Genomic DNA, 72089 nt, shown 5'->3' on the forward strand with positions numbered 1-72089 from the left:
CCTTATCTTGCTGCATTTAGTATGCCTCAAATGCCATACAATATGCCCATATGGAATAACATGTTTGCACAATCAATGCCTAATAATTTTACAAATGTGCTAAATGATTCTGTGACTAACCCTACACCTCAACCAACTACATCTAAGACCAAGGTTGACTCAAACTTACCTAAGTCTAAAGATGCAGGAGGAATGAAGTCTAGGAGAAAGGCTAACAAGAATGGACCCAAGGAAACTTGGGTACCAAAATCAAATTGATTGATTTTATGGTGTGCAGGGAAATGGAAGAAATCTATGGTACTTGGACAGTGGTTGTTCAAGACACATGACAGGAGATTTCTCTCTGCTCACAGAGTTCAAGGAGAGAGCTGGCCCTAGCATAACTTTTGGAGATGACAGCAAAGGGTTTACTATGGGATATGGCTTGATTTCAACAAGGAATGTCATCATTAATGAAGTTGCATTAGTTGATGGTCTCAAGCACAATTTACTGAGCATCAGTCAACTATGTGATAGAGGGAATACAGTTTCCTTCAACTCTGAAGCCTGTGTTGTCACTAGTAAGAAAGACAACAAAGTGGTTCTAACTGGAGTTAGAAAAGGAAATGTGTACATAGCTGACTTCAACTCTACAGATGCAGAATCCATTACTTGTCTCTTCAGCAAAGCAAGCACAGTTGAAAGTTGGCTATGGCACAAGAAGCTATCTCACTTGAATTTCAAGACAATGAATGATCTAGTCAAAAAGGACTTAGTTAGAGGAATCCCTCTAGTTGAATTCTCAAGGGATGGTTTGTGTGATGCTTGTCAGAAAGGCAAACAAAGGAAAGCATCATTCAAAAAGAAGCTTGAAACAACAATTGATGAACCATTACAGCTGCTACATATGGATTTGTTTGGACCAGTCAATGTATTGTCTATTGCAAGAAAAAGATATTGCTTAGTGATTGTAGATGATTTCTCAAAGTTCTCATGGGTCTATTTTCTTGGATCAAAGGATGAAGTAAGTGAAATCATTATCAATCACATCAGGCAAGTCAACAATCATCCTGACTTGAAGGTTAGAAATATCAGGAGTGACAATGGAACTGAATTCAAGAATTTGACATTAAGGCTGTTCTGTGAAGAAAATGGAATCATGCATGAGTTCTCAGCTCCAAGAACACCTCAGCAAAATGGGGTTGTTGAAAGAAAGAACAGATCTTTAATTGAAGCTGCCAGAACAATGCTTGAAGAATCAAAGTTACCAACATATTTCTGGGCTGAAGCTGTTAATTGTGCCTGCTTCACTCAGAATATTTCTTTGATCAATCAAGCTAAAGGCATGACTCCTTATCAGTTGTTCAAGAGAAGAAAACCAACTCTAAACTTTCTTCATGTCTTTGGATGTAAATGCTTTATACTGAGGAATCAATCTGACCATAAAGGGAAGTTTGATGCAAAGGCTGATGAAGGGATATTTGTTGGTTACTCAGCTGGAAAATCTTATAGGGTCTACAATCTAAGAACCAACATTGTTATGGAATCTGTGCATGTTGTGTTTGATGATAAAAAGATTGATGGACTAACAGATGAGGGACATAATGAGAGACTCAAATTTGACAACATTGAGATATATTGTGATGATAGTGAAGAGGAGACTGATGGAGATGACACTTCAAAAGGGATTCAAAACATGCCCTTGGATAATGCACAAAATACTGCATCCGTTGATAGAGGCAGTGCATCATCCGTTGAAGTACAAAATGAAGCATCCGTTGATCATAGTTCATCAACGGATAATCGATTTACATCATCAGTTGATAGAACTCCAAGTTCCCTGCAAAGGACCAACAACTCAGGGGGAGTTTCAACTAGTCAACACTCTGTCTCACATCATGACAATACTGAGGCCACCTCATCTAGAGCACATCTTCCACCACAAAGGAAATGGACCAAGAATCATCCCTTTGAACTGATCATTGGTGATGCATCATCTAAAGTGCAAACAAGAAAGGCCACTCAAGATGAATGTCTGTATAGTAGTTTTCTGTCTCAGGAGGAACCTAAGAAAGTGGAAGAAGCTCTATTGGATCCAGATTGGATATTAGCTATGCAGGAAGAGCTGAACCAATTTGAGAGAAACCAAGTATGGAAGCTGGTACCCAAACCAAAGAACAAGAGTCCTATTGACACAAAGTGGGTATTCAGAAACAAGATGGATGAAAATGGCATTATCATAAGGAATAAAGCCAGACTGGTTGCTAAAGGCTATTCTCAGCAAGAGGGAATAGATTTTGATGAAACATATGCTCCTGTTGCAAGACTTGAAGCCATCAGAATATTTCTAGCCCATGCAGCCCATGCCAATTTCAAAGTCTATCAAATGGATGTCAAGAGTGCATTTCTAAATGGGAAATTAGAGGAAGAAGTCTATGTAAGTCAACCTCCAGGATTTGAAGATCCAAATTTTCCAGACTATGTGTATTATCTGTTGAAAGCACTCTATGGACTGAAGCAAGCACCTAGAGCCTGGTATGAAACCTTATCAAAATTTCTTTTGGAGAATCACTTCACTAGAGGTACTGTTGATAAAACTCTCTTCTTTAGGGATGTTAATGGCTCTAGTATACTTGTTCAAATTTATGTAGATGACATAATATTTGGCTCTAGAGATGATAAACTTTGCAAAAAGTTTGCTAAGCTAATGCAAAGTAATTATGAAATGAGCCTAATGGGAGAACTAACCTATTTTCTTGGTTTACAAGTTAAACAAGTTAGTGATGGAATTTTCATTAGTCAAACTAAATATATTTATGATCTTTTAAAGAAGTTTGACTTAATGGAATGTTCATCTACAAAAACTCCCATGGCCACTGCCACCAAACTTGAATTAAATAAGACTGAAAGGTCTGTGGATATTACAAGTTATAGAGGCATGGTTGGTTCACTTTTATATTTAACTGCTAGCAGACCAGATATAATGTTTGCTACATGTCTATGTGCTAGATTCCAAGCTGATCCTAGGGAGTCTCACTTAATTGCTATCAAAAGGATTTTCAGATATCTCAAGGGTACACCAAATTTAGGTATTTGGTATCCTAGAGAATCTGGCTTTGATCTAATTGGTTATTCAGATGCAGACTATGCAGGTTGCAAAATAGATAGGAAAAGTACAACAGGCTCCTGCCAATTCCTGGGAAACAAGCTTGTATCATGGTTTAGCAAAAAGCAAAATTCAGTCTCTACTTCTACAGCTGAGGCTGAATACATTGCTGCTGGAAGTTGCTGTTCTCAAGTGTTATGGATGAGGAACCAACTCCTTGACTATGGACTTCATGTTGATAGAATTCCTATCTTTTGTGACAACACAAGTGCCATAGCCATAACAGAGAATCCTGTGCAGCACTCAAGGACCAAGCACATTGATATCAAGTACCACTTCATTAGGGAGCATGTCATGAATGGTACAGTGGAACTACACTTTGTTCCAAGTGAACAACAAATTGCTGACATATTTACCAAGCCACTTGATGAATCAACATTCACAAGATTGGTAAGTGAGCTAGGTATGCTTAATTACTCTTAAAATTCATGTCTTTATTGCAATTTGAATTGAAGCCTGAAATATATTAGTTGCTAAGAACAAATTTGACTTTTAACATAGTTTATTCCATCAACGGATGTTCCCTATCCGTTGAAAGTCAAAATTGCTCTATCAACGGATAATCATTATCCGTTGAAAGACAAATACATTTCTGGAATTTTTCATCCGTCAACGGATAAAACTGAAGTACCTTTCAACGGATGACAATTTTCCTTATCCGTTGAAATGTCACATCAATCGATTCAGGTGTTTAACAGCCGTTGATTCTATTCTCTTAACCGTTGATACTCATACATACATCTGTATGTATTGGTTTTAAAGGTAGTTTTTAGAATACTTACAGTTTTTTTTCTTAAAATGGCTGAAAATCACTAACGCATATTTATTGATAAATCTTTATTTTATATTTCTTAATTTGAGAAAGCATATAAGTCCTTCTGATTGTTCATTTTTACTTTACGCTTTCTTAAAATTTCAAGCATTTACCATTTTCTCTCTGCTTCAAGTTATTCTCTGCAATTTCTACTCACAACAATGGCACCAGTCGTGAAGATTATGTCTCAATCTGGGTTCATCTATGAAAAGAACAATTTCATAGCTTTGGTAGAAAAGAATGAAGCCCACTCAGACTATCACAAAATGATGGACTTCATCAAAAACTGTAAACTTAGCTATGCAATGCTGGAAGCCCCAACAATTTTCTGTGAAGTAGTTGAGGAGATTTGGACAAATGCTGAGTTCAACTCCATGGATATGACTATCTCCTTCACTCTCAAAGGTAAAACTCACTGTATTAACTGTGATGATTTACAAGCATGTTTTAAATTGCCTGAGAACAATGCCATGACACCACACACTGATAGTGATGTATCCAGCATGTTAGATTCTATAGGTTATTCTCTTAACTCTGCTAATTTAGGGAGTATTAGAAGAAAAGGCCTTAGGAAAGAATGGAGTTTCCTTGGGGATGCCTTTATAAAGGTTTTCTCTGGGAAAATTAGTAATTTTGATGCCATAACTTCATCTCTGGTTAATATGCTCTATATGCTTGTTTCTGATAGGTATTTTAACTTTAGCAACTATGTGATGCTAGAATTAGGTACTAGATTAGGTAACAAAGCTAATAGACCTAATAACATCTATTATGCTAGATTCTTTATGTTATTGGCTAACCATGTTGCTGAAGGTTTAGTCATAATCAATGAGAATAATAAACTCAAGTGCTGGGCACAAGAGAAAAGAGTTCTTGCAGACTTGATGAGAATGGATCTTAACAGCAGTGTGTCATTGGTATATTTACCAATCATGAATGCACCTCAGGTAGGTGAGGTAATTGCTTCTACAACTCCTACTTCTTCCAACCCCTCTATTTCTTTATCTTCTAGTGTGGCCATGAAATCTGTGATGACCCAACAGATTTCTACCAAGGTCACCAAAACTAAACTTTCAAAATCAAAGACAAAGAAAACCACCTCTGTTGTTTCTCAAAAGACAACAGTTGTAATACCAACTATTAACCCTGAGGTGAGTGAACAGGGAGTGAGTGGTGAGGGGAGGGGTGAACATCAAAGAAACCCCCAGGATAAGGAAGGAAAGTTGAGTGCTTCCCAAGCTAGCCAAGCCACAGTTTCTCAAAAAGTTGTGGTGGTTGAAAAGGTATCTAGCACATCCCTAGTAGCATCCTCCCAAAAGGATGTTACTATTGAAAATAGTTCCAAACCAGGAACACAGAACAAACGAGGGAGGGACACTAAAGCCAAACACTCACCAACAAAAGCCTTTATTAGAAGAAAGAAGGCTAGAACCGAATCTTCTACACAGGGTGCACACACTGCACAGATACATCCATCTGTATCTATGCCTTCTCAAACTCAGTTTGATGTGACTCCAATAAATGTGGAGTCACAGCCCCATTCTCTCACAATAATCACACATCAATCACCAAACACTTCATCACCATCTCTGGATGTGGATATGTTATTCCCATCAATTCCTGATTCTCCCTCTTTACAACTCAGGGAGAAGCCCCACTCAAATATAGGTGATCATCATCTCTTGGATGATTTGTTGGATCACCCGCAAATTCTTTCAGATATAATTGAAGGATCTGTGTCACCACATCTCAAATCAATCTACACAGATTCAACAGTTATATCACTTTCAATTTCAACTTCTTTTCCTTCTTCAACGGATATCACTCATCCGTTGACAAGTGGTTGTTCTTCAACGGATAAGCTTAACAGCAGTTATCCGTTGATAACATCAGTTTCACCTTCAACGGATATTCCACATCCGTTGACAGTCTCTACACAAATAACTGAATTAATCCCAAGTGTAGAAGACATGAATACTGTGCAATCACTCTTAGGATTGAGGGAAGGGAGTGACAATTTGAGTGAGAGGCTGGGTTGCTCCCAGGCAAAAGGAGAGATTGAGAGCTCAAAAATGCATGCTATTTCTTCCAGCATGGCAAAAGTAAGTGAGTGGAGTACCACCTTAGTAGGTGAAGGTGAGGGAGTGAGTTGTGTGAGCCAGGGGGAGCCCCTGATGCAAGAACATAGAGAAAAAGAGAGAAAAGCAGGTACAGTAGATACAAGGGTGGAACCAGCCATTGCTAATGAGTCAATGATTGTGGATGATGCTGAAAAGGAAAGACAATTTCAGCAACATTACAAAGCTGTAATTGATAACATTTCCTTGGATGCTGACACTTTTACTCATCCTGTGACAGCCTATCAACTGTTGGCTGCTCAGGGCAATGAGAAAGCAGAAAGGTCACTAAATCTAGTGCACACAACAGAATCTCTTCAAAGGGATAAAGCTGCCATTAACAAAATGCCTTCTACAGCTGGTGAGCCATCTGAGGAATTTGGAGCAAATTCTGATGATGATGACTCTATTTCTTTTGATGGAAGCATGAACTTAGGGGGAGATGAAGGCCCTAGTTCAATTCCAAATCTACCTGAATGGGCCTTGACTAAGGAGTACAGATCAGTGGAATTCAATGTCTCTTTAGTCAAACAAATCAACACTATTCAACAGGCCATTCAGAATACTTCACATGCAAGTATCAAGGCTATCCTTCAAGCTCACCTGGACTCACTGCATCTCATGAAGCTGCAGCAAGTGAAGCAGAATCTGAGTATGGATGATCTCAGGAAGGATATTGCTGACTTGAAAACCTATACTTCAGAAAAATTGGATTCAGTCATGCCCTATGGTACATTGCAGGACTTGGTTTTGAGATTGAAGAAAGAATCTGTTACTGAAAAAAGGTTGGCCAAGTTAGAAGACAGAGTTCAAGTTATTGAAAATTCTGTGGCCACCATTCTTCACAATCAACAATCTCAAACCAGTCTCCTAATGCAGCTGGCAAAAGCACAAGGCTTGACCCCTCTCCTTGATGATAACAAAAAGGGGGAGAGTAAAAGGGAAGGGGAAGGAGAGCCATCTACAAAAGTCAACATATCTAAAGTGCTAGTTCCTGCCATCACTACTTCTCCAATCATTCAAATCAAGGACAAGCCTGATGGAATTGATTTGATTCAGCTAGCAGCAGCTGAAATTCAAGTGAAAGAGCAAAGGAGGAGAATTGATGAAAGGTTGCAACTGTTGTTTGGTTCTACACAAGACAAATCAACATCTGTGAAATACAGCACAAAAATTGAACCAATCAACATGGAGCTCATGCCAGTAGGGAGTCATAAGGATGGAGAAGCTTCTTCCAAAGAGCTACAAGCTATAATTCTCAAGCCCAATGAAAGATCCAATAAGGACTCAACAAAGAATCCTTTAAAAGAAGTGGACTTTCCTTCTCCAAAAGCTGATGAGAACAAGATTTTAGGCAGAAGTATTGCTTATCTCAAAAAGACCATAGATGAGGCTGTAAGGAGAAATAGAGCTATTATCATTAGAGAGGGAAAGAGCATATGTGTGATGCAAGGACATCCCAAATTCTCAATAGCCAAGAAGGAAGAAGACAAGCAATTAAAGGCTGACAAAAGAGCACAAGCAAAGCTTGAACAACAGCTAAAGTCAAGTCTAGTTGAAAAAGAAATTGAAGTCAGGGGTGAAGACAAGACTACAAACCTAGATGAGGTTTTAGGGAGTATATTTGGTGAGAGTGTGGAAGAAAGAGAGGAATGGCAGAAGGGAAACAGAAGAAAGGTCAAGGCACATAGAAGGAGTGGAGATAACACTGAAGTAACCAAATCTATATCTAAACCACTAACTTCCATACCTGAACCCCTTGTTGCTGATCCCACAATAAACATCCATGGTGAACCAATCATTCCAAAAGAGGAACCTATTGATTGGGACACTATCAAATTGCCTACCTTTCTAACCACTCTTCCACTACCAAAGAAACAGAAAAGAAAACCAAAATCTACACCTCCCATAACCTCTAAGAAATTCACTCAAAAACAAAAACCTAAGCCTAAGTCACCCATTTCTAAAGATGATTATGTTCACATCTGTGACATAAACAAAATTTCAGACATTGAACTCTATCTGGATGAACTGGAGGATGTAAGGGGAATAGCTGCCTACAGACAGTTACCAGAGAGATTAGTATTCAGATATAAAGGAGCTGGGGAAAGAACATGGCCTCTCCACAGGATTCTGGATGAAGGCTACTCTACCTTGATTAGAGTCTATTCAGCTATACAAAAGGATTCTGGCTTTACCAGAACTGCCAAGACTGAAATTCTCAACAAGATAGCCAATATAAGGAAAACTTGGAGGGAGCCCAATTCTTTACCCAGGACTTTACTCATTCAAGAAAGGGAAATGAAAATTCACAAATCACCTCATTGGTTGATGGAATTTAGAGATGATAAAGGAGTCAGAAGATTTTTCAGACTTGAAGACCAACTCAAGATTGCCAGCAATGAAACTCTCAAAGAAATGCAATCTAAGTTGGATGTCAGTGTTGAAGATGAAGCTGAATTCTTCAGACAACTCCAACTCCAAATTGAGGAAAATGACAAAAGGCTAGGAAAGAAAACCAGGGAACAAAGAAGAAAAAGATGATTTGCTCAGACTAAAGGAGTGTCCTTGGAAACACTGTAAATCTTCAATTATCTCCTAGTACATACACTTTTGCAGCATTTTTAAATTTCTACTTAGTTTCAATTCATATATCTGTTAAGTGTTTTGTTATCATCAAGTTAACCCTGAATTTATGCCTACAATTCTTATAGACATAAATAGGGGGAGATTGTTAGGAATGTATGTGCATTAGTGTTAGGAATGTATGTGCATTAGTTTGATGATATGTTTAACAAAATACTTAAGTAGAAATTTAGTGTCTGTAGCCTCAACGGATAAGACCACTTTGGCTATCCGTTGATGGTGTAGCTTTACTTAGAAATAAGTCTAGTGTTGTAGCATATTTCAGTCTCTGTATTTAAAATGTAATTCTTGGAAGTTGAGAGAAACTATGAGTCATGTTGACTACTAGATGATATGCAGATAGGAAGGCCAATTGTAAATACTTCATGCCTTGTAATTTTGTATAAGTGAAGTGGTATCAACGGATGACTTAAAGACCTTCAACGGATGAGAAGCTAAGCTTCAACGGATGTCTCTAAAGCTTCAACGGATGAAAGCTTCAACGGATAACATCCTTCAACGGATGAGTGCATCAACGGATGAAAGTTTCAACGGATGTTCTGATGATTAGCCGTTGATAAGAGGTAGTTGTACCTACAGACAGAGGCACATGGGTTGATAGAGACAACTGAGATGTGGTAGCCGAATTTCAGGAACAACAGAAAAAGCAGCCGTTCTTCTCTGGTACAAAGATGCAATAGTCAACAAAGTACTGGAGTGAACAGGAAAAGAAGCAAGTGAAGATCTTATTTTATTACTGTATTTTATATTGTTCTTCACTTGTACACTTGGTAATATATAAACCAAGTAGAAGCTAGTAATCAGATGTGAGATTTTCCAGAGCTGTTTAGAAAAACATTGAGAGAAAATTCATCTAGTTTGTACTAGGATGCAGCTGTGATCAACATTGTTTAATCACAGATTTTCTAATATACCATCTCTGGTGGAACAACAAATCCACCAGAAAAGTTTTTAAGGTCTGTTGTGTTCTTTACATTTGTGCTTGAATATATATCTGTCTGCATTAGCTTAAAGCAATTCACACACTTGTTCTTCTTGAACACACAACTTTCATAAACTGCTCAAAACTTGAAAAAGTTTTGAGATTTACATTCAACCCCCCTTCTGTAAATCTCATTGTTAGTCCACTAGGAATAACACCTTCATTATTTGAGTTTCCAGAAATATCACAACATTAGTTTCCAGAATTATCAAAACTTGGCCCATCAGAACTTGAAGAGCCTATTGTAGGTTCTTATGCTTCTTGAGATGTGGTTGGATCTTCAGTATGCTCCCCCTGCACAGGTGCATTCACCTTAGGCGTGGTCACCATAGTTTCAATAACATCAGAGTTTAATCCATCAGAGTTTGCAGTATCAGGATTTACAGAATCAGAATTTAAAACTTCATTTTCGAATCTCAGCTGATCATGATCATTGAAATTTTCAAGTCCAGTAATCTTCTTATCATCAAAAGAGACATTGATAGATTCCATGACAACCCTTATTCTTAAATTGTAGACTCTGAAGGCTTTTGTAGAAAGTGGATATCTAACAAAAATTTCTTCATCAGCTTTTAGATAAAATTTGGATAGTTGTTCGGGATGAGTCTTAAGAACAAAACACTTGCATCCAAATACATGAAAATACTTCAGATTTGGTTTCTTTTTCTTCACCATTTCATATGATGTTTTTCCATGCTTGTTAATGAGTGTTGCATTCTGAGTAAAACAAGCAGTCTGCACAGCTTCAGCCCAAAAGTAGGTTGGCAACTTTGCTTCATCAAGCATAGTTCGTGCAGCTTCAATAAGAGTTCTATTCTTTCTTTCAACAACTCCATTTTGTTGTGGAGTTCCAAGAGCATAAAATTCTTGCTTTATTCCATGGTTTTTGCAGAAATCTTCCATGATCAAATTCTTGAACTCAGTGCCATTATCACTTCTTATGATCTTCACAGAATCTTTGACCAATTTATCCAGTTGCTTGACATGATCAATCAAGTTAGATGTAGTTTCACTTTTTGTGTGCAAGAAATACACCCATGTGTATCTGGTGAACTCATCCACTATGACCATAGCATATTTCTTCTTTGCAATAGACATGACATTAACTGGACCAAATAGATCAACATGTAGTAGGTGATAAGGCTCAAGAATTGATGATTCAATCTTGCTTTTGAATGAAGATTTTCTTTGTTTTGCCTTTTGACATGAATCACAAAGGCCATCAGGAGCAAATACTGATTTTGGCAGTCCTCTCATAAGATCTTTCTTGACTAGTTCATTTATATTGTTGAAATTTAAATGAGAGAGTTTCGTGTGCCAATTCCAGCTTTTTCAATTGATGCTCTACTCAACAGACAGATTGCAGAACCATCACTACTTGTTGAAAGCTTGGCTTCATAAATGTTACCATGCCTGTATCCTTTCAGAACAACTTTGCCTGTAGATTTGCTTACAACTTCACAGAGTTCTTCAAAGAAATCCACATGATAACCTCTGTCACAGATTTGACTTACACTCAGCAGATTGTGTTTAAGTCTTGAGACCAGAGCTACTTTTTTAATAATGACATTCCCAAGATTGATATTGTCATATCCCAGAGTTTTTCCAATGTTGTCATCTCCATAAGAAACACCTGGGCCAGCTTTCTCCATAAAGTCTGATAGCAGGGCTTTATTTCCAGTCATATGTCCTGAACATCTACTGTCCAGAAATAGGATGTTCTTCCTGTTGCCCTACAATCACAAAGACCACTAATGATTAGTTTTAAGGACCCAGACTTGCTTGAATCCTTTGACCTTTTTAAGTTTGTTAACATTTGCAGAGGATTTAGCATCAGAGTTTATGTTAACAGTTTTATTTTCAGAATTTGCAATATCAGACTTTGTATCAGAACTTACACTAGAAGGAATAATGTTAACTTTCTTTACAGAAGGTTTTATTTGATAATAATCATAGTACAAACTATGATATTCCTTACAAATATAAATAGAATGCCATAAACTACCACAATGAAAATAAGGATTTTGTGGCTTATATCTAACAGACTGACTCTTAACTCCTGATTTTGAAGGTAAGGAGTTTATATTCTTATTCTTCCTGCAAAAAGAAGCCAGATGGTTAGAATTTCCACAGTTATGACATGTTTTTCTAGGAGCATTAGGAACAGGCTTATAATTGTTACTTTTATTCATACCTTCCTTTTCATTCCTATTTTTCCTAGGTGGCTTTACCTTGTTTACATTCTTAACATCTTTCACCTTATGCTTAAGCTGCTTCTTTGTCATTAAGCCTACGTTAACTTCGGTTGGCTTATCCTGTTTAGGTTTGTCAGAAGTTATTTTCTCCTTAACTTTTGATTTATCAATATCAGACTTTACAGTTACAAACTTAACAGGATTTACCTTTCGTTTTTGTTTAACAACTATAGGCTTAGTTTCTACAGTTCCCTTGTTGTTCTTATCATCTCCATAACCTAAGCCCTCTTTCCAGTTTCCACTACTAAGAATATCCTGAATTGCTTTACCAGAGTTAGTCCAAGTCCTGATAATCTCTCTTTCCTTTTCTAACTCAGATTTTAGAGATTCATTCATTTTTAACACTTCATCCCTAACATAAAAGGCATCATCTTTATCTTTCTGAGTTTGATGGAACATGACTAACTCCTTTTCTAAATAATCATTCCTCTTTTTATAAGCAAGATTTTCAGAAGTTAATCTTTCACGTGTTAAAGTTTGATCTTTATAACTAATGAACATGGTCTTAAGATATCTTCTCAACTCAGTAATATCATCAGTATGAAAGACATAAGTAGTTTGAGGTACCTTTAAGTCAGCAGTATCAGAACTGCTATCAGCATTTGCCATGAAGGCATAGTTTTCCTCATCCTCAGAATTTGAAGCATCTGACCAGCTTTTCTTCTTTGTGACAAGAGTCTTGCCTTTGTCACCTTTCCCTTTTCTGCAATCTGGAGATATGTGGCCTTTCTCACCACAATTGTAGCATTTAACATTTGAGTAATCTCCTCTGTCAGATTTTCCTCCTTTGCCTTCAGATTTTCTGAAACTTTTCTTTTCAGAACTTGCACCTTTCCTGGAAAACTTCTTTCCTCTCCTGAATTGTCTTCCTGTTCTTTTTGATTGAATCAGTTCCCTGACACCTTATTTCCAAAGCATCCCATATCTCTTTTGCTGTCTTGCAGTTAATTACCTTGTTTGACATGACATTATCTATGGCACTATGCAGCAATTGTCTTACCTTTGCATCCATTGTAATTGATGAGATATCTTCAGCAGTGTAATCACTTTTCTCCTTTGGTACAGACTTTGCTGGCTGACCTGCAACTTCCACAGAGAGTTTGGTTGGCATATGTGGTCCTTCATAAATCCTGTCGAGATATTCTGGATCTGTAGATTCCAGAAACATAGCCATCTTCACTTTCCATATGGAATACTCAGAAGGTTTCAACATGGGAACTCTTATAGTCTCATATCCACTATGAGTTATAGTTTTTGGAGGATCTTCAGTTTTGGTGGGCTTGGTTGGAGTTTCTTCTTCAGACATGATTGATTTTGGATCTTAAACTGTTTGTGTGTTAACAGAAGGCTCTGATACCACTTGTTAGGTCACACACACTGTAGAAGGGGGTTGAATACAGTGTTTAGCACAATCAAATCAAATATTAGAACTCAAGTAACAGAAAACAGATTTTATTCAACACAATAAACTTTGTTACAATATGAAACTGTCCTCTCTCAGTGATGAACAAATTATCACGAGAGGTGCTAGAGTTACAAAGAATAATAACTTCGATAATCATAACACTTATAGTGTAAACTCTATGCCTGTGTTTATATACTACACAGTTACAAGATAATCTTCTAATTGATATGGAATATAATTCTGCTTCCTAAAATATATCAACTAGTTATCTTTTCTTCCAAGTTTTCTATTCTTCATAGAATTCCTTCTTCATGCACAATTCTTTTTGTCTTAGTCTCGATCTTCTTTCCTTTCAATTAGCCGCCTGCCTTATCTGAAAGTCATCTTAAGTCCTGATATTATCTCCTGATAAATATCTTCTGAACCTTAAGTTCTGATAACTTAAGTTCTGATATCTTAAGTTCTGTCTTCAGTATAAGTGTTGATTTCCAGTTAAGTATTGATCTGTCCTGTTATGTAAGATCTGAAAACTAAACACAAATCATATTACACATGATATTATCAAATATATCTAACAAAAGATACATGGATAGATAGTTCAAAGGTTTAAATTATAACAACAAGTTCAGAGGAAATAAAGTGCAACAACAGGTTCTAAAGGGATAAGGTGCATCAACATATCTAGGGTCAAATAAGGGAAAAGATGGAAAATTCCTCCAATCTACCTCTAACTTCTAACCGGCCGTTATTACTTCAACATACTAGTAGAAACACTAGAAACAAATTACAACGCAACGGGATCTGACCAAGCTACCTTTAGTCTAATGGAGCTGAAAAGATCAACACATTTTACGGGTCCTGCATCTGCAATCAACCAACATCTCAGATCTAGATATCAGAGTTAAAGGTCTCTCTAAACACTGAAAGTATCAACATTAGTAACTTATGAATTTTATAGGCCGCAGTTTCAGCATCATTAGTCAATAGATCCTCATCCATAAGTTTGCTTATGATCCAAACACGCTCCACCATGCTAATCATAACACGCCATTCGGGCTTGGAAACAACCATCTGTTGTCTAGACTCGAAATCCATCCTCTTAACCAAAGTTTCCTTATTGATGAACATTGTTTGACAATTGACTTTCACTTGACCGTGATTGACTTATCACTTAAATAGGAACTTGACACCTGATGGGAGATATCACGTGGCCTATACTTAATTTTGTAATAATTTAATAAATATCAAAATCATAAAATCAAGATGATCTTTCAAATACCCAATTCACTCCTCATTGTACTAGATTCACTCAAGTTAATGTATATGATCAATCCACAAGCAACTATGATGCGGTTTCAACGACACTGAAATATCTTAGAAATATAATAATCGACAATGGCTTCATCGTTTCTCTTTCCCAACTCGCTTTTGGTTTTGGACATTGTTCTTTAGACATATAAACAATCAGCTATGATGGATAAAATTGAAGTGCGCAATTTGAAAATACATTGTCCACGTACACTCACGTAGTAATATGAACAATATTAGAGCATTGTTTTCTCCGTAGTCCTTCACATTTTTTGAACTCCTCCGTAACAGATTCCATCAAGGAAACCTATTTGGATCTTGTCTCTTTGTGCCATCCATCCGTGTCCTATGTTTAAGTGAATCTAAATATCATAACCTGGTAAGGATACAAATGAGAGTCACACAATATAATTCTTAATTTAGAAGCAAAACCATCGGAATTTTTGAAGAAAATGTTGTCTGAATATAACCAATATAACCGAGACATCTGTTAAAATGCAGAAAATATAATAGTTGAAAATTACACAGACATATATCAGTGACATGTTAAAAAAAAAGAATGCTACTTGTAGTGTACATACATGTACATAAGTACATTGTACATGTTGATAAATAATAAAGCTGGCAGCAAATGGAACTTAGCTAGCTTCAGCCCCAGACTTCCAGGATTGTTTTCTCGTCATTTTCTTGTATTCTTCTTGTTCACTCACTCCCCGCCCCAGGTGTCATTTTCTTGTATTCTTCTTCACTCATTCCCCGCAATGCTGCTTGAATCGTAAACAAATATTTTTTATCTGAAAATTCACATTAAAAAAAAAAAAAGGAAATGCAAGAATATTGTTAAATGCCCAGAACAATAAGAAAAGAAATCCCCAGAACATAACAAACTGTCTGGTATAGACAGGAACAAGTTACAGGACGGACTTGAACAAGAATAGAAAAGGAATCATCTCTGTATTACAATGCTATTTTTCATCTCTTAAAATCGATGTTTGGGGGCTTCATTTATTTAGTTCAATTGAGTATGAAACAATAACATATGTCCCTTAAAGATTCATTTATAAGATGCGTGGGAGTTATTACGGTAGAACAATACTGGAAAAGAACTTCAAAGAAAAATGGGGACTAATCTTGATCATTTTTAAGAACATATACAACGCAAATCTGCAGTTTTAATAACTAGGAATAGTTAACATACCCATATATTTCTCCAATATATGAGAGTTATCATACCAATTATACCGAACAGAGTTGCCTGCCACAATCACTTTCCAGATAGTCTCTGAATTTCTCACATTCCTCGCCAGTTTTACCTTGGCAGTTGAAGATCTGATCCAAGCACCAAAGAAAAATATTTTTAGCAATCCCACTTTAGATGCATCGGTTGCTAAATTGCTACTGATAAGAACAGTTGCAAATAAACATGTACCCACACGGTATAATGCATAAACGATACTGTCAACTAGAATTTAACATGATTAAATGGAATAACTATTCCAAATAGTTTGTAAATTAACTTACACTGCTTTGATAAAATGATACATGCATGAACAGCGTAAATACTAGTTTCACTCATATTAACATATTGCAAGGACACTTCTGTAGACATTCAGATTGTTTAACATGAAAAGCCACCGGTTTTCTGCCTCTAGTATTCGAAATTTTCTTTACCCAAGTGTACTAAAACCAAGGAGTGCAAATTCACATTCATTATCATAATCTAGTAGAAAATCATATATACATCTTCTCAAAACGGTTGATTTATAAATTTATTTGGAAAGCATTTCATTAAGAACAAACCCCTCCGATTATAGCAGGAGGGAAGAGTACAAATGACACTAGACATAGACACACCACAGAACCAGAACTAAACAAGCGACTGTGAAAACAATCTGCGATTAATACAAATAATCAAACAAGTGTGTGCGTGAGTAAACGAAATCAAAACGGAGGAAGAAAAGATATAAACATAAGAGAGATCCTCGAGTCCAGTTGAAACTGTCTCCTTAAAGCTATTTCGCCTCTCACCGTATGTGCGAGTCGATAGCCTCCCAGGATAAAACGAGGTAGCGGCGGCGTTACGGATAACGAGCACCTTCAGCGAGCTTGAACGGGCACGAAACTATCACCGAGAGAGAGAGATTTGTGTTTAGAGACGAATATGTTTTTGGTGTGTCTAACCCTAACGCCTTAGAGGTGTTTATATAGGTGTAGATAGACTTGTGCGCTACTCTTTTCCATAATTAAATATCATTAATTATGGAATCGGTGTAATACTTGCAAGCTACTCTATTCCATAAATAATCTGAAACAGAATCAGATTGAATATATCAAGACATACACCATATCAATTAATCTGAAACAAAATCAAATTAATTTATGCCATAATATTTGAGCCAAATTCTAATGGAAAATAATAATTTACATTATTAAGATAATATCATCATATCTCACACATCTTTTAGTCATAATGCTCAAAAATATGACTTACCAATATGGGACTTATACCCATATTTTCCAACAATCCCCCACATGGGTGAGATTGGTAATCTTAGTAGCACACACCAGACAGATAGACAGACAGACACGGAGTTTGACTTGGTGATAGTTTCTTCGATCAGATATAGCATACGATAGGTAGAGAATGCTCCTTGAACCTTCGCTCGAGTAAGCATACCGACTTTACTGGTAGACAGTAGACGTGCTTGTCCTTGAACTGTTCGACCGTTTATGTAAACGATGATATACTTATCACTATATCGTTTCTGACTCGTTCAGCTCTCATGAGTATGTCCATTTTGGCCATGGAACATCGTCCTGGTTCTGCAGAAGTTTCTAAAGAATTGTGCCTCGCAATTCTCCTTTGAAGCGGCCCCACTTCTCTCCCACATAGGTGATCTTTATCTTATAGAGTAACCCGCGTTTACTCAACTGAATTCCATGCGTTCACTCCTGAGCTCCACGTATTCATCAAAGATCATTAAAGGCTCAAAGCTTAACCTCGTACCTTACGGGTCTCACTGTTTCCTCATCATAGGAACAGGCCAGGGGTTACCCCCACAGTGATTTGGTCATCATGATTTAGTTGTCCCATTGAACCAAGTTCTTGGGATCTCCAGTCAGCAATGGTTGGGTGTCCACCATGATGCCGTTAAGCAATAGGCTTAAGGCCCATCCCTCTCGATGATTTCTCAACCACTTCTCTTGATAACCCTTTGGTTAGTGGATCCGCGATATTATCCTTTGACGGTATATAGTCAATAGTGATAATTCCGGTTGAGATCAATTGTCTAATGGAACTGTGTCGTCGTCGTATATGACGAGACTTTCCATTATACATCGTGCTCTGTGCTCTGCCAATAGCGGATTGACTATCACAGTGAATCCCTATTGCAGTTACAGGCTTTGGCCATCTTGGAATATCCTCCAGAAACTGACGTAGATATTCAGCCTCTTCGGCGCATTTATCTAGTGCCACAAACTCAGCTTCCATCGTGGAATGAGTTATCACCGTTTGTTTTGAGGATTTCCATGATATTGCCGCTCCAGCTAATGTAAACACATAGCCACTCGTAGACTTAAGTGCTTTCTTGCTAGATATCCAATTTGCGTCAGTATATCCTTCTAATACTGCTGGGTATCTGCCATAGTGCAGTCCATAGTCTCGAGTTCCCCTCAAGTACCTTAGTACCCTTATAATCGCTTTCCAGTGATCAGCTCCCGGATTACTCGTAAACCTACTCAACTTGCTAATTGAGTATGCAATGTCTGGTCTTGTACAACTCATGAGGTACATCAGACTACCAATTATCCTCGAGTATTCCAATTGGGAAACAGCTACACCTTTGTTCTTGGATAGGTGCAAAGTCATATCTACAGGTGTCCTAGCTTTCTCAAAGTCATCCTTAAGAAACTTCTCAAGGATCTTGTCAACATAATGTGGTTGACTTAATGCGAGACCCTCTGATGTTCTAGAAATTTGAATTCCCAGAATTACATTTGCTAGTCCCATATCTTTCATGTCGAACCTTGATTTCAACATGTCCTTTGTAGATTTGATAACTTTATCATTGCTTCCAGCAATAAGTAGATCATCTACATATAGTGTCATCATGACATAGCCATTGTCATTCTCCTTGACATAGCTGTTCTCGTTATCCTTGTAATAGGCACAGCTATCACATTCATTGATTTTGAAACCATTGGCCAGCACGACCTCATCAAATTTTTCATGCCATTTCATAGGCGCTTGTTTCAAACCATACAATGATTTCACCAATCTACACACTTTCCTTTCTTGTCCTGGGACAACAAACCCTTCAGGTTGTTCCATATAGATTTCTTCATCTATGTCTCCATTTAGGAAAGCTGTTTTCACATCCATTTGATGTACAGTTAGATTACGCATTGCAGCAATAGCAAACATCATCCTTATGGACGTTATTCTCGTTACAGGAGAATATGTATCAAAGTAATCAAGGCCTTTTTGTTGCTTGTATCCTTTAATTACAAGTCTGGCCTTATACTTATCAATAGTGCCATCAGTTTTCAACTTCTTCTTGAAAACCCACTTGCTACCTAATGGTTTGCAACCAGTTGGCAAGTCCACTAATTCCCAAGTATGATTTTGCATAATTGAATCAACTTCATTCTTGATGGCCTCTTTCCACATAGGTCCATCAGGTGAGGTAACCGCCTCCTTATAAGTTTTTGGGTCACCTTCTTCGAGCAAATAGGTCATAAAATCAGACCCATAGGATTTCTCCGTTCGTTGTCTTTTGCTCCTTCTCACTACCCCCACATTTTCGTCTTCACTTTCGTCACTCTCATTATCGTCATCTACAGACTCATGAGATCGTTTAGACGTCGTAGGTTGTTGGTTTCCTGGATTACAGGGAAACATCGTCTCAAAAAATGAGGCATTTCTTGATTCCATAATGGTATTCTTTTGAATATCAGGAATCTTGGATTCATGAACAAGAAACCGATATGCAGTGCTGTGTGGAGGATATCCGATGAAGACACAATTCACAGTCTTAGGACCTATCTTCACCTTCTTCGGTGTAGGGATCAGTACCTTTGCAAGGCACCCCCACACTTTCAGGTGTTGGTAACTTGGTTTCTTTTTCTTCCACATTTCATAAGGACTTACATCCTTATTCTTGCGCATCGTAATATTTAAAATATTATTTGCGCTTAAGATGGCTTCTCCCCACATCGATTGTGGGAGCCCAGAGCTTAACAACATCGCATTCATCATCTCTTTCAGAGTGCGATTCTTCCTTTCAGCCACACCATTTGACTGAGGGGAGTATGGTGCAGTGACCTCATGGATTATACCATGTTGTGAACAGAATTCCCCAAACGGTTCAACATATTCACCTCCACGATCACTTCGTATCGTTTTGATTTTCTCAGTTTGTTGTGTCTCAACTTCTTCCTTATAGATTTTAAATTTATCTATAGCTTCGTCTTTGCTTTTCAACAAATATACATAGCAGTATTTTGTACAATCATCAATGAATGTAATAAAATACTTGTTTCCTCCTCTTGTTGGAGCGAATTTTAAATCACATATGTCGCTATGTATTAGGTCTAGCACTTTGGTGTTCCTTTCCACACGTTTAAATGATGATCTCGTTAATTTTGCCTCAACACAAGTCTCACACTTATGTTTTGGATCGATAGTAAGTTTAGGTATGTATTCTTTTGCACTTAAACGTCGTAAAGTGTCATAATTTACATGTCCTAATCTAGCATGCCATAAATTAGGAGACTCAAGCAAGTAAGCAGAAGAATTCTTCATTTCATTATCGTCCTTAACGGACATTACATTGAGCTTAAAAAGCCCATCAGTTAAATAACCCTTGCCTACAAACATACCACTCTTAGACAAAATAACTTTATCTGACTCTATTACAATGCGAAAGCCATGCTTATTCAACAGAGAACCAGACACAAGGTTCTTGCGAATATCAGGCACATAAAGTACATTCTTCAAAGTCAGATTCTTCCCAGAGGTCATCTTCAGGATCACCATGCCTTCACCCTCAATGGTAGAAGTTGCTGAATTCCCCATGTAGAGTTTCTCACCAGCATCGGAAGCTTTGAGGCTAGAGAAAACCGCCTTGTCTGAGCAAACATGCCTAGTAGCACCAGTATCAATCCACCATTCACGTGGATTAGAACCGACCAGGTTCACTTCAGAGACCGTAGCACAGAGGTCTATGTCACCCATCTCCTTGGAGATATTCTCTACCATGTTTGCTTCTTTCTTCTTGTTGGGCTTCTTGGGCTTCTTGCAGTCAGAAGACCTATGACCAACTTTATCACAGTTGTAGCACTTCCCTTGAAATTTCGACTTCGAAATCCCTCCCTTGGGTGCCAGCTTTGCCCCTTTACCAGAATTAGCCTTCTTGGGCTTGGAGCTTTGAGCATGCTCCACCATGTTTGCCTTCTCAGTGGCAACGTTAACTTTCTTCTCGGACCCTCTGTTGTCTTCTTCAATACGAAGTCTAACAATAAGATCCTCCATAGACATCTCCTTTCGCTTGTGCTTAAGGTAGTTCTTGAAATCTTTCCATCCAGGTGGAAGCTTTTCAATAACAGCAGCAACTTGGAAAGACTCACTTATGACCATTCCCTCAGCATGAATGTCATGAATGATCACCTGCAGTTCCTGTACCTGACTGACCACAGTCTTAGAGTCTGCCATCTTATAATCAAGAAAGCGGCCAACAATCCACTTCTTTGCCCCAGCGTCCTCGGTTTTATACTTATGGTCAAGTGACTCCCATAAGACCTTAGCTGTTGGCTTTGCGCTGTATACGTTATACAACGAGTCAGACAAACAATTTAACACATAGTTCCGACAGATGTAGTCGGAGTGCTTCCAAGCATCAGTAGCATACACAGTCTGCATGTTACTCTCAGCAGTGAGCAACGGTGGTTCTTCCTTAAGGAAGCGATCCATATGCAACGTGGTCAGATAAAAGTGCATCTTTTGTTGCCAACGTTTGAAGTTCGTTCCGTTGAACTTCTCAGGTTTTTCAGCATGTGCAGCAGGCACAGTTGGCATAACAGGTGCAGCAGGCACCACGGGTGGAACAGATGGTACGTGCGTCTGTACTACAGGTGTATGCACACCAGTAGGCACCGCAGGTATGATCGGAGGAGTGAATCCTGCCGATATCTGTCCAAGAGGAACACTAAACTGTCCAATGACAGTGTGTCCCACAGGCACATGTCCCGAAGGCACATGTCCCGAAGGCACATGTCCAACAGGCGTTTGACCCCCATCAGATCGTACGATCCATGCGTTAGGGTTAATCGGCTGCTGGTGAACCCCATCAGATCCAGTGATCTGTGCGTTGGGATCAGCCGTCATGTTCATCGAATCGTTCACAGTTTGGTTCTCCATCGATCTGTTACTCAACAAAACAAGCAGATACAGATGTATCAGTCACAGATGTATATAAAATAAATAGCTTTAAGATTGTGAAAACAATCTGCGATTAATACAAATAATCAAACAAGTGTGTGCGTGAGTAAACGAAATCAAAACGGAGGAAGAAAAGATATAAACAGAAGAGAGATCCTCGAGTCCAGTTGAAACTGTCTCCTTAAAGCTATTTCGCCTCTCACCGTATGTGCGAGTCGATAGCCTCCCAGGATAAAATGAGGTAGCGGCGGCGTTACGGATAACGAGCACCTTCAGCGAGCTTGAACGGGCACGAAACTATCACCGAGAGAGAGAGATTTGTGTTTAGAGACGAATATGTTTTTGGTGTGTCTAACCCTAACGCCTTAGAGGTGTTTATATAGGTGTAGATAGACTTGTGCGCTACTCTTTTCCATAATTAAATATCATTAATTATGGAATCGGTGTAATACTTGCAAGCTACTCTATTCCATAAATAATCTGAAACAGAATCAGATTGAATATATCAAGACATACACCATATCAATTAATCTGAAACAAAATCAAATTAATTTATGCCATAATATTTGAGCCAAATTCTAATGGAAAATAATAATTTCCATTATTAAGAGAATATCATCATATCTCACACATCTTTTAGTCATAATGCTCAAAAATATGACTTACCAATATGGGACTTATACCCATATTTTCCAACAGCGACAACCATAGATTCCTGCCACTCTCAAAAGACTTAAACATCCTGAACGAAACGACAACAACAAAACTAGGAAACGACATAAATATGATGTCTGTGCCACCTACTCAACTGTCTAATCTCTGACCAACTCTTTAACCACATGCTGTTATCGAGGCATGCATAGCACTGCTACTGCAGTCCAGAACAATTTCCTGCCACAAAATCTAAACCATAGCAGACACGCCCTTTTCAGCATCTGAATTGTAAGGACTACTAACAATCAAGCTACTTTGCAAAGACTGAAGCAGTTTTTAAGTGTAAGCCCTGTTTGATCTTGCAGAGAGGCTGTAAGCGCCAAAAGCATAAAATTTACATCTTACTGGTCACTAGCTTGTACATCCCTATGGGATTCTGTAATGGCAGTGTGGAAAATACATATGATTTCGTTACAACAAGTAGGTATATCAAAATTGAAGAAGTGTTGGGGAACATATACATCCTGCAGAAACACACCATAGCATGTAATTTAATTTGACTGCATTTTCTTTAAAATCATCCTACCACAGTCTGCTAGTGCTACCAAATTAGCCCATACCATTGTTCATATAATACATACTTAAATAGCATTTCCAACATCAATTCAACTACGTATCAGGCAAATATGTTGACGATGGATCATGTGGTAGATTGCAGATAGGGGCTTGGATAACCAAAATCCACCCTAACCCAATCCCCAGTTATTTTTTTTATATAATTTAAAACCGAATTCCCCTTAAAGTTACAGACGGTGGACATCATCAAAATCAAAATCCGAAAGTTATGACAGTACCTAAAACTTTACTACAAAATTCACTAACATATTACTAAAACTTAAATGACTTAATCTAGAAACACAAATACACTAGTCTATGAATATCTGCATCATAAGAGGCTACAACAGATTCTCATACCTTTTTACAGTGATGGTACATAATCCTACAGTACTGAGGACTTTCATATTTAAGGTGGTGCAAGTGTTCAGCAATTGTTTTGAAGCCCTTTGCCTCAGCAGCCTTCCTCATTAAGTCATAGTCATCTGCATGCATTATTATATATAAGACAAGGAGAAATCCATAAGCATGTTAAACTGAGACACCATTAAATTTATATGGAAGGAGGTAAAATGGCTAAATCCGTGCTTTATTTACCGCTTCTCTCCTTTGTCTTTGTTCTTTTTCCATTGTTCAATCGAGTAAATAATAAAAATTCATATACTTTCATGTTTTTTTTGTTTAACATTATATATATAGTATTTTTTAAAAAAAAAACTACAAAACCAATGTTTGGTTATATATTTGTTTGATTAACACAATTATTTTTTTATATTATCCTAACTTAAAATCCGTGCGACTGATTCTTTCTAATATTAAATATATTTTTTCTTTTATTTTAAACTAAAACTTTTAAGATATAAAATTTGCTCATATTTTATTATTTTATTTTAACCCTGATAAAAGTATGTTAATTAGTTTAATAAAAAAATTAAGGATAATTAAGTAATTTCAACCAGTAACGAATTTTAGTTGAAAAAGTAACCTGTAATTGATCCATATACTAATTATGATTAAAATATAAATTATTAGTAAATATACTGTTTTATTTCATTAAATAAAATTGCCCGTGATATTTTTGAAAAAGGAGGTCTTTTAGTTATTTAAGTCTAAAAAGGTAACTGATTTAGATACTAATTGGGATTGATATACACTTAAACCTCGATAAATGATTACGCTTGAGACCGGGAAATTTTATTTATTTAACGAGATTATTCATTCATCGAGGTTAAAAATACATTGTGTGTATTAGGTTGGGACCGGAAATAATTATTCATTTGACGAGATTATTTGTTTATCGAATATTCATTTATCGAGTTTCTACTGTATATTTAAAATATGTAGGTTTCACATTTAAGTAACTATAATTGAGTAAAAATAATGATATTGTTTGATCAACTCCCGGGGAAGTTGGAGGTATTGATTGATATCTGAGAATGTGTACAATAGTAAAATATTTTAAGAGATTATGTTCAAAAATAATTGTTTTATAAGATTTTCTATACCAATTATATTGAAAATAAGGAGAATTAACTATAATTGAGTAAAAATAATGATATTGTTCGATTAACTCCCGGGGAAGTTGGAGGTACTGATTGATGTCCGAGAATTGTTACACCAAACTAGCACAATCCCATAAAAATTGGGTTTTATACCATTTTTAAAAGTTTTTGGGCGTATGTGAAAAACTGTTAAAAAAAACTATTTGATAAAATTTAAAAACTGTTTTTTGAAAAAGTTTTTTTGGCCTAAAAGCTGAGAGAAAACAAGTCCTCATACTTTTAGAAAAGCTGTTTTTTCAGCTATTGCGAAAGCAATGTTGATTTCACCATCAAACCTTACCAAAAATATCATTATTTTTAATTTTTTGCATCAAAACATATACGTATCAAAAAAATTACCAAACCACAGCACTTTCTCTAACAGCACAACAATTTTTAACAGCAATTCCAAACAGAGCCATAGAGCCATAGACTGAGGTTTGTGTCATAAAGGAAACGGAGTCATTTAATTGCTCCATTACGAGGAACTAAAAGTTTAATAATAATAGATTAATAGATCGAAGTACAAAGACGCAGCTGCTGGAAATCAGAAGGAAGGGATGTTGGGCAGCCTTAAAAGCGTTTGTAGTACAATAAGAGTTGGAGAATAGAAGAGACAGGTAGCCTGTAATTGGAAATGACTTTGTCTTAACACACATACACATTACATGTCAAAAGCAGCTGTGTTCTTGGATTCACGTTGCCCATGCCACAAAATATCAACACCAGATATTTCAAACTTTTCTTCATCGCCTCTTTTCCCTTTGAGCTTTTCTAGAGCCTTTACTGTCCTTGCATGATTTATTCGTCTGCTTGTTGCAAATACCATCATATATAAAGATAGTCTTGTTCATGGGAATGAAAGGGTGGAAACCAAAAAATCTGCCTCTTCAGCAACTAAAAGATGCTTACAACCTGCCCATGCTGCTGTTGAATAGCTAAAACGTATTATTTTATAATCAATACATACAACGAAACCCCGTGATATTTTCTATCAAAGTACAAATACAATGATATTCTATCAAAATACAAATAACTAGAAACTTTTTGATTCTAAAAACTAAACTTAATTGCAAAATGCTTACCCATTTGCAGTGTTTATTGTGCCTGATCAGATGATAGCTGTGCTTTATAGCGTTTGAAAAATTCTCTAAACCCATAGGCACTGACGTCATAGTTGAACTGCAGAGGACCGTGCCATAAACATATTAATCATACATAATTTCGAATTGTAAAATTCACTTTGGTTGGGTGGACCGAAAAAATGGTAAAAATGGAATGAAAATCCGAACCAGCTATGTTAGTTTGTAAACCTAGGAGGCAAGGATTATTTTACTATTACCCATTTCCTAACCTTAGTTTATTGTGATGATTCAACAAAATAATAATATTTTATTGATAGGGAAATAATCATCAAGGAAAAGGTAAATTTAATAGTGCCCCCTCAAATGAACAAAAAAGTGACGAAAAATAGTTAACTGGTTCATTTTATTTTGAAAGATCAACTTTGGTGCAAAATGTGAGAGGGAGCATTAAAATAGTCCTTGGTTTAGACACCTTTAAAATAACTTGGCCTAGAAGCATAAGAGAAGGATGGAGGTCATGAGAGTACAAAAAATGATACAGGTGTAACTTTTTTTTTCTTATGATTTGAGCATTAGCTTGAAGGCATGAACTCTAGCTTAAACTCGTGGAATGCAATATTTAGTTGTAAAATATCAGTGCTCAAATGAAAGATGATATGAATGCTTGCTCAAATCCTGTCCATTCCGACCTCACCTTTTCATGTTACTTTCAACCAGATGGGTCATAATCCACAAAGTGGCCTACGATAAATCAAATTTCTCAACAAACATAACTGAGATGAACAGCAATTCGTGCTTCAGAACATAAGCTAAATAATTGTTTCATTCCGAGGAAAAATAAAATGTAAAATGACTTTTTAACTATGAAATAAGGTTTAAAAATTAAAGATTCATGTTTCCTTCAACGTCCATGCCGTTGGTCATATTTTGTAAAATGTTGTGCCGAAACAACAAATGCTCGGCAAAAAATTAAAATAGATGCATGTATGCTAAACAAACGTCGGGTAATACCAGTAGACACGTGACGAAATGTATTACAGTATCAATATTGTTTAACAGGAAACTTTCTACAAAAGCCTCAAAGATAGCGAGATATCAATATATCTTTTTTTAGAGTATGATAAAAAAATGCACTTAATATCACCTTCAATATCATCTAGAAAGTAGCAACAAAACTGTGTATAAATTACAGGTAGAACCTAGATACTTACAGGCAAAAGTTTCGTTTCGTACTTTGTGATATTTGGACTACCAACCTTTCCTTGACTTGCCGCCTGCACCAAAGTATACAAAACATAACAATGTATGATTATAGACCTAAATTAGATAATTATCAGCTGTTGGGACAAGAGAAAAGGCAGTGGTAAACTTTCTGTGTTCTATCAAGATTTGTCGATGTCGCCTATAGAACATATATACTAATACACATACACACACATATTTTATAAAGTAATTCCTATATGGAATTAGAACGATGAGCCATTTATGAAGTGTGCTACAAAACAATCTGTCCATGTATGTCATAGTTGCTTTTATGTTCTCTCTTTTACTTAATTTTTCTTTATATCCTTGTACCAGGAATGGCAATGTTCTCCATCTCATTGGCTATCTGTGCAAGGTAGTACTGTACTTAGATATTAAACTAGATACAGAACTGATAAGGTGTCAATAAGAAGAACCTGGTATGTAAAAGGCACTTCTGTGTGCTGTTTCCTTACAAAACAGGTAGAACAGCTCATTGAAATACTTACATAATAGGTCTAATTATCATGTTTGTTTTGTAACATTAACATATGGATTACAATCCCTGGATTAACAAGGATTAGAAAATAAACTACATGAGTGAATCAAATAATGCTTGGTCTACACCACATATTATAAGGGATTAATTTTATATGAACAAAAACACCCTCAAATGTTTAACTTGACATATACTAGATTGGAGAAAGGATATAGTTCTTCATTCACAAATTAATCCTTGAAAAAAATCTGTGGAAAATAAACACGAACTTGGAATATTTAAAGGACTAAAAATCCAAGGATTGCAATGATAGAACTATAATGCGGGGATTACATTCCTTGAACTATAATTCCTTTAAACAAACATAGCTAATCCTTCAATGTTATTTTTAAAAAATTTATAAATAAGGAGAAGCTCCAATAATGTGGTCTTTTACAGGTTTAGAATGTTAAGAAAGATGCTAATGAAAATCTCAGATTGTAGCATAGAGCAGATGCCAATTGTTGTGTTTATTACATAAACAAACAATTAGGGAATACGACAGAGCTTTGATTTATGCACTTTACTAAAAGAGTCCCAAATTGTAATTTTTTGGAGAGAGAATGGCAGGCTGAAGCTTTGGAATGGAGATTGATCATTAAAGGTCAATCAATGGGATTATCGAGCATAAGTCTCAATCTTAAGTTATTTATTTTCCATCTAAATTTACAATTAAAGTGTCACATATTTGGGGTCTATTAAAAGGAATATGATGTTTATATATGCCTGAAAAGAACTTGCTCGTAATTAGCCAAAACACAAAATAAACAGCGGTCATCCTTGTTGTCCAATATAATATAGATTTGATAGTACTTAGAAGACGTAAGTTTAAAACAAGGAATTACAGAAAAACTAAAATTAAAAAACAATAGGCTAAAATGAAAGCATGCAGTTATAATTAACTGCAACCCACAACAAGAGGATTTCAATGTAGGACAGAAAATAAAAAGATAAACTGTATATAAGGTGATTGACATGCAGCAAAGTTACAGACAGGTTCACGACTTCACGCCACTAAAGTGTTTCAACAAGCGGAGGAAAAATAATCTGGCTTGTAACAAATAATATGCAAAATGATTTTAATATTGATACTCTTTTACCCCGTAACAATCAGGTCTATTTTTGTAAAGTTGTACTGGCTTATATAGGACTGAAACCCTAACAAAATTTACTTGCTGGACTAGCCTAAAAGCATTTCGGCTTAAAAAGGACATACATAATAATAATCATTCAAAGCGCATCACCCAATTTATAATGGTCGGACTCGCATTCACAGTAAAAAGGTCGAGTTTTGTTCAAAATAGACATAGAAGTTGACATTTGACATTAAAAGCTAGCTAAAAGATGAGTATGATTGCACGCAGGCATTAATTTTGAAACCCGCTTTGATTATTATTGCTGTCTCTTCATATTGTAGCATGCCAACTGAAGAATAAATTAGGGTTCTCCATCAACTCTTCTCTCTTTTATACATGTACAAATATGTACCTATTTCAATTAATCCGGCCCTTCGATTGATTACATGAGGCTGTTTAGCTCTATTCTTCACCTAACTTCAGTTCGACAATTAAATGAGAATCATTGAGTTAAGAGCTGATAAATTGGGTTTTTCCTCAAATAATTCTTCTAAGCTACTTCTATTTAAGATAATGTCCATTAACTCTTAATTAGATCTCTAGTATTGTAATAAATCTACATCAACTCCAGTTCATAGGACACGTAGGTCAAGTTGCCAGCTGGTAAACTTTTCTGAACCCTCAAAATATCTAAAACAGCCTCTGGTAGTAAAGAGGAGAGTTAAGGTCTACGCACAACTCACTATCCTCAAACCCCACTTCCGATTGGGACATTGTGGATATGTTTGGTTTGGTGATATTAACAGAATGTACCCGGCCTAGTGGCCCCGGCCTATGCTACTCTGATTATGTTGAGTTGAATCAAGTGACACCATCTTAAAACGAGAAACTACCAAAGACAAAGTTACATATACAACACAATTTCAAAAATTCAATAAAGGTTTCTTTTAAAGACTTCTTTCTATCTTCACTCTCTTCCCTTTCTATTTTATTCCGTATAACACCAAAATAATATGATCAAACTATCATTATAATGATAAAACTGAACTTACTTTATGAGGGCTATAATATATCTCAATAAAAGGATATTCAAATAGCTTCCTTTCTTCTCCCTTCTCCATTTGTATTTCTCTTTCCCTTTTCCTTTGCTGCTGTGCTAAACAGAATCCAGGATATTTTGGACACTCGACCTGAAATCCAGCATTAGAAGAGTCAGAAACAAGACTAATATAACTAACTAAATAAGTACTTTGCACGAGTGCATAAAATAATCTCCAATACAAAAGTACTACGTAAATTCCACTTAGCCTGTGAAGAAATACATGTAGATAACAGATTAACTACCCTATGTACTCTTATACTATATACTCCATCTTGTAGGAGAATTTAGACAGCTTAATCTTAAGATATTTTGGGGTTGTAACCTTGTCTTTTAGACAAACCATAAACTTTGGCAGCTTTATTATAAATTTCAATAGCATGGAAGGAAAAACTATGGTAAGTCAGATGAGTTCAGTATTGACCCTAACTGCAACCACATGCACTTATTCGGACTGTTCAATTTTTAAAATATAAATTTCAACAAAACCAATTTTAGAACTTCAATTCGTTACAAATCCCAAATTTGAAATTTAAATATTACCATTGACAATAATGCGCAAGCGTAGCTTCCTAAACTAATTTTTTGTGTAAACTCCTACATTTTTCCTACATTTTTGTAAACTAAAAATTTGACACTTGGATCCGCTCGTACCCAAGTTACATAACATCCCCAGGGTTATATGGAAGGGACATGCAACATATCTAAACCACAACTTAGGAGGTACAGAATTTAATCTTATACCGAAAGCCTGCTTCATAATAATGAATAACACTTATATGTATGGTGAAAAATCAATCTACCTCAATAACCAGATGTAACTTACACGCATGAATTTTATATTAGGATGAAATTCGGCCGCAGCTTCTTCCAGTACCTTATCAAGATGCTTGGTATAATTACTCCTGCATCATTTAAACTAGCGCACAATGATACTCATTTAATGGCATATATGTGGAATGAAAGAGTACATTATAACCCTAAAACATAATCATTAAAAATATTTAAAGAGAAAACTTCACATTACCGGATTGTAAACGCCACAACCACGGGGTGACCTTGATCCAGAAGCTGCATAAGCGCTCGTTCTGAAGTAAAATGAACAACCCACGAGGGTCCAAGATCCTTTGGATAACCAGTATAATACCTTTGGAAGTGACAATAATCCAATAATGGCAAGTTAGATAAGTCATCCTTTTGGACAATGAATCTGACAATACAAAACATTCTACAACCATGTCAATTGAAAAATTAGCATATTAGGTGGATGCATGACAATATTAAAAGCATACTTCTGATTGCATAATACTTGTAATGACTCTAATTAGCCACCAAAAAAAAGGATGATTCCTATGAGCAAGTGCAATGATGGTGAAATGTTTGGTGCCATTTTAAAATCATATGTTGGAGTACAAGTTCCATTTTAATATCAAAATAATTTTTTTAATTTTAAAATTTACCAAAAGGCTAATAGCTATACATATTTTAGAAGCCCTTTGGACTTGCCTGTGAGTGTGTAGAACTATTGGTAAGTAGTCTAATATTCATACTGCCAGGGTTTGTGTCAATTTTGTGCATATCCCTTCTCTGTATCTCTCCAGTTCTTATTTCTCTTTTTTTATACGGTATGGCACTGACTGTATAACTGAAAAAACATATACTCATGAACTTGCAAATAATATATTACAATACTTGTTTTAAGAAAATGCTTGCCTAAACAATGGAGCGCTTGGTAAAGTTGCCAAAATAAAATTTGTGAACAACTAACATGACATGTGATATGGGGAAATTGATACTTAGCTGACTGTGCATTTAAATGGTAAAACAACACTTCAACAACCAATAACACTTCAAACTCTCTTGTGCATCGAGTAAGTTCAAATATTAAACAGTATATTATTTCATCGCAAGAATTGAACGTGAACTTCTTCTTCCTGGTATCTGTTTTAGCCTCAAATTTCGATAATAGATTTACAAGGTATGTTTTGCAAGCTGGTTTAAGGATGGCATGAAATGGGGCTTGTTCCATATTTTGGGAAAAGTTTGGCTGACAGTGATATTTTTCGTTAACACTGACGACCACATGTTTCTAGGGGAGAGAGAGGGTGATTTAGCAGTAGTATAATTATATGCTGTTCGATGAAGAGAGTGTAACAATTTATTCTATGCACAAGAGGGTTTAGATGTGTTATTGGTTGTTGAAGTTAATACATGAAAACTAGATTCAAGCATCAGATATTTCACCGGAAAAGACAAAGTAATCAAGAACCTTTAGATATATAAAGAGCATAATGACATACTTGCAGGTTGAACGTAAATCAATCATCAGTTTATTGAAAATTGACGTTTCCCCCATTTGAATAGTAAATAGGATTTACCCAAAAACTTCTTATTCTCCTGCCAAATGAAACATAAATGTCAGGCACTTTTCATTACAGGCGCTGTTTGTTTGGGAAAAGAATGAGGTGGAGAAAAACACAAAAGCAACCTCTTCAGTACAAGATTAAAGTGACCTACTGCTAACACTAATTACTCCTCACTCTTTAAGAATTTATATCCATCAATGCGAAATGCCAAACAAATTTTGAGTACCTCTACCTTCAACAATTTGCAGTAGTAAAATAAATTTTAGTACAACACCTTATATTTATTCATGCTAAACCCTCTAAAATAAACACATCATTGACATATAAAGAACGTTAATATGATTAAACTCTCAAACAATAGACATGGTAAAATATTATCAGATCACAAAATCTCTGCTTCTTGTCAAAAAAGAGAACAAAATCATTAAAATCATAGAAATAAGATAATATAGCTTCTATGAGGCATTTCATCAAACACATGTCCTGCACTACTTGTCAAGCATCTTAAACAACTATCAAAATGTCATTTGTGAAACGGAGTAGCATATAAACATGTATAAATAAACGTTAATAAAACACCTATAATTTATTCGTTCAGAGTTTTACAGTTCTATCGATAAATAAATTGAATTAACAAAAGTGTATTTATGCGACATGCCTGTTTTGGAGATAGAAGTCGCTGCGTTAAAATTGTTATACTACTTGTACTTCTGGCAGTGTGAAGGGAATGAGCGGTCTATTTCGCAAATCTTATAATCCAGTTTATGCTTATAAGCCGGTAACGGCGGACGAGTATTTATTGAAACAACTTATAAGTTGAATTTACAACTTATAAATTGATAAGTTAAATGTTAGTAACAACGTATTTTTTCTCAACTTATTTTTTATTTTTCATTTTTTTTTATCAATTTTAGTTTTAAAATATATTTTTTAAAATGTTAATCGAATTTAAAATATAAGAATTAAGATAATTATATTTAAAAATTATTTATTTTAATTCATTTAAATAAAAAAATTATGACTTATAAGTTAAATTATCTAAACACTTGTATAACTTATAAGAATTTATCAACTTATCACTTATTAGTCACTTATTCGATTTAAGGTATAAGTTACTTCTTTTCAGATTTCTCAAACGGACACGAGAATCAGTAGGAAGTCCAAGGACACATGATTAATAGGTGTTTTTAAACTATATATTAACTAGCATAAGTGCGAGACACGAGTTATTTTATGAAGTTTTTTTTATGCATAATGCAGTTATTATGTTCTTAGAGTAACTCCAACACTATTCTTATATAGAATTTAAGTCAAATTTTAAAGAAATGGAGATAAAAAATTTCTCCCATAGGCTTCTTGTCCCCTCTTTAACATTAGTAATTTCGAATGTTTTCTCATTTTTAGGATTGAATACTCTCTCCTTAATTATTATTATATTATGTTATATTTTTCTTACCCGTATATTTAACATAAATGACTTTAATGAGTAAAAAGATAGATAGAGAGTGAGTTTAAGTTTAAACTGTTTAATTCGATATTTAAAGCGTTTTTAAGTTTCTTTCATACGACTCTTTTATTTCTTTATATAATAATTTGATAACATTGTATACTATTCTCCTAATATTAAATATTTTTTAATTTGATAAAGTTTTATAAATATTAGTTGAACGGGTTAATTCCTTCAAATTATTGAACAATATATATATATATATATTAAATAATATAAAATTCATTGAATAAAATGCTACAATATAGTATAGATATAATTTTTATTTGAATAATTTAAAATATTAAAATAATTCAAAATATATGTACAATATTATCTTGATCAATGAATATTGCTTATCTAAAATAATTCTTTTTAAAAAGCTAGTTTTTTAATGTGAAAAATGAAAAATAAATCGATTTAATATATCACCATAGTTTTAACAAATCTCGTGAGATCTCATATCAAATTTAGAATATTCTCAAAATCGGGACAAATCTCAAAAATAATAATGTGTTACAAGTGAAATTAGTAATTTTAATATAAATAATCAATTGACGTGATCCTATAAAAACCTCAAACACATTAATTTATATTAACATAAGATATTAAAAAAATTCACATTATTGAAAAAATATTCTCGCCGAGCTTGTAATTAAAATTTACTAAATATAGAATGTGACGATGTTTTTCGGCTGGATCATGTAGTCAAATTTCGAGTATTTTTTGAACAATGGGCTAAATTCTGATTTCAAATTCGAAATAAACTAAAATGCATTGACCCACTATGATTCGAACTTATATAAATATGTAAATACCAATATATATTATCTATATATAAGCTATTCTGTTTTCAATATTTTTTAAAAATTATATATGTACATTTTAATTACTTTTTATAATAAAAAATATATTAAAAATATATGAGATATATTTTCAAACTAAAAATTGATTAATAAATAAGATAGTAATTTATTTATGTACTATGCCTAACTTTATATCTGGAATTTAATTCTTTCACATAAATTGTACAAATATTTAAGTAACAATCCTTTTTTTGCGAAATTTAAGTAACTATCTTTAAAATTAAATAAAAATTCATTTAGCACACTTATATACTATGTTTATGATAAAAAGCAAATGTGACAATATGTTGTAGTGGCATGAAGTTGTATAGATGATTGAAATATCTCGAGTTCGATTCCCACAAACCACATTTTTATATAAATATTGTAGTTTAGTCTTTTTAATGAGATTTTTTAATTTATTAATCTTAACACTAGGGTGTAAATGAGAGAAACTGTTCGTGTGTTATTCGAGTTCGGCTCATAAAGAATTCGAATTCGGCTCGAAAAGAATTCGAATTCGGCTCGAAAATAATCGAGCCAAGTTCGAACTCGAAATTTTCGAATTTTTAACCGAGTCGAGCTCGAGGTTCAAATTATTCGGCTCGCACTCGAGGTTCAAATTATTCGGCTCGTAAGGTTCGCGAGCTTTATCGAGCCTCTACTATTTTTAATTCTACTATTTTTAATTTTTTTTATTATAAATATATTTTTATATAAATATTTAAAAATTTTATATATTATTTATTTATTATCGAGTCGAACTCGAGCCGAACCAGTCATATTTCTAATTTTTGTTAATATTTAGTGAATTATTCAAGCTTTTGATCCGAACTCGAGCCTCCCGAACCTTTTACGAGCCGAACTTCGAACTTGAAATTAAAGGCTCGGTCGAGGCCGAGCGACTTAGAGATCGAGCTCGAGTCCGAACTATTTTAATCTAGTTTGAGCCGAGGCTGGAAATATTTGACTCAACATTTGACTCGGCTCGGCTCGATTACACCCCTAGTAAGTACTCTCTACCATTCAATTATTTGTACTTTAATTTTTTTTAGAGATTAAATTTTTTGAGGTTATCTCCGAAAACTTTCCCCAGAAAATATTAAAAAATTAATATTAAAAATTTAAATACAAGGATGACACATAATATATACGGGGTCAATTGTATCTATGCTAATGAAATATAATAACTAGAAATTATGTAATAAAGAAAGTGTATAATATTTTAATTTAATCTACATGCATATATCTGGAAAAGTTTCTTCAAGCAATCTCTGAAATTTTATTCTCTTTAATTAAAACTAAAATATATGTCTGAACCACTAATTTTGGGCGGTTTAGGAATATGTTTATTTAAATGGCCTAATTATTTTTTAAATTCTATTAACCAAAAGAAGACACAAATTGTGTGAACCACATCATATTTAGAAATCTACCATCAAATCTATTATAATGGGTCCCACAGACTTTTCTTCGTTAGTCCCAGGATGTCTAACTCGTTCTTTGAATTTATATCCAGGTATCTATGGGTCCTTTTGAATGCAGTGAAATATCGTCTCCCATGAGCCAGTTCTCTACATCATCAGTGGTTAACATTATCTCACCATTCGGGTCTTCTAGAAGGCTCCATGGTTGCGTATTACGTACTTCTTCAGGAGGACGCACGTCTAAACCATCATCAAAGAAATCAAATAGCATACCAGTCATTACATCTTCATCCAGAGCTGGTATTGCTGAAACATGCACGGTACTTCCACCATTGTCTTCTTGCATGAGCCAGTTCTCGACTTCATCAAACACCATGTCTTCGTCCTGAGCTGGTGTTGCTGAAACATGCACCGTACTTCCACCATTATCTACTTCTTGACCAGAGGATTTCCCCACCAATTTCTTAGGATCTGGATTAGCAAGTTTGGTGGGAAACTTGGATTTCTTCTTCTTCATAGCGGGTCTAGTACTTTTACGAGTAACTTGAGGTTGGGGAGGAATAGTATTAGTGCCCCCCGACTTTGGTGGATGTTCCAAAACAACATGTTGTTTCAGTTCTTTGATGAGTTTTTGGTAATTATAAAGTTTTCTGCTCAAATGTGAGTTCCAATAATTTTTAATATCATTGTCTGTTCTACCGGGTAGATGACTGGCTATTAAGCACCACCTGCAAAATGTTATAGACAAAACAATAGTTTTTGATACCAAAATATATAATAATAAAAATGATTTGATATAGGTAATAATGACTTTCCAATTCAAAGCAAGAGTAGTACAATAATTTATTACACCTATAATTCCCAATCCAATCAACTGTTGTGCTATGTACGGCAGACTGAGATTTAATTTTACTGTTTAAATAGTGTAAATTTAGGAATTTATTCATATGAAGGAGAATTACTTGTGCTCAATTACTAGGTAGATATGTACATGATAGAGATGGTGGAAGATCTGGAGTTGGATCTTTTAAAAAAAAAAATAGCTGGCTAGGTTATCACCAAAATAATTATAAAGGAAACTGGTTGAAGAACTGCTTTGACCGAGGGAAGTTCAAGTTTAACAATAGTGTTAGTATTAGACGTCCCTAATTGGATCCGAATCTGCTCTTTAATGCACTTTCTGATTAATTAGTCATCAGTTATAATGTAGAATATATAAAGCCATTGCACGGACGAAGCTGCAAGGCTTCTTTATTTTCCACATCAATATTAGATAAATAATGTAGAGTATTATATATGACTGACCTATTTCCCATGTAAGAATGCTGCAGCTTGATGATTGTTTCATCTTCCTGAGTAGAGAAATTTCCTCTCTTGAGGTCTGATTTCAAGTAATTAACCCATCTCAGTCTGCAACTCTTTCCGCACCTCAGTAATCCTTCATAACATGAACACACACAAATGTATCATACATGCATGCATAAAACAATAACTCACAGTAAGTCACTATGTAAAATGTAATAAGATGCTACCAGCGTTCTTGGGTAAAGAGCCCCATGAGCCTTCACCATTAGCTTGAATATACTTGGTCAAAATCTCATCTTCTTCGAATGTCCATCGCCCTCTCTTCAGACCTACTTTCTCACAGCAAGGCGATCTCCCCATGTTTTATATATCTCTCAAATATTTGCAACGCGTGTCACCCCTCCTCGCACACAACTAAACAAGTAACACATTTATTATATAGGTACAAATATATCCCCTACTTTTAAGCTCCTTGGACCCTCTTTATGATGTTTTCTAACTTCAAAACGCTATTTAAATCTGTTATACCCATATTTTATTCATTTTTTTAATATTTCTAAAGTTAAAAAAGAAAAATTGTTCAAAACTAAAATATTAAAAATTGTTTATAAGAGTAAAATCAACGTTATTATATATTATATATATAAAAAAGGAAAAAGTAAAAAGAGAAAAGATAACTTTTAAGTTACAAACATGTGAAAGGCCAAAGATTCTTGAATATTTTAAGTATCAAGTAGTTTCTAGAGAGTCATACAATTACTTCACAACACTTCACTGGTATTTAATATAAAATATGTATCATGTATCCCTCTCATTCTAACATAAATCTTGAAATTTACGCATTCCAATCTTGTTCATCAATTTTTTGAAGGATAATGTAGGAAGGGCTTTAATAAACAAATCGATCTGACTGAATTTTCACACGTGCGAATCTGACAAATATCAATTTTTCCTCTTTTTAAAGTTCATGAGTGAAAAAGAATTTTGGATCAATGTATTTTATCCGATCTCCTTTTATGCAGCACTTCTTTAATTTGAGTGGTACATGCTTTATTATCTTCAAATAGAACAATATAACTTTCTTTATCGGCTGATAGACCGAATGATTCTCGAATATGATGGACCAAAGATCTCACACATACACATTCACGACTTTCCCCTTGAAGTGCTAACAATTCAGCATGAATAGAAAAAGTTACTGCAAGAGACTGCTTTGTAGATCGCCGAGATATTGCATTATCATTATATCTGAATACGTAGCCTGTTTGTGATCTTCTTTTATGTGGACCAGACCGATATTTTAAATCCGCATAACCAACTAATTCCATTTTTGAGTCTTTAGAATAAAATAAATTCATATTCATTCTTTTTCAAAAATATCTAAATATTTATTTTATACCAGTCCTGCAAAACTATGCATTGACAATAAATTAACATAATACGTAATATCATGACGTGTACAATTGGAAAGATACATAGTGCACCAATGACACTAAGATACCAAGAAGTTATATATTCTCCCTTTTGTCTTGAGAGGAATGAATCCTTATTCTTTTCCAATGAATGTACAAGCATACGTGTACTCACAGGATATGCTTTGTACATTACAAATCGTTTAAGGATCTTTTCAATATAAATTCACCGATATGCGAAAATTCTTTTAGATAAATGTTCAACTTGAAAAGTAAGACATAGTTTTCTTTTTGCCAAGTCTTTTATTTCAAACTCTCTCTTCAACTGTTCAATTCTCTCGTGAAGGTCGTCGGGGTCCTAATGATATTTAAATCATCAATATAAACTGCAATAATAAAAAATTCATATTTGTCCTTTTAGTTAAAACACGTGGACAAATTACACTATTAATATATCCATATTTCAAAAGATACTCACTGAGATGATTATACCACAAGCGACCTGATTGTTTCAACTGGTATAATGATCTCCGTAGTTTGATTGAATAAATTTTTCGGGGTCGTAAACTATACGCGTCAGACATTTTTAATTCATCATGAATTTTTATGTAAATGTCATTATCAAGTAACCCATATAAGTAGGCAGTCAAAACATCCTTTAAATCATTTTGAGCCCTTCTAAAATTGATAAACTTATATTAAAAATATTAATATTTTTGTATCCATTATCGGTGAATAAATTTTTTCGTAATCGATTTTCGGTCTTTGTCAGAACCCCTGATCAACAAGACATATCTTATATCTCACAATTTCATTTTTCTACACATAAATACCCATATATATCTAACGGATTTTACACCTGTAGGTGTTTGAACTACACGTTAAGAACTCGGTTTTTTTCAAGTGATTTTAATTCTGTCCCAATAACATGTTTCCATTTTGGCTAATTATTTTTTCTTTTTCATTCATAAATCGATTAAGTTGGCCCATTAATAGTTAATTAAAGCGTGGGGAAAATTTTCTTCTCAACCAAAATTAATTAGTGTTCTTCTTATATATATTATAGTATTTTACATACCAACTTTTGATTTTTATCTCCATGTAACTTACAAACTTTAACTTTATAATTATATAACTGTTTACCTTTAAAAATTCATGGAACTCATGTATAATAGGTCTATAAATAAACCTTATTTTTGAACGTGCAAGACACACAAATGTTATAAAAATGAAATATATCATATGAGGAACAAGCGAACAGAGGTCTTAAATTAATTTTAAGGGGCACATTTTTTAATACAATTATGTATATATATTTTCTGTTTGAAAAAAAATTAAAAAATGAGTATTATTCTAGTTTCCAAAAAAAAAGTAACGGAAGAAAAAATAAAAATAAAAATATTTAAATTATAATAAATTATTATCTTAAGCAAAATTAATAAAATATGATACTATCTTAAAGATCTAAGTAAGTTACAAAAAATATAGAAAATAATTATTAAGCAAAATATGTAATAAGAATATTAGTTTTTTTGGTAAGTAGCTGAGACTAATAGTTTTAATAATTAAATACACCAGCAACACTAATTTTCTTTTACACAATGTGGACACAATATGATATTTAATAATTCAATTTTTAGGTGGTTAAATTATTTTAAACTATATTTATTTATATTTATATTCAATGTATCAATAAATTAATGTTTTTATAATTAAAACTAGTTTACGTATAAATTACGTTTTCTATGATTATTTTTTTTATTTATAATTAATGTATCTTACTTTTACGTATTTATAATATTGTTTTCAATATTTAATTTATTAAAATATTAAAATTATGTTAAACAAATATATATTTTAATTAATTTTTATTATTTACTCACATAATATTTTTTATAATTTTATAGATACATTTTTAATCTGATTTTAGGCTGGGCACTTAAAATTCCGCTCAGCAAGCAAGAGGTAGTTGATAAGTGACTGATTATCATTTTACTTTTTTCGGGTCAATCATGTCCGGGCAACCGAGCATTAAAGTTACAAGGTAAACACACGATTCTCAGTCCCCGGACTGTTTATTTGCTACATGTATGCACTGTTCTAAAAATCCCGGATTTTTTAAAAAATTTATGATTAATTTCCGATCAATCTTTAAAAAATATTTGGTCATCTATTTTTTAAAATCCAATTAATATTTATAAATTATTTTTGAATTATATATTTCATAATAAATAAGGTAAATATATTAAATATTATTAAAATATTTAAATATATCCGATTTTTGTTCCGATTAATCCCTCCGATTAATCCCCGATTTGCCGATTAATCCCTAATCGTTACCCAAACCGATTAGTGCCGATTACCGATTTTTACAATCATGTCTGTATGTACATAAAAAAATTCCGCTAGATTTTATCTACGGAGGCCTATTTGTTAAAATTATTATTTATGTTCATAGGGTTTTACTTTTACTGGTCATTATGTTTTACATTACTAAATTATGCATGTATATATGACTTTTGATGCCAATTAGGTTTTATGGTTCTTTTACGTACATGATTGATCTTTGTGGACATAAATATCCAGCGGGTCTTATTATATATATAGTTTTTTTTCCGATAATTGTTAAAAAAAATTATTAATTTAAATATAGTACATTGGTATAAACCCTAAACCGTCGATACACCCAACTATCTACATGCTGCATATCAGCTATAAACATGCTGAAAGTGTAAACCCGTGAAAGATGAATAATAACACCCCGAAAAGAGACACAAAATACACTATTCAAGAGAAGAGATACACAATCACCCCAAAAATAGATTTTATTGAAAATAAATTAACGAGAATAAAAAAGAATGAAGAGATTGAGACTTTTTACCGAAAAAACGAGTAAAAACTTCTCGATTTACTTGAAAATAGACAAACTCCGTTTATATAGTCTTTTAAGCATGATTATTCTGTCAGCTTGTGAGTAGCAGTTAACTATTATAAACTTGGAGCGTTGTTTCTGCATTTTAATTACACATATTAAATGTGACAAAATTAGCTAGTACCAATAATTTATGTGTTAATTAGTCAAAACATTTTTCTTTACGTCCAATAGTAGATAGTTTTTGTCAAGTGATACTCGTGTTTCTTTATCTATAAATATTATGTAATTGTATCTCTATGCTCATTTATTTGACTTATGTATGCATAGGCATTAGCCTTTTGTTATTGAGTAGATGGTCAGTAACATAATCTGTCATCTCCTAAACATGTTAAAAGTGACGTATTGTTCTAGTAATTATTTTACTTATATATTTCTTTTCCTTTATATTTTTTTCTTATATACGTATTACCTGACTTTTTTGCTTATAATAAAATTTATTGTGAGGATCCTATTGATTAATATTTAATCGTCAGATAATAAGGTTTTTTTAAATATTAAATATTTTAAAAAAAGATAGTCAGTGGCATCACACATATTGGATACCACAACCACTCAGTCAAAAAATCATTACAATAGAGTAGTTTTTTCAGTAAATTTTATAAAATATTAGATATACAGCAGTGCTTTCCAAATTAGTTACAGTGTGAAAAGTGAAAAAAAAATTCAAGATATTGCAACGGTTTAGAAACTAGTTGCTAAAGAATACTAAATTTTGGGTCATAAACTTTGGCGGGCTATGAAATTATAAGCAGGCTTTACAATATTTGGGCGGGTGAAAGTCAAAAACTAAAAAATTAATAACAAAACACAAACTTAAAACTAAAAACAAACTTAAACAAATCCAGACAGGAGACTAGAGCTAGAGACTAGAGACGACATTTTCGATCGAAGTTCGGCCGTTGATAAAAGATCCAAGATTGAAACTCCAAAGTATAAAAGCTGTAATATTAACAGTGGAGAGTTAATTTTAAAATTTCAAGACCGAAGATTGAAGCCTAAATATGAGGTATGCTAATTCGATTTGGGCCTTTTTTGTTTTATAAGCTTAAAATTATGGATTTTTTTTGTTAATTAGGGTTTATGTTCAATTCGATTTGAGGTTTGAGTTAGGACTATTTTAATTTGGGATTTTTTGTTTAATTAGGGGTTTTTGTGTTGGAGGTAATTAGGGTTTTGTTCTCATATTTTTTGTTTTATTACGACTATACGAGGTATGTTTAAGTAAATTACAATGTTTCAATTTAGTATTTTTTTTATTTATTTGTAATGTATGTTCTCTCAATGTGTATTCTTTTTTATATATCAGTTGACATTTTATTTGATGGCTTTTTTATGTTCTTTTCAATTTGAATTCGTTTACCTTATTGAATTAGTTTACATTTTTTATGTGAACTTAAAGCCACAATTCAACATCACCCGTATTTGTATGTTTGCACTTCCAAATTGTTGAAAGTAATTTACCATAATTGAATTACTCTGCATTATGTCAAACATGGAAATGTTTCTGGTAGAGCACATTTGTTCAAGTACTAAGGAAGTATTAATGTTCACTATGTTGTTAAGCTTAGGAGAAGTTAAAATTTTATTTTGTTAGACGGTTAGTCCTATAATTTGTTTTATCTTTGTTCAGGCTGGTATCCTCGCAATTGGTAAAGGAAATGAAGTTGTTAAACAAATAGTTGGGACTGATGTTATATTAACTCCTTGTACTATTATGTAAGCCATCTAATTTTGTTTATTTATAATTTTTTTAACACAAGTACTCTTCTGTAGGTATCTAAAAGTCAGTTATCTTTACAAAAATGAATCTAACACTATATGCTGATTACTGAATTTTTGATGGAGAAGTAAGAGGTATGTGTCCCTGTGAATTTTATCTATCGGAGAGGTGACATTGGCACATATCCCTTTGCTATCATATAAATTTAATCAAGAGTTTACAATTTAGATGTTATTTCAAATTACTAATGTGCTAGCTGCTTAATGATTGATGTAATTTATACGTGCAGTTGACTTTGTCAAATTTTTAAGTTCAAACTTTAGTGATACTTGAAAGATGCTATTGTAGAGTTACGGAAGAGAGCTGTCAAATTCAGACACAGAAAATACCTACAGGAAAATTATTGTGGGTGTACAAATATCATAACTTACACAATTTTTTTTACTTAGTAATTGCCATGGTTTGCGTCGCTGGTGTCCATTTTGTATAGGAAATAATGTGCGGGATACCCTTGAATAATACTGACATTTTTCTTCAGTTTTAAATTCTTTCCATCGATATTTCATGTTTGTAGGTGAAATTGGAAGGATCTTTGTCATGCTACTTCTTCTTGTAGCCCTTTGTTATGCTATACACTTATACAAGTAAAAGAAATATTTCCAATGAAAGATCGAAATGTTCCACCATGTCATTATAGTTCACTTAATTGTAAAATTGCACTACTTAGCATAGATGTTGAATAACCATTAAGTTTATTGCAGTGTATTCACTATTAGACATGCTTCTAATATTTCTTTTTAATTGTGCAGATACGTGGTCTAGACCATTTACCAAGACAAAAAACCTTCGACTGAAAACAACTATTAAGAGGAAGAGCCATTTCCACTTGAAGAAAATTGAAGACGATCAACTATTGTATATTTTGGTCTATGTAATTTTAACTTAACATTGTTGTGTGTAACTTTAACTTTGTTTTTTTCGCTTTTGTTATTCCCAGTGGACTAACAATGAGATTTACAGAAGGGGGGTTGAATATAAATCTCAAAACTTTTTCAAGTTTTGAGTAGTTTCTAAGGCTAAGTGTTTTAGTGAGCAAATGTGTGTGAATGACTTGAAGCTAATACAGACAGACATATATTCAAACATAAATGTAGAGAACACAAAGAACTTAAAAATTTTTCTGGTGAATTTGTTGTTCCACCAGAGATGTGTTATTTCAGAAAATCTGTGATTTAAAGAATTAAATCACAGCTGCTTCCTCGTACAAACTAGATGATTTTCTCTCTGGATTTTTCTAAACAGCTCTGGAAAATTCACATCTAATTACTAGCTGCTACTTGGTTTATATATCACCAAGTTTACAAGTGAAGACAAAACTGTAAAATACAATTAAAAAGGCTCTTCACATGTTTCTTCTTCATTTCTTTATCCAATGCAATTTAGGCTTAGCTGTTAATTTTAGAATACTTCCTTGTTTGCACCAGAATGGAAATGCTGCATTTTCTTCATTCCTCCTAGAGGCTTCCACATTCCAGTTTGTCTCTGTCAACCCATGTGCCTCTGTCAGCTTATGAATTGTCACTATCAACTGCTAATGAACTAAGCATCCGTTGAAACTTTCATCCGTTGATGTCTTATCCGTTGAGGCTTTATCCGTTGAAGTTTTATCCGTTGATGCATTAGCAGTTGAAATCTTTATCCGTTGAAGCACTTATCCGTTGATGGATATTATCCGTTGAAACTTTAGAGACATCCGTTGAAACTTTGTTTCTTATCCGTTGAAGGTCTTCAATATCAGTTGATACTTCTTCACTTATACAAAATTACAAGGCATGAAATATTTACAATTAGCCCTCCTATTTGCATATCCACTAGTAGTCAACATGACTGATAATTTCCTACAACATCTAAGAATTACAATTTGAATCCAGAGAATGAAATGTGCTACAATACTAAACTTATTGCTAAGTAAAGCTACTCCTTCAACGGATAACCAAGATGGTCTTATCCGTTGAGGCTACAAACACTAGATTTCTACTTAAGTGTTTTGTATAACTTATTATCAAACTAATACACATATTCCTAACAATCTCCCCCTATTTATGTCTACTAGAACTGTAGGCATAAATTTGGGTTTAGCTTGATGATAACAAAACACTTGACAAATATATTAACTGTAATAAAGCAGAAATTCAAAAGTGCTGCAAAAATGTGTATGCTGAGATAGAATTGAAGAATTACATTATTTCCAAGGGTGCTCCTTTAGCCTGAGCAGATTAATTTCTTTTCCTTTGATCCCTTGTTTTCTTTCCTAGCCTCCTGTCATTCTCCTCTATTTGAAGTTGAAGTTGTCTGTAGAACTCAGCTTCATCTTCTTCATTGATGTCCAACTTAGATTGCATATCCTTGAGAGTTTCATTACTGGCAATCTTGAGCTGATCTTCAAGTCTGAAAAATCTTCTGACTCCTTTGTTGTCTCTGAACTCCATCAACAAATGAGGTGATTTGTGAACTGTAATTCCTCTTTCTTGAATGAGTAATGTTCTAGGCAAGGCATTGGGCTCCCACCAAGTTTTCCTTATGTTGGAAATCTTGTTGAGAATCTCAGTCTTGGCAGTCCTGGTAAAGCCAGAATCCCTTTGTATGGCTGAGTAGACTCTAACCAAGGTAGAGTAGCCTTCATTCAGAATCCTGTAGAGAGGCCAAGTTCTTTCCCCACTTCCTTTGTATTTGAACACTAGTCTTTCTGGTAGCTGTCTGTAGGCAGCTATTTCCCTTACTTCCTCCAGCTCATCCAGATAGAGTTCAATGTCTGAAAATTCTTTTATGTCACAAATGTGAACATAATCATCCTTAGAGGCTTGTGGCTTAGGCTTGGGCTTCTGAGTGAATTTGATTGAGGTTTTAGAAGGTGTTGATTTGATTCTTCTTTTCTGCTTCTTTGATGGTGGAGAAGAGGTTAAGAAGGTGGGCAATTTGATGGTGTCCCAATCAATTGGTTCCTCATTAGGAATGATTGTTTCACCATGAATGTTTATGAAGGGGTCAGGCACAATGGGTTCAGGAATAGAAGGTAGTGGTTTGGATTTTGATTGGGTTTCTTCAGTCTCATCTACCATTTTTCTCTTTGCATTGGCCTTCTTTCTGTTCCCTTTCTGCCATTCCTTTCTTTCCTTACTTCTTTCTTCCATATCATTATCAACCATGTCCCCCATACCTTCATCTTCACTTTTGTCTTCAATTTCTTTCTTTTCTTCAGCTTGACTTGACTTTAGCTGTTTTTCAAGCTTTGCTTGTGCTCTTTTGTCAGCCTTTAGCTTTTTGGCTTTTTCCTTCAACCTTCTGGTTTCTTCCCTCTTGGCTATTGGGAATTTGGGATGTCCTTGCATCACACAAATGCTCTTTCCCTCTCTAAAGATAATTGCCATGTTCCTCCTTTCAACCACATCCATGGTCTCTTTGTGCTTTATGATACTTCCACCCAAAACCTTGTCTTCATCAGGCTTTGGAAGAGGAAAGTCCACTTCTTTCAACTGAGCAAGGCTTAGAGGGTTCTTTGTAGAGTCCTTGTTGGATCTGTTGTTGGGCTTGAGAACCATAGGTTTCAGATTCTTGGAAGAAGTCTCTCCAACCTTATTCCTCCTTACTGGCTTGAGCTCCATAATAATTGGTTCCACTTTTGTGCTATGCTTCACAGATTGTGATTTAAAAGTTGTGGAACCAAAAATTTGTTGCACCTTTTCATCAATTTTCCTCCTTTGCTCTTTGACTTGCAATTCAGCTGCTGCTATCTGGATTAGATCAATTCCATCAAGCTTTCCTTTGATTTGAATAGGTGGAGAAATGATGATGGAAGGAACTAGCACTTGAGATATTTGAACTGTTGTTGATGGCTCTCCTTCCTCTTCCCCTTTATTCTCCCCCTTTTTGTTATCATCAAGGGTAGGGGGTCAAGCCTTGTGCTTTTTCCAGCTGCATTAGTAGATTTGTCTGAGTTTGTTGATTCTGAAGAATGGTGACCATAGAGTCTTCAATGATCTGAACTCTGTCTTCCAACCTGGCCAGCCTCTTGTCAGCATCAGATGCTTTCCTCAGTCTCCCCAACAAATCTTGCATAGTACCATAAGGCATGACTGAATCCATCTTCTCAGCATTGTAGGATTTCAGATCAGCAATGTCCTGCTTGAGTTCATCCACACTTAGATTCTGTTTGAAATGCTGCAACTGCAAGAGATGCAGAGAGTCCAGATGAGCTTGAAGAATTGCCTTGGTACCAGCATCTGTAGTCTCCTGAAGGGCCTTCTGAATAGTCATTACTTGCCTGACCAAAGTTACACCAAACTCTCCTGGTGTAGATGCATTTGCCCATGCCCAATCAGGTAGATCTGGAACAGAACTTGGGCCTGCTTCTCCCCCTAAGTTCATGCTCTCATCCAAAGAATTAGAGTCATCATCATTAGAATTTACTCCAAATTCTTCAGATGGCTTACCAGCTTGAGAAGGCAGCCTGTTAACAGCAGCTTTGTCTCTGAGAAGAGATTCTGAAGTGTGTACAATATTTAAAGTCTGTTCTGCCTCCACATTGCCCTGAGCAGCCAATAATTGATAGGCTGGAACAGGGTGAGTAAAAGTGTCAGCATCCAAGGAAATGTTATCAATTACAGCTTTGTAATGTTGCTAAAATTGTCTTTCCTTTTCTGCATCATCCACTATCATTGACTCACTAGCAATGGCTGGATCCATCCTTATAGCTTCTGTACATGCCTTTCTCTCATTTTCTCTATTTTCTTGCATCAGGGGCTCCCCCTGGCTCACACACACCCTCACACCCTCACCCTCACCTTCTAAGGTGGCACTCCCCTCACTCACTTTTGCCATGCTGGAAGAAATAGCATGCATATGGTGACTCTCAACCTCTCCTTTTGCCTGGGAGCAACCCAACCTCTCACTCAAATTATCACTCCCTTCCCTCAAACATAAAAGTGATTGTACAGTAACCATGTCCTCTACAGTTGGAAGTGTTTCTGTTATATGTGTAGAGACCATCAACGGATAGAGAGTATCCGTTGAAGTGGAAACTGATGGTATCAACGGATAACTGCTGTTAAGCTTATCCGTCGAAGAACAACCACTTGTCAACGGATGAGAGATATCCGTTGAAGAAGGAAAAGATGTAGATATAGAAAGTGACATAATTGTTGAATCTGTGTGAATGGATTTTAAGTGAGGTGACACAGATTCTTCAACTATATCTGAAAGAATTGGCTGATGATCCAACAAATCATCTAAAAGATGATGATCATCAGGTTTTGAGTGGGGCTCCTCCCTGAGTTTTAATGAGGGAGAATCAGGAAGTGATGTGAATATCATATCCACATCCAGAGAGGGTGATGGAGAGTTTGATGATGGATGTGTTTCTATTATGAAAGAATGGGGCTGTGACTCCATATTTGCTGGAGTCACATCAAGCTGAATTTGAGAAGGCAAAGATACATGTGGATGTATATGTGCTGTGTGTGCCCCTTGTGTGGAAACTAGGGTCTTGGCCTTCTTCTTCCTTGAAAAGACTTTGATTGGTGAATTTGTGGCTTCAGTGTCCCTCCCTCTTTTGTTCTGTGTCCCTGGTTGGGGACTATTTTCAATAGTTGCACCCTTTTGGGAGGATGCAACTAGGGATGTGTTTGACTCCTTTTGAACCACCACAGTCTTTTGAGAGACTGTGGCTTGGCTGGCTGGGGTACCACTCACCTCTCCCACCTTATCCTGGGGGGTTTCTTGATGTTCACCCCTCCCCTCACCACTCACACCCTGTTCACTCCCTTCAGGGTTTATGGTAGTTGTTACAACTGTTGTCTTTTGAGAGACAACATATGTGGTTTTCTTTGGCTTGTGTTTTGAAATTTTAGTTTTGCTGGCTTTGGTAGGAACCTGTTTGGAAAAAGACACAGATTCCATTGCCACACTGGAAGGCAAAGAAACAATGGGGTTGGAAACAGTAGGAGTTATAGAAGTGTTTACCTCACTTACCTGTGGTGCATTCATGATTGGAAAATATACCAATGGCACCTGACTGTTGAGGTTCATTCTCAAAAGGTCTGCAAGGACCCTTTTCTCTTGTGCTCAGCATTTGAGTTTATTGTTCTCATTAGATATAACCAATACTTCAGCAACATGGTTAGCCAATAACATAAAGAATCTAGCATAGTAGATGTTATGTGGTCTATTAGCTTTGTTACCTAATCTGGAACCTAATTCTAGCATGACATAGTTGCTAAAATTAAAGTACCTATCAGAAACTAGCATATAGAGCATATTAACAAGAGATGAAGTTATGGCATCAAAATTGCTGATCTTCCCAGAGAAAACCTTGATAAAGGCATCTCCAAGAAAACTCCATTCTTTCCTAAGACCCTTCCTTCTAATACTACCTAAACTAACAGAATCAAAAGCATAGCCTATGGAATCTAACATAGCAGATACATCTTTATCAGTGTGTGGTGTCATGGCATTATTCTCAGGCAACTTAAAACAAGACTGTATATCATCACAGTTAATGCAGTAATCCGTACCTTTGAGAGAGAAGGCAATAGTCATATCTGTGGAGTTGAACTCTGCAGTTGTCCAAATCTCCTCAATCACCTCACAGTAGATGGTTGGGGCTTCCAGCATTGCATAACTTAGTTTGCAGTTTTTGATGAAGTCCATCATCTTGTGATAATCAGAATGGGCTTCATTCTTTTCAACCAAGGCTACGAAATTATTCTTTTCATAAACAAATCCAGATTGAGACATAATTTTGACTACTAGTGCCATTGTTGTGAGTAGAGGTTGCAGAGAAAAACTTGAGAATTTTGGGAGAGAAGGAGAATAAAAATTGCAAGAAAGCGTAAAGTGAAAATAAGAATTCAATGGGCTTTTATACTTTCTTGAATTAAAATGTAAATAAAATGATTAAATGATACTTTTAAATAAATTACAGCCGTTTAAGAATAAAGAAAATTTTAGAAATTCTGAAAACTGCCTTTAATACAAATACATACAACAGTGTATATTTGTATCAACGGTTAGGTAAAAGAATCAACGGCTGTGACTCACTTAAAGTAACTGATGTGACACTTCAACGGATAAGGTAAATGGTTATCCGTTGATGATCAACACTATTTTATTCGTTGAGGGATAAAATTACCAGAAATGTATTTGTCTTTCAACGGATAATGAACATCCGTTGATAGAACAATTTTGGCTTTCAACGGATAGGGAATATCTGTTGATAGAATAAGTCTTACTCAAAGCCAACTTTGTTCTTGCAGCAAATTCATTTCAGGCTTCAAGGCAGATTTCAAAGAGGACATAAATTTATGAATAATTAAGCATACCTAGCTCACTTACTAATCTTGTGAATGTTGATTCATCAAGTGGCTTGGTAAATATGTCTGCAATCTGCTTTTCACTTGGAACAAAATGAAGTTCCACTATACCTTTCATCACATGTTCCCTAATGAAGTGGTACTTGATGTTAATGTGCTTGGTTCTTGAGTGCTGCACTGGATTTTCAGTAATGGCAATGGCACTTGTGTTGTCACAGAATATAGGAATTTTGTCAACAGTTAGTCCATAGTCAAATAGTTGATTCCTCATCCATAGTATCTGTGCACAGCAACTACCAGCAGCAATGTACTCAGCTTTAACTGTTGATGTAGAAACAGAATTTTGCTTCTTGCTGAACCATGACACAAGCTTGTTCCTTAGAAATTGACAGGTGCCAGTTGTGCTTTTCCTGTCTATTTTGTAGACTGCATAATCTGCATCTGAGTAGCCAATTAGATCAAAACCAGACTCTCTAGGGTACCAAATTCCTTGATTTGGAGTCCCTTTGAGATATCTGAAGATTCTTTTAATAGCCACTAAGTGAGATTCTTTAGGGTCAGCTTGAAATCTAGCACAAAGACATGTAGAAAACATTATATCAGGTCTACTAGCAGTTAAATATAAAAGTGAGCCAACCATGCCTCTATAACTTGAAATGTCCACAGACTTTTCAGCCTTGTTTAATTCAAGCTTGGTGACAGTGGCCATGGGAGTTTTTGCAGATGAACAGTCCATTAAGTCAAACTTCTTTAAAAGATCATGAATATATTTAGTTTGACTAATAAAAATTCCACCACTAACTTGTTTAACTTGTAAACCAAGAAAATAAGTTAGCTCTCCCATCATGCTCATTTCATATTTACTTTGCATTAACTTAGCAAACTTTTTACAAAGCTTATCATCTGTAGATCCAAATATAATATCATCTACATAAATTTGAACAAGTATTGTAGAGCCATTAACATTTCTAAAAAAAAGAGTTTTGTCAACAGTACCTCTTGTGAAGTGATTATCTAGAAGAAATTTTGACAAAGTCTCATACCAGGCTCTAGGTGCTTGCTTTAGTCCATAGAGTGCTTTCAACAGATAATACACATAGTCTGGAAAGTTTGGATCTTCAAATCCTGGAGGTTGGCTTACATACACTTCTTCCTCCAATTCCCCATTTAGAAATGCACTCTTGACATCCATTTGATAGACTTTGAAATTGGCATGGGCTGCATAGGCTAGAAAGATTCTGATGGCTTCAAGTCTGGCAACTGGAGCAAATGTTTCATCAAAATCTATTCCCTCTTGTTGAGAATAGCCTTTAGCAACCAATCTGGCTTTATTCCTTTTGACAATGCCATTTTTATCCATCTTCCATACTTTGTTCCTCTCAAATTGGTTTAGCTCCTCTTGCATTGCTAAAATCCAATCTGGATCTAATAGAGCTTCTTCCACTCTCTTAGGTTTCTCCTGTGATAGAAAGCTACTATACAGACATTCATCTTGAGTAGCCCTTCTAGTTTGCACTTTAGATGTAGCATCACCAATGATCAGTTCAAAAGGGTGATTCTTGGTCCATTTCCTTTGAGGTGGTAGATTAGCTCTAGATGAGGTTGCCTCAGTATTGTCATGATGTGTGATAGAATGTTGATTGGTTGAAACTCCCCCCGAGTTGCTGATCCTTTGAAAGGAATTGGGAGCTCTATCAACTGATGAAGTGAATTGATTATCCGTTGACAGACCGTGATCAACGGATGCTTCATTATGAACTTCAACGGATGATGCACTTTGTCTTTCAACGGATGCTGCATTGCTTCTTTCAACGGAAGCTGAATTATGACTTTCAACGGATGCATCATTCTGTGCATTATCCAAAGGCAGAGTTTGAATTCTTCTTGAGATGCCTTCTTCATCATTCTCATCTTCACTATCATCACAATATATCTCAATATTGTCAAATTTGAGTCCTTCATGATGTCCCTCATCTGTTAGTCCATCAATCTTTTTATCATCAAACACAACATGCACAGATTCCATGACAATGTTGGTTCTTAGATTGTAGACCCTATATGATTTTCCAGTAGAATAACCAACAAATATTCCTTCATCAGCCTTTGCATCAAACTTCCCTTTGTGATCAGATTGATTCCTTAAGATGTAACATTTGCAACCAAAGACATGCAAAAAGTTTAAAGTTGGTTTTCTTCTCTTGAATAATTGATAGGGAGTCATGCCTTTTGCCTGATTGATTAGAGAAATATTCTGAGTGTAACATACACAGTTAACAGCCTCAGCCCAAAAGTAAGTTGGGAGTTTTGAATCTTCAAGCATTGTCCTTGCAGCTTCAATTAGTGATCCGTTCTTCCTTTCCACCACACCATTTTGTTGTGGGGTCCTTGGAGCTGAGAACTCATGCATGATCCCATTTTCTTCACATAACAACTTCATGGTTGAATTCTTGAACTCAGTTCCATTGTCACTCCTAATATTTCTTACTTTGAAATTAGGATGATTGTTGACTTGCTTGATATGATTGATAATGATTTCACTAGCTTCATCCTTTGATCCAAGAAAATAAACCCATGAAAACTTTGAGAAATCATCTACAATCACTAGGCAATATTTTTTCCTTGAAATTGACAATACATTGACTGGTCCAAAAAGATCCATGTGTAGCAGTTGTAATGGTTCATCAATTGCAGATTCAAGCTTCTTACTGAATGATACTTTCTTTTGCTTTCCTTTCTGACAAGCATCACACAGTCCATCCCTTGTGAATTCTACTAGAGGTATTCCTCTAACTAAGTCATTTTTGACTAGATCATTGATTGTCTTGAAATTCAAATGGGACAGCTTCTTGTGCCATAGCCAACTTTCAACTGAGCTTGCTTTGCTGAGAAGACAAGTAATAGATTCTGCATCTGTAGAGTTGAAGTCAGCTAAGTACACATTCCCTTTTCTAACTCCAGTTAGAACCACTTTATTGTTCTTCTTACTTGTGACAATACAGGCTTCAGAATTGAAGGAAACAGTATTCCCTCTGTCACATAGTTGACTGATGCTCAATAAGTTGTGTTTGAGACCATCAACCAATGCAACTTCATCAATGATGACATTTTCTTTTGAAATCAAGCCATATCCCATAGTGAATCCTTTGCTGGCATCTCCAAAGGTTATGCTAGGGCCAACTCTCTCCTTAAACTCTGTGAGCAGGGTGAAATCTCCTGTCATGTGTCTTGAACAGCCACTGTCCAAGTACCATAGATTCCTTCTTTTTCCCTGCACACAACAAAATCAATCAAGTTGATTTTGGTACCCAAGTTTCCTTGGGTCCAGCCTTGTTAGTCTTTTTCCTAGACTTCATTCCTCCTGCATCTTTTGACTTAGGTAACTTTGGGTCAACCTTGATCTCAGATGTGGTTGGTTGAAGTGTAGGGTTAGTCACAGAATCATTTAGCACATTTGATTGAATTTGATAAGGCATAGATTGTGCAAACATGTTATTCCACATAGGCATATTGTATGGCATTTGAGGTATACTAAATGCAGTAAAATAAGGATTATTAATATATGACATGTTTGCAAAATGTGCATGGGGATTCTGATGAGACATAACAGGCATATCATGCAGATGTGACATAGACATGTTAGACATGGAGGGATTTGAAGGCATGGGAGCATTTTTAACAGATTTGCAATTATCAGATAGGTGATTAACACTTTTACAATGCACACAGCTTTTTCTAGGAGCATACCTATCAGGTGTGTAATTGTTATGTTTATTAATCCCTACCTTCCCATTTCTTTTAGATTTTCTTTTAGTTTCCTTTTTATCCTCAACCAACTTAATCCTATTTTTCAGCTGATCTAAAGTCATTTGTCTTATATTCACCTTACTGGCATCTTTGGATGTGCTAGCTCCTTCTTTGACAAAGTTCTTGAAAGTTGAATCATCCTTCTTATTGAGATTTTTATTTTTAAAATTACTTGCCTGTTTTAATTGATGAGCCTTCAACGGATGCTCTTTTTCTTCCTTCAACGGATAACTTTCATCATCCGTTGATTCCACATCCGTTGACAATCCATCAATTAATTCTAACTCCTTTTTGTTTTTCTTCCAGGCATCCTCACAGAATGATTCAATTCCCTGAACCTTGGCAATCTGAACACTAACATCCCTAGATGTTTTCCAGGCCTTGATTACCTCTTGCTCACTTTCTAACTGTTTAGAAAGAATTTCTACTTTCTTAACAGCTTCTTCTAGTTCACTCTCAACAGTCAAGCATTTAAGTTTAATCTTTTTAAGCTCAATTACCTGATCCTCTAACACAACATTCCTATCACTTAAAAACACATTATTCTCTTTGATCCTAGTGTTTTCCTTGGCTAGTGATTTAAGCGAAACTCGCAAATGATATAATTCATTGGACATATCATTTATGGCTTCATTGCATTCATTTTTAGAAAGCTGAGAGAGATCAGTAGTAATTACCTGGTTGCTTGATGAACTAGTTTCATTTTCATCAGAATTAGCCATCAGGGCTAGGTTGACATATTCCATATCATCATCTTCATTGACTTCATCTGCTGCCCAATCATCTTGAGTGAGAAAAGCTCTTTCCTTTTGTTTGAGCAAATCAAAATACTTTTTTTTTGTAATCAAATTGCTCAAATTTCTTCTTATCAGAGGTTGGCTTCCTACACTCACTTGCAAAGTGTCCACTAATGCCACAATTATAACATTTGAACTTGGATTTGTCCGCCATGTTTTTGTTTGGCTTAGTGAATTTTGTATTTTTCCTGAACTTCATCTTTGCAAACCTCCTGGACAGAAAAGCCAGATGTTCATCAACATCATCAGAGTCATCTTGACTGGAATTGTTTTCATCCTCAGCTACTTGCTCTTTACCCTTGCTTGATTCTGATTTGCTTGTGCCAATTTTGAGACTTGGCATTGTCTTCTCCTCATTCCTGGCTCCAACCTTCTCACTATCAGCTACAAGTGCAACTGATCCTCCTTTTCTCTTTCCCTTTTCCAACAGCTCATCTTGCTCCATCTCAAGTTCATATATCTTCAAAATTCCATATAATCTTTCAAGTGTGAAGTACTTATAATCTTGAGAATTTCTTAGAGAAACAGTCATAGGCTTCCATTTCTTTGGTAGAGACCTTAGAAATTTTAAATTGGAGTCCTTGACTTGGTACATTCTGCCATACAGCTTCAATCCATTCAACAGTTTCTAAAATCTGTTGAAGGTATCATTCAATGATTCTCCTTCTTCAAAATGAAAATATTCATACTGTTAAATGAGAAGCTGCATTTTGTTTTCTCTAACTTGCTCAGTGCCTTCACAGATAAGCTGCACAGTATCCCAAATTTCCTTAGCAGTTTGGCTGTTAATGACATTGTCAAACATATCTTGATCTAGGCCATTAAACAGAATGTTCATGGCTTTCTTGTCCTTGTGAACCTCTTCAATATCTTCAACAGTCCATTCTGCTTTTGGCTTGGGAATAGACTGTCCAACAACAACTATTGCAATAGCAGCTGTGGCCACCTTGTGAGGGATGTAAGGACCATTTTCAATGCAATTGATGTAGCTTTCATCTTGAGAGAGAAGATGTAAGTGCATCTTCACTTTCCAGTGATGATAGTTATCTCTTTCCAAGATTGGAATCTTTACACCAATATCCTTCTTACTCATGATGTTAGCAAAATAGATCTTTAAACTCTTTGTATATTAAGAGCTTTCTCTGATACCAATTGTTATTCCCAGTGGACTAACAATGAGATTTACAGAAGGGGGGTTGAATGTAAATCTCAAAACTTTTTCAAATTTTGAGTAGTTTCTAAGGCTAAGTGTTTTAGTGAGCAAATGTGTGTGAATGGCTTGAAGCTAATACAGACAGATATATATTCAAACACAAATGTAGAGAACACAAAGAACTTAAAAACTTTTCTGGTGGATTTGTTGTTCCACCAGAGATGTGTTATTTCAGAAAATCTGTGATTCAAAGAATTAAATCACAGCTGTTTCCTAGTACAAACTAGATGATTTTCTCTCTGGATTTTTCTAAACAGCTCTGGAAAATTCACATCTAATTACTAGCTACTACTTGGTTTATATATCACCAAGTTTACAAGTGAAGAAAAAACTGTAAAATACAATTAAAAAGGCTCTTCACATGTTTCTTCTTCATTTCTCTATCCAATGCAATTTAGGCTTAGCTGTTAATCTTTGAATACTTCCTTGTTTGCACCAGAATGGAAATGCTGCATTTTCTTGATTCCTCCTAGAGGCTTCCACATTCCAGTTTGTCTCTGTCAACCCATGTGCCTCTGTCAGCTTATGAATTGTCACTATCAACTGCTAATGAACTAAGCATCCGTTGAAGCTTTCATCCGTTGATGCCTTATCCGTTGAGGCTTTATCCATTGAAGCTTTATCCATTGATGCATTAGCAGTTGAAGTCTTTATCCGTTGAAGCACTTATCCATTGATGGATATTATCCGTTGAAGCTTTAGAGACATCCGTTGAAGCTTTATTTCTTATCCGTTGAAGGTCTTCAATATCAGTTGATACTTCTTCACTTATACAAAATTACAAGGCATGAAATATTTACAATTAGCCCTCCTATTTGCATATCCACTAGTAGTCAACATGACTGATAATTTCCTACAACATCTAAGAATTACAACTTGAATCCAGAGAATGAAATGTGCTACAATACTAAACTTATTGCTAAGTAAAGCTACTCCTTCAACGGATAGCCAAGATGGTCTTATCCGTTGAGGCTACAAACACTAGATTTCTACTTATGTGTTTTGTATAAATTATCATCAAACTAATACACATATTCCTAACAGCTTTGTATTTTGCTAGACTTGGTTTGTATGTTGATGTTGGAACAACAGAAGTAGTGCTAAACTGCTTTTGTGTGAATTAATTATTGAATTGTGTTGTGGATATACCACCTATATTTGGTGGCTATTAATGAAATCTTAAGGTCATGCCCAATTTTTTTTAAAATTGTATGTTGCAATAGAGGGTAAAATGGTTGCCATATATTTCAAATTTGTTAATAAAACTGTTGCAATTAACTCGAAATATGTTGCATAAGTTCATATACTGCAACAATTATAAAAAAAAGGTTGCAAAAAAATATTTCCATAGGAAGCCTCGTGTATTGCAATGCTATTATATTCGTTACTGTACATGTAAAAATGTTTCTATAAGACGAATTTGCAACTTCTTTACTCTATTGCAATATGGTCCCAAATTCGTTACCATAAGGCCTTATGGCACTACAAGAAACAGGTCAAAAGACATCAGTTATAAACTGATATTAAAAAATTTTAAAAGCGATGTCTTTGCATGTGTAGAGAATGGTCCAAAATTTTAGACATCGGTTCGGAACCGATGTCTGAGAGAGCAATATACAATGGTTCTAGTTAACAAACTGATGTATTTTTCTAGTATCTCACATTTTAACTTATGATCACCAGTTCAATATAGTAATATATTGCAAGTTATATCACTTTAAGCATGTCTCACAGAAGAGAAAAAATATAAAGACAATATTTATTTAAAATAAACGTTGTAAATAAGCCCTTTTGACATCGTTGTTTTCTCTAAATGATGTTAATAACTGTCCCAGACATCGGTTTTGTAGGCATGTTTATTTTGTATCGTTGTTACTTAAGTAATATTACATCGGTTATGTCATAATTATCTGATGTTAAATGTTCACATGACATCATTATTTTATATAAAAATGATGTATATTTGGGCATTTAAACTAAGCATTGTCTAAATAAACCGTTGTTTATTATAATTATCAACATCGATTTATTTTGTAAGCTTAAAAAATTATTGTAGTTTTGGTTGTTATATGACCCCTGTGCTTGCATATATATGAACCAAAATTTACCAGAACAAACAATACTACAACCGAATCTAAGATCCAAGTGTTGGTACATATTTACAAGCTATTATTAGATTATAGAAGTTTGTTAAAGATCAGATTGAAGCAACCAAATCTTCTGGATCACTTGTTTCCTCGGAAAGTGAGCCTCGAGTCCACCTTCTCAATATTTAAAGTGCAGCCTTGGGCTGATCCATGGGTACCATATGACCTGCATCATGCACCTGCCAATTTAAACAAGAAAGTGAATACCTTCACAAGTTCAGTAGTTGGCATCACATCCTGTAATTTATAAGTTACGTATAATTTATCAAACACTTCAGCAACACAAACGGTCTCATCATGCTACCTCCGCAGGCCATATATACAGTCGGAATGTAGGAAGAAGACCAGCCACTATAGGAAGGAAACAAAATTTTTACTTTCATTTCCAAGTCGTTGGAAACAAGGTTGAAGGAGAGTATTAGACTATCTAGAGAACAATCAAAAGCATGATGTATTTTGCACTGTTTCTTGTACTGTGACAACGAGACCAAACGTTACGCCTGATTTTTTATTGCAATAGAATCTATTGCAATAGATTTGTGCTATATAGTAATGATTTTTTAGGGTTGTTATACGTAATCTATGGTGTAATGAGAGTTACAGTTTAAATGCTTGTTCTTAACTTAATAAATTATATGTGACCATGTTCCTAGTCATTGTCCAGATCCAGATCATGCCTCTCTTGAGTCGCCATTGAGTTCAGAATTTGCCTGATTTTATTGTAATAAACCAAGTCATTAAATATAATAGACGATGTTTTAGTAGTACATACCTTAATAAAAAATGGACATAATCAGTACCTTAAATATCGCAAACTCTAACCCTCACGAAATCCGCAAACGATCCTCTGAACTCTAGGTTCCCGACCTAATTTACAAAATTATAATTTATTATTAAAATTATATATATATTTCTTTAAGCGACAAATTATGTTTCATTTAAAATTTTATAATCCGGTTATCTTAATTTTATTATCAGTAACATAGTTAATTAGTTAATATATTGACCAATTAATTTGTAGGTAAGAGAAACAAGACCGGTAGCCAAACTCATTCTGATACAACATAAATAATATATAATAACTTGAATGTATAGTCTTTTCTGTGACATACTTAATCTGATTTATTGAGTTCTTATCGTATAAATTTGCTCTCAAGCTAATTTATGCTCTATTTGTTTTAGTATTTGCAATATTGAATCTTATAAAACTTGAATTCGATGCACTTGTATTACCGAAAAAATTATTTGACTTGAAATTAGGATGATGAAATTCATCTAGGTGTTATAGGCCTTGATGACACTATCAATGAAGAAAATAAGGCCTCCGAGTAAGATAAAATAAAGGCTATGATTTTTCTCCATCATCATCTTGATGAAACCTTGAAAAATTATACTTAACTATTATAGATCCACAAACCCTTTGAAAGGATCTAAAAGAAAGATATGACCACAAGAAAATAGTTATACTCCTTGAGTCTCGCTATGATTGGCTTCACTTACGTTTGCAAGATTATAAAAGTGTGAGCGAGTACAATTCTATCATGTTTAAAACTATATCTCAATTAAAGTTTTGGCGAGAGTATCACTGATAAAGATATGTTGGAAAAAACATATTTCACTTTCCATACCAATAATATGCTCCCACAATAACAATATCGTGAACGTGAATTCACGAAATATTTTGAACTTATTTCAATATTGCTTCTTCCTCAACAAAATATGAGCTTTTATTGAAAAATCATCAAGCTCCTCCAACTGGCTCAACACCACTCCCTGGAGTGAATGTTGTAACTAATCATGATTATAAATAATTCGGATGTGGACAAGGACGTGGATATGCCCGTGGTCGTGGCTTTGGGCATGGTAAAGGTCATAATCACCAAAGTTTCTCAAACTTTAAAAAGCAACCTCACCCCCAGAATTGGAGAAAAAATGATAAGAAACCAAAGCAAAAAGTTATGGTTCAGATGGTTGAATGTACTTGTAACTGATATGGAAAGAAAGGTCATTGGAGACATACTTGTCGTACCTCCAAGCATCTTGTTGACCTTTATCAGGCCTCTTTGAAGAAGGTCGAAACTAATTTTACTGAACAAAGTGATCCCTTGGGGATAACCTATCTTGATTCACGCCTTGGTAGTGGGCATCCAGTTGATCCTTCAAACCTTACTCACATGGAAGTTGGTGATTTTTTTGAGGACGGGAATCTGGATATGGCCAAACCTGATGGTTGAGATATTTAAGTTAAATGTTAAAGAACTCTTTTTTAAGTTTTTATCTTAAACTTCAATGAATGTCATTTCGATTGCTTATTATGTAATATTCCTTAATCTTGAGCGATATATTTGCCGTTATTATATTTTAATATTATTCATTTTCCTTGTGAAGAAATATGACAAACAACCTCTCATTATGCATCGCAAAAGAAGATAAATCATTTTTTTGACGGATAGTGCAACAACACATACAATTCTAAAAAATTAAGAATATTTTTTGCATCTCATATTAGCTAAAGCTAATGTAAACACGATATCATGTGTGACAGATCTTATTGAAGGCTCTGAAGGAGCAAATATATTATTACCTAATGGTACACATTATTTATGTAGAGTGCATTATTTTACACTCGACAAAAAAGAAACCTACTAAGTTTTAAAGATATACGCCGTAATGGCTAACATATTGAGACAGGTAATAAAAATGACGATGAATATTTATATATCGCGTCTATAGTCTCAGTGAGAAAGTAAATTATGAAAAAACTCCCATCATATAATTATGAATTATAATATACTTTTATAAATCCAATTGTATCACACATGGTATTGAATCAAAAATTATTAGATCCGATAAATTTTCTTTATGGCATGATCAATTAGGCCATCCGAGTTTAACAATGATACAAAGAATAATAGTAAATTTAAATGGACATGCATTAAAGAATAAAATTGTTCCATTATCCAAGGATTTTCCTTGTGCTGCTTACTTTCAAGGAAAATTAATAACATGACCATCGCATGTTAAAGTTATGGACTATTACTTCATGAAGTGGACCATTTCAGTACTTTATGGTAATTATTGATGCATCGACACGTTGGTCACATGTTAGTTTAATGTCCACCCATAATATGGCATTCGCCAGACTCCTTGCTCAAGTAATTTGGTTGATGACACAATTTCGTGATCGCAATTAAGATATAGATAATGCTGGAGAATTTGCGTCCCAATCTTTTAATAATTATTGCATATCAGTTAGGATTGAAATCATAATTTGAATTATATTTTACTGTTAAAATTGCAACATCAAGTATACATTAATTTCCATCCCCCAGAAGTGAGACAATGGAGCATTTAAGGTTAAAAAACCCACTAAAGGGAAAAATATTAGTAAACGTCACTTCATGTTATTTTTTAGACTCAGGCCAATTTATCAAATTATGCCGATATTTTGTCTGAAAATTTTACATGCGTTTTCTCGAAAGCATGTGCGTCAAAAATAATATATATTGTATCCGTTTATATCCCCATATGTAAAAATGCTCCAAATTACGTATTCAGGTGGCTTTTTTAAAATAAGCATTAGCATCCCGTAATTCTGTGTTAAACTCGAAATGACAAGTGTCTTACCAAGGTATTTTGATGTCTACAAATTTATCAAGTATCAAAGATTGGCACCAAAAATTCAACATATTTAAATGGTCATGCTAAATTAAACTTATGGCTACAAGCGTAGTTAAACATTTGACTACATATTTAGTTATATCAAATGTTTAACTACAAGCGTAGTTAAACATTTGACATAACTAAATATCAAAATCTAGGATTTTATACATTTTTTTCTTGTTAATTGACATGTGTGTTTAATTTAATATTCGTGTAGTCTATTTGTTGCTATTTGAAAAGTGGGGTATGGCGACGAGTATATAGTAATAATATGGACGTGTTAAGAGATTGATAGGATGCATTTCAAATCGAGGATGAAGAGGAAGGCAATTCTGATCGATCAGGAAGAGGGATTGCGGGATGAAGTGGATGCACGATGCTGTCTGGTGGATAGGCTTTTGTCGGACATGCATGATGACTTTGAAGAATTAAAAAAATTGTGATGGCATCCCTCTGGGCAAAGGTATGTTCGTAAAATAATTGGATATTAACAAATATCTCTTTCAATTTTTCATGAAGTAGACATTCCGCGTACTCTTGAAGGTTCCCCATGGACCTTTAATAAGATCCCTTTGGTTATAGAAAGGCTCAAATCTTGTGAGAATTCTCGAACTTTGGGTTTAAATACTATAGATATATGGGTACAAGTCTATGATTTGAAGGTTGGTTTCTTGTCTGAAAGGATACTAAAAGCAGTTGGAGCACATATTGGAAAATTTGTTTCATCATGCCCCAAAAACTTTACAAGTATTTGGAGAGATTGTCTACGAGTAAGAGTTAAAATAAATGAAAATAAGTCGTTGAAAAAGAGGATGAAAATTATTTGAACTAAGGATGATAGGTTCTGGGAAAACTTCAAATATGAGCGAGTGCCAACCTTTTGTTTTATCTGTGGCATCATCGGACATTCAGAGAAGTTTTGTAATAAATTGTTTGAGGAACCTCTAGAAACCATTGCTAAGCCATATGGTTTATTTATGAAAGCAACTGATCATCCGAATAATAGATAAATTGGAGCTTGTTGGATCAAAGATAATATAGCCCAACCGCTTGCTGGAAATATAGGAAGAGACTTGACAGAAAATGGTGGCTAGGGAGGATTAAATCATACCACAAAAATGGTGGATACAGTTATGATTAATGGCGTAGAAGTAGGGGTATGATTGGCAGGACATGGAGTTAATCTGGGACTTATGAAATTGTGAGGATCGCAGAGAGTGAAAGTGATGTGGGAAATAAATCTCAAATTCAAACTAATGAAGTAGCTTTGACGGACCCTAAACAATGTCGCACACAATAAGAGACGTATGTTAATTAGATCGGGCTATATGGAAATATGGGTTGGGGTCACCTAAATGAGGTGAATAACGTAAATAATAGTAAAATGGATCAAAAAGTTAGAGATAAGGAGCTGGATTTGGGCTAGGAGGAGATGAACGATGATATTAGTGTTCAAAAAATGTAAATCCAAAAATACTTTGAAGGAGGGTACCCATATTGGGGCCCGCCTAGGATTGAGAGTTTATTAAGTTGGAATTGCCGTGAGTTTGGGAACCCACGGAGCGTCAATTCCTTCAGGATATTGTATTTAAAAAGAGGAGCAAAATTGTATTCTTGTGTGAGATTATTTATAAGAAAGACAAAGTGGCCCAGGTCAAGTTTGAGTTGGGCTTTGAAAGCAATTTTATAGTTGAGGCTCAAGGACATAGCATATGCATTGCGATGTTGTGGGAAAAATAAGAAGAAGGAACACTGTTAAGCTTCAATACAAATAATATTGATTTGAAAATAAAGTTTGAAGGATATCTGATAGTCTGGATGATGGGATTTTATGGTGAACCTTAAAAAAATCTACGCCGATCTTCTTGGAGATTAATTCAACAAGAGGATGGGGCATTAAATCTGCAATGATGCTTAATTGGTGATCTAAATAACATGTTCAATCAAAGTGATAAAAGAGGAGGGCGTCCATACCTCAATTGGTTAATAACAGGCATTTAAGAGGTCTATTTTGATTATAATCTTATAGACACAGAGTTGAGAGGGTATCCATATACATGGGAGAAGGGTAAAAGAACATATAGGTGAGTTGAAGTGTGGCTAAATAGAAAATTGACTACAGAGAATTGGAACCAAATTGTCCCGATGGCTAACTTAGAAAATCTAGTGATTTTCACATCTAAATATTGTCCCTTTTGGTTAAATCTTGCTTTATAGACTCAAAGGCAATTTGTTAAGAGGTCCCAATTTGAAAATGCCTAGCTACGAGAACCAATATTCAAGTAAATAGTTAATGATAACTAGGAGTTATATAATAAATAGTTTTTGCAGAAAAAAATCAAATATTGTGACACAGCTATGGCAGAGTGAGGACGGGATATAACCGAAAACTTTAAGGCTCACATTGCTCAATGTAATAAAATATTAAAATTATTAAGGGATGGAGGGACGTTGAATCGGTGGAAAAATATAAAGAGGTGCAATCTCAGCTTTTTGAGATTCTTTTATAAAAGGAAATATTCTGGAAGCGAAGGGCTAAACAACAATGGCTATAATCAGGAGACCAGAATACCAAATATTTTCACGCATGTGCCAACAAATGAAGGAATAATAATTAGATCTTGAGTTTGAATGATGAGAATAGAGTGTGAGTGAACGGGGAGACGCAGTTGCAGGAGGTTATAGTGAATTATTATAAGAACTTATTCTCCGCGTCAATGACATATTCATACATAGTTATAGAGTGTATGACAAATAGGATTTCCTCTGACCAAAATCTCAAACTTTTAACCCCTAATGGAAGAAAAAGAGGTTCGTAAAATCATTTTCCAAATGCACCCGGACAAATCACCAGGACCTGATGGATTTACACGGGTTTCTATAAGAGGTTTTGGGATATAATTGGCCCTAATGTAGTATGTTTGGTGCAATGATTCTTTGAGATATGAAAGCTTCTGAATCACCTTTCAGATACTCATATTGTCTTAATTCCCAAGAAATTAAAACTTGATTATATGGGTGATTTAAGACTGATAGCTATGTTCAATACGGTGTATAAAGTGGTAAATATGGTACTTGTGGATAGACTTAAAGATGTCATTCCTAGCATAATTTCTGAGACACAAAATGCATTTATTTCGGGACGCCTCACATCGAATAACTCAATACTTTGCTTTGAAATTATGCACTATCTTAAGAGGAAAAATTTAGGTAAAGCTGGGTATTTGGCGCTCAATTTAGATATGAGCAACGTTATGATTGAGTGGAGTTGAGTTTTTTGCAAGCTTATTTGAGTAAAGTAGGGTTTAGTGACCATTTGACGAAGATGATTATGAAATGTGTTACCTCTCTTTTTATATAATTTAAGAAGGATAATAGATGGGTCCGATTATTCCAGGAAGAGGTTTACGACTGTTAGTGTAGACTGAAAATATTTATTTGAAGTATGTACATTTATTTATGGCCAGTTTATTTGAGAATCATTTGAATGTTTACATGTTGTCTAATATTATATATTGTGAACAATCTAGTATCAAATGGGATACAGAATATTAGATTGTTAAATACGGTTATATAATATAATAAGGTTCACAGCACAGGTGGTGTTGGACAATCCACTGGTATGGCTGTAGTATTATTTAGATTAGTTTATATTGACTAATAAATAATACTAGTATACTTTGTGTATATTGAACATGATCAAATTTAGAATTGTTCCCTTAATACTGATTAAGAAGGAGAACTAAGATTCTATGTTATTATTAATGCTTAGGTTCTTAATCCGGAAATAGTAATTGACACGTGTATATTATTTACATGCTTTGATTTATATATGAAATAATTCTTTTGAATTATATCATTATATTTTGGGTGATGGAATTATATACATGGTGGATATTATTTATTGAAGGAATCCATGTCCTGATAATATTCGGGTTAATGATGTCCCCTTGAAAGCTCAAAAAGATTTAATTATGTGAAACCCTGCAGGTGGAATTTATTCTGGCATAATTAAATAAAGGTTGAGTGGATGATCAAGGATAAAAGATATTAATTAAATAAATTATCAGTAATTTATTTAATTAATGGACATATGATATTTTAAACATGGGGAATTTAATAAGCAAATAATATTGGAACCGAATTAATTAAATTACGGTATTAGGAAAGGTAGTGCAAATATTAATTCTTTAGTAGATTGAATTAATATTTAATTACATTGGGCTAGGCTCAAGATGTAATTAGAAGGCCCAACCTAATTATCCATGGTCCCTATTGTAGCATATATATATATATATATATTCTTATTCTCTTCTTGCTTGGAATTGGGTGAAAACATATTGTAGCCATCAAGGAGCAAGAAGAGAGGATAACTTGAGAAGACGGAGGCCACACTTCGCTCAAGGGAATTTGGGAATACAATAGAAGAGCGTGGAATCAACCATTAACAAGGTAATCCTCTTTTCGTAATCTTTATCGTAAAACGTAGTAACACCCTAAGTCTGTGGTTCCCAACAACGACGAGGTGATTCATTATCACCTTATCTGTTTATTCTCTGTGTTGAAGGCATTTCCGCACCATAAAAGATTATGAGCGAACTAGAAAGATTCAAGGCAGCAAAGTCCTAGAGGTGCCCCCACAATCTCTCACATGCTATTTGCGGATGACAACTTTGTGTCCTTTATGACAACAGATGAAGGGGCCCGATGTTATTTGCAGTGTTTTCAGAGAGCTTCGGGACAACGGGTAAACTTGAAAAAGTTGACGATTTTTTTTCAGAGCAAATATAGGGGCTCAAGATAGAGGACATCTGTGTTTTATTCTGGGGGTCCAAGAAGTAGGAGAACAAATACTTACTTGGGATTACCTAATATAATTGGGAGAAACAAATCGGTAATACATAATTTTTTAAAGGAGATGATGAGGAAATGGATTCAGAGTCGGGAAGGTAAATGGATTTCGAGAGCTGGGAAAGAATTGTTTCTAAAGACAGTTACACAATCTCTGCCTAACAATGTGATGAACATCTTACTCTTACCATTAGAAACGTGTAAGGAGCTGGAACAAATGATGAGTCGTTATTGGTGAATATCAAATTCTAATAGTAAAGGGATTCATTAAAAGAGGTGGGAGAAAATGAAAATCCACAAGTGAAAAGGAGGGATGGGATTTAAAAATCTTAGGGACTTTAACTTGTGCTTACTAAGTAAACAAGGGTGGCGACTTGTTTCTAATCTAGATTCATTGGTAGGTCGTATTTTTAAAGCTCGATATTATGCTTCCGATGATTTTCAGAACTCAGAACTAGGAAGCAATTCTAGTTATATATGACACAACATACTTGATGCCCGAGATGCAGTTCAACATGGGCTAGAATAAGAGTAGGAAATGGACGTCTTATAAAAATTTTAACAGACCCAAAAATGCCTTGCGAGAATGTACCGTTAGTGACTTCGAGAAACCCAACTCTAGTGGATCAAAATGTGTCTACATTATTGGAATTTCGGAAATTTGGTATGGGATAGAAACTTGGTGCGTTATTTGTTTAATAACAGGGATGATGAACTTATTCTCAGCATTCCTCTCTCGTTGAGTTGACAACATGATGGGTGGTACTGGTTGTTTGGGAGTACATACCAGTTTTCGGTAAAAAATGTTGATAGACACTTACAAGAGATCAAAAAAGATGGGACTCGGGTTGGTGTTTTAGAACTTTGGAAGAAATTATGGATGTTGTGAGTTCCTCCGAAGGTGAAGGACATGATATGGTATGCATCATCGAATTATCTACCGACTACGGCCCATTTATGTCTAAACAGGTGAATTATGATTCAAATATGCCCCTCGTGTCAGCAAGAAAGGGAGACAATTTCTCATTTTTTTGTGGAATGTTCTTTTGCAAAGTCATGATGGGATCGTACTGGCATTGGTGCAGACACTGGGATTATTAGCTCATTTTCTCACTGGTAAGATGTCAATTTTACCAAATTTGAAGTGGACAACAAGAGAATAATAGGGATGACATGTTGGGCGATCTAAAAAGTCCATAATGCACTAGTATGGAAGAATCACGGTTCTAGTATGGAAGACACAACTATATTAGCTTCTTCGTCTCTCAATCAATGGACTCGGGCTAAGGATAAGAATGTAACATCAACAACTGCATTTTTAACTTCTAAAGATAGCAGAGAAGGGTGGACTAAACCTGTGGCAAATTGTGTAAAAAATAAACGTTGATGCAGCTTTATTTACTGAAACAGGGTTGTACAGTTTTGTCTATTGATATGTCCATAATTTATCATCTTTTTAATACCTATTTTATCTCTATTTTCGTAATTTTATTAACAAAGAAATGTTTTTAGTTTGTTTTGTAGGAAACTAAATAAAATCAGAATTTGAGCAGGAAAAAATGAAAAAGGCAAGGAGGTGGATAATACTCGAAGCTAAAGAAATTCAAATACTTATTGAAGAAGAAGGAGGAAGAAAGGGAAATATATCCTAAGCAGGATTTGATATTTTAAGACCCAAACCCTTATATTTTCCCTATATATATGGGTCTCCCCTCTTGTATTTTACACACCCAACACCTAGAACATCAATCTAGAGTTATAATTTTGTTAGTTATTTATTTTTACTCATCTTTTTATCATGTGTAGCTAAATTTTGTTCCCTATAATGAAGATGAAGTTAATTTAATTATTTTGATATCTTTTCGTTCCTATTTTTTGATTTTCGTGATTTTTCTTGGTGCTTAATTATTCAATTAACAAAGTGATTTTGATATATTATTATTACCGAATTTATTTTCATAGCCTATACTTGCTCCATGAAGTTTTGATAGGTTTTTATTAGGTAACAAGTTTCATATTATATGCTTATCTCGTTAATTGATATACATTATTTTTGTGAAGAAAAGATAATTAATTTTGGGGGGGGGGTTGATATTAATTGTAATTGATTAATAGATTCAGATTCTTAGGTTTTTCATATTATTTGTTATTTTCCAGTTAGATGAAACAAATCTAATCTCAAATCTATTTTTCTGATTCACCTGGTTTAAATTATTAGGGTTTTAAAAATTTTTAGTCTTTGTGGATCGAATTGTAATTGCTACAAGTAAACATTGTTCGCTTGCAGTTCTTATTATTTTACACATCATTTGTGTTGTAAGAGACTCCAATGGTGATGTCGTACAGGTCGAGTTATTCTAGAAATGGCTGAAGGGATGAGGTGAAACAAGTTTTAAGCTAGGTAAAGAAGAAGTAATGGGAAAATGTAGTTGTTGAAACTGATTGCCTTACGGTGGTTTAGTCTCTTCAAAACCTATAAGCTATGCTATTTTATTTTGGGAGTACAATCACTTAAAGAATATGTTACGGGTGTTGTCGTACGTGTCAAGTTACTCTAGAAATGGCTGAAGGGATGGGGTGAGAGAAGTTTTAAGCTGGGTAAAAAAGAAGTAATGGCATAATGCAGTTGTTGAAACTGATTGCCTTACAATGGTTCAGTCACTTAGAAACCGATATCCTATGCTATCTTATTTTGGGAGTGCGATCACTTAAAGTAAGAGCATGTTACAGGAGTTGTTTTATGATTATGTCATTTTTATCAGATGATCTGTTGATAGGGTTGCTCATTTTTTTGGATAGAGCATCTTATTATGTTTCTGATCGTGTTATGTGTTAGGAGTGATACGTGTTAGGAGTGAGGACATTTCCCCTGATATAGTGCATGTTTGGCAACATCCCATTTTTGCATAAATGGACCAAAATCCCATTATCAGTTTATTGGGACTGTTTAGCAACTTGAATGAAATGATCATATCTTGACATATATGATGAAATTTAAAAAATTGGGACAGTGGTACATTCTCATTTTCGTTTTCATCGAATATTTCGTACTATCTATCTCTGATACTTTAAACTGAGTATTTTTTTCTTTTAACACGAGTTAAAAGATAAGATGTCTCATACTTAACGGTAAATTAATATACATATATCTTAGACTTGTAATTAATTATTAAATTTTTATTTCTATCATGGATTAATGATATATTTATTTTCACTAATTTTTATCTTCATTTTCCCTAGATTCTTTTATATTGATTGTTTATTTATACGTGTGCGTTAAATCTCCTATCTGTATAAATTTTTCTTACTCTATTATGTACCTTAGTATGTGCAATTTAAATTTAATATTTTAATTTCTTCCGACAAATTCTTGCTTAATATTTTAATTTTTTGTTAATAATTCATATTTTTAGTTACAATCATGGTTAAAAAAATCGGAAATCGGTACTAATCGGTAGAGCTACCGATTAGGGATTAATCGGTAATACAGGGATTAATCGGAAGGATTAATTGGAGTAAAAATCGGATATATTTTTAATATTAAATTAAAAATATTTAAATAAAAATATAAGAAAATGAGCTTATTAGTATGGTTTGTAAACTTGTCCAAATGTGGCTCATACCACTACCACGTCTACAATTATATATTAGTAAACCCCCTCAACTATTCATCCTCCTCATCTCTGTATCTAGGTATCTATCCTATCTAGGTATCTATCCTATCACTTTTCTTTAGCCGCCTTTACCATCTTCCCCAGTAAACCACCTAAACCACCATTTTTGTACCATTCAAAACTTAAGAGCATCTCGTTGTTTATTCTTCCGGAATCACCATTACATTCAATCACTCTGTTTATATATCTCATGATAAAACATCATCATTACATGCAATCAATCAAGGATTACATAACACACACCCTACACACACATATGGCGTTTGATTTGTGCGGATCGATGATTAAGATTGAAAACTCTGCTTATTTCGGACCCGATTTTTTATTTTCAACCGATTTTGATCCGGATTTGACCGGATTTTGACCCGATTTCTCAGAAAACATTTTTCCGGCCGTTTTCACTGAATTTGATCGGTAGCCCGCCGTTTGGCGATTAATCGGCCGATTAATCGTCAAAATCGGCGATTTTTACAACCATGATTACAATACATGCACGCCCCGATTTTGAACTCTTTACCTCTTTTAAGGAAACCAAGATCTCGAACCACTATATCAACACAATCACTCGTTAACGATATATTTTATTCTTGATAAAAGGCAATTTACTAATAGTTATTTGATTTTTTGTTGTATTTTTTTTAACTTTGCCTTTTTTTATTTTTAGTAATTTGTATTTCAATATTTATTTTAAATTTTGTCTTTTGAATTTTCTATTCACGTATTCAATTATTATATAAAAAAAATATTTTTTTTTAAAAAATAATTATAAATTATAAGTTATGATTTACCAAATATTTGAATTAAATCATATACTTAAATGTCACTTTTCATTTCGTAAGAAACCCCAAACAGACCCCCTAATCTTGAATGATTGTATTTAATATAAGTTTTGAAGTTTTAAAATGAAAAAAAAGAGGGGCACTCAGCATTTCTTTCTGTTCATCAAATAGTCCCCATAATTTGCAATTATTGTATTCTTTTTAGTTTTGTTTGGTACATAACTGTGACCGAAAATGAGATACATAATCTAACATCTGACAGAATTGTCAAAATATGAAACTGTATGGATAAATACTGTCACATTCTCTTGAGAGACACTCCCGTTACGTCAAGG

At 34.6% G+C, this 72089-nt stretch overlaps 2 protein-coding genes and 2 long non-coding RNA genes across 6 annotated transcripts; 1 reads left to right on the forward strand and 3 right to left on the reverse strand.

Moving 5' to 3' along the window:
* Positions 1 to 15431: 15431 nt before the first annotated feature.
* On the reverse strand, positions 15432 to 23880 carry LOC141697705 (uncharacterized). Its single transcript, XR_012564807.1, has 3 exons — positions 23743 to 23880; positions 15871 to 16001; positions 15432 to 15466 (listed from the first exon to the last, which is right to left on the reverse strand). It is a non-coding gene; the product is annotated as an uncharacterized LOC141697705 (long non-coding RNA).
* A 1532-nt stretch (positions 23881 to 25412) lies between these two features.
* Positions 25413 to 33119, reverse strand: LOC141698455 (uncharacterized). Of its 3 annotated transcripts, none has more exons than XM_074503151.1 (8): positions 32988 to 33119; positions 32264 to 32360; positions 30991 to 31110; positions 30790 to 30868; positions 29917 to 30054; positions 27220 to 27282; positions 26009 to 26105; positions 25413 to 25850 (listed from the first exon to the last, which is right to left on the reverse strand). In XM_074503151.1, the coding sequence occupies exons 2-7, from the start codon at positions 32317 to 32319 to the stop codon at positions 26022 to 26024; spliced, it is 540 nt and encodes a 179-aa protein (XP_074359252.1). In that variant the 5' UTR covers positions 32320 to 32360; positions 32988 to 33119; the 3' UTR covers positions 25413 to 25850; positions 26009 to 26021. The 3 variants fall into 3 exon arrangements, with proteins under 3 accessions (XP_074359252.1, XP_074359251.1, XP_074359250.1); XM_074503150.1 differs by having other exon boundaries at positions 25413 to 25847; positions 30991 to 31173; XM_074503149.1 differs by having other exon boundaries at positions 30991 to 31173.
* Positions 33120 to 36169: 3050 nt separating this feature from the next.
* LOC141695883 (transcription factor MYB12-like) lies at positions 36170 to 37752 on the reverse strand. The gene is made up of 3 exons (XM_074500092.1): positions 37620 to 37752; positions 37393 to 37525; positions 36170 to 36815 (listed from the first exon to the last, which is right to left on the reverse strand). The coding sequence occupies exons 1-3, from the start codon at positions 37750 to 37752 to the stop codon at positions 36170 to 36172; spliced, it is 912 nt and encodes a 303-aa protein (XP_074356193.1).
* Positions 37753 to 42442: 4690 nt separating this feature from the next.
* Positions 42443 to 44585, forward strand: LOC141698056 (uncharacterized). Its single transcript, XR_012564932.1, has 3 exons — positions 42443 to 42745; positions 43370 to 43455; positions 44269 to 44585. It is a non-coding gene; the product is annotated as an uncharacterized LOC141698056 (long non-coding RNA).
* The last annotated feature ends 27504 nt before the right edge of the window (positions 44586 to 72089 follow it).

The sequence above is a fragment of the Apium graveolens genome, chromosome 11 (genome assembly GCF_009905375.1).
Source record: "Apium graveolens cultivar Ventura chromosome 11, ASM990537v1, whole genome shotgun sequence".
Lineage (NCBI taxonomy): Eukaryota > Viridiplantae > Streptophyta > Magnoliopsida > Apiales > Apiaceae > Apium > Apium graveolens.

Coding starts and splice junctions, on each gene's coding strand:
- LOC141698455 (XM_074503150.1), bottom strand. CDS start 32,319: ATGGGGGAAACGTCAATTTTCAATAAACTGATGATTGATTTACGTTCA. Junction 31,174..32,263: donor GATTTACGTTCAACCTGCAA/GTATGTCATTAT, acceptor TTGTATTGTCAG/ATTCATTGTCCAAAAGGATG. Junction 30,055..30,789: donor CTAATATAAAATTCATGCGT/GTAAGTTACATC, acceptor GCTGGATTTCAG/GTCGAGTGTCCAAAATATCC.
- LOC141695883 (XM_074500092.1), bottom strand. CDS start 37,752: ATGGGGAGATCGCCTTGCTGTGAGAAAGTAGGTCTGAAGAGAGGGCGA. Junction 37,526..37,619: donor CTCTTTACCCAAGAACGCTG/GTAGCATCTTAT, acceptor CATGTTATGAAG/GATTACTGAGGTGCGGAAAG. Junction 36,816..37,392: donor CATTCTTACATGGGAAATAG/GTCAGTCATATA, acceptor AACATTTTGCAG/GTGGTGCTTAATAGCCAGTC.